This window comes from Amaranthus tricolor, chromosome 8, assembly GCF_026212465.1.
Source record: "Amaranthus tricolor cultivar Red isolate AtriRed21 chromosome 8, ASM2621246v1, whole genome shotgun sequence".
Taxonomy (NCBI): Eukaryota; Viridiplantae; Streptophyta; class Magnoliopsida; order Caryophyllales; family Amaranthaceae; genus Amaranthus; species Amaranthus tricolor.
Window position 1 is genome coordinate 11,594,188 of NC_080054.1, and position 72,089 is coordinate 11,666,276.

At 33.6% G+C, this 72,089-nt stretch overlaps 4 protein-coding genes and 1 long non-coding RNA gene across 9 annotated transcripts in view; 2 read left to right on the forward strand and 3 right to left on the reverse strand.

Moving 5' to 3' along the window:
• LOC130820829 (uncharacterized) overlaps positions 1-1,726 on the forward strand; it is a 3,357-nt gene extending 1,631 nt beyond the window's left edge. For both annotated transcript variants that reach the window (XM_057686366.1, XM_057686367.1), the window contains exon 2: positions 172-1,726. In XM_057686366.1, coding sequence (XP_057542349.1) covers positions 559-1,047 — 489 coding nt within the window. In that variant the 5' untranslated portion in view covers positions 172-558 and the 3' untranslated portion in view covers positions 1,048-1,726. The remainder of the gene's footprint in view (positions 1-171) is intronic.
• A 7,926-nt stretch (positions 1,727-9,652) lies between these two features.
• LOC130820830 (actin-related protein 2) lies at positions 9,653-32,331 on the forward strand. 3 transcript variants are annotated; one of them, XM_057686368.1, is made up of 15 exons: positions 9,653-9,953; positions 11,647-11,757; positions 11,860-11,994; positions 12,086-12,157; positions 12,342-12,420; positions 12,582-12,631; positions 13,856-13,959; positions 14,066-14,134; positions 14,208-14,271; positions 14,536-14,604; positions 14,912-14,995; positions 21,466-21,524; positions 22,230-22,296; positions 26,602-26,685; positions 31,923-32,331. In XM_057686368.1, the coding sequence occupies exons 1-15, from the start codon at positions 9,912-9,914 to the stop codon at positions 32,001-32,003; spliced, it is 1,170 nt and encodes a 389-aa protein (XP_057542351.1). In that variant the 5' UTR covers positions 9,653-9,911; the 3' UTR covers positions 32,004-32,331. The 3 variants fall into 3 exon arrangements, with proteins under 3 accessions (XP_057542351.1, XP_057542352.1, XP_057542353.1); XM_057686369.1 differs by having other exon boundaries at positions 9,776-9,953; positions 14,105-14,134; XM_057686370.1 differs by having other exon boundaries at positions 9,935-9,953; positions 11,840-11,994.
• Positions 27,647-30,976, reverse strand: LOC130820832 (uncharacterized). The gene is made up of 3 exons (XM_057686371.1): positions 30,002-30,976; positions 29,728-29,909; positions 27,647-29,617 (listed from the first exon to the last, which is right to left on the reverse strand). The coding sequence occupies exons 1-2, from the start codon at positions 30,360-30,362 to the stop codon at positions 29,758-29,760; spliced, it is 513 nt and encodes a 170-aa protein (XP_057542354.1). The 5' UTR covers positions 30,363-30,976; the 3' UTR covers positions 27,647-29,617; positions 29,728-29,757.
• Positions 32,332-36,776: 4,445 nt separating the features above from the next.
• Positions 36,777-41,430, reverse strand: LOC130820833 (omega-hydroxypalmitate O-feruloyl transferase-like). Its single transcript, XM_057686372.1, has 5 exons — positions 41,379-41,430; positions 41,179-41,235; positions 40,956-41,003; positions 40,283-40,744; positions 36,777-37,748 (listed from the first exon to the last, which is right to left on the reverse strand). The coding sequence occupies exons 1-5, from the start codon at positions 41,379-41,381 to the stop codon at positions 36,882-36,884; spliced, it is 1,437 nt and encodes a 478-aa protein (XP_057542355.1). The 5' UTR covers positions 41,382-41,430; the 3' UTR covers positions 36,777-36,881.
• A 4,235-nt stretch (positions 41,431-45,665) lies between these two features.
• On the reverse strand, positions 45,666-49,636 carry LOC130820834 (uncharacterized). Of its 2 annotated transcripts, none has more exons than XR_009045267.1 (4): positions 49,317-49,495; positions 49,044-49,191; positions 47,396-47,608; positions 45,666-46,791 (listed from the first exon to the last, which is right to left on the reverse strand). It is a non-coding gene; the product is annotated as an uncharacterized LOC130820834 (long non-coding RNA). The 2 variants fall into 2 exon arrangements; XR_009045266.1 differs by lacking the exon at positions 49,317-49,495 and adding an exon at positions 49,502-49,636 and having other exon boundaries at positions 45,669-46,791.
• Between the last annotated feature and the right edge of the window lie 22,453 nt (positions 49,637-72,089).

Consider the following 72,089-nt stretch of genomic DNA (forward strand, 5'->3'; position numbering starts at 1 on the left):
CGTGAACTTTTGTTTAAGAATTTGTCTGTTAATGCTAATATTATGCTTCTGCCATGGATAGTGTTGGGTGATTTTAATTGTATTGCTCACTTCAATGAAAGAACAGGTAGAGCCATAAAGCTCAAAGAGATCCTTCCTCTGAGATCTTATATGGACTTTTGTGATTTGCAGGATATGAAAAGTTCTGGTAGATTCTTTACTTGGTCCAATAAGCGTGCTGGTGAGGAGAGAATTCTTAGTAAGATTGATCGGGTTCTCTGTAATGATTTGTGGGTTATTCAATGACCACATATTGAAGCTATCTTTTTGCCTGAGGAGTCCTTTGATGATTCCTCTATGCTAATTAGATTCATGAAATCACAGAGAAGGAAGAGTGGCTTCAAATTCTGTAATCACTGGGCTCAAAAGGAGAATTTCATAGATACTGTTGAGAGTATTTTGTGTCAGGATGTTCAGGGGCATAAAAGGCTAAAGACCATCCTCAGAGACACTTTTCATAGGGTTCCTGTGCAGCAAGCTTTGGAGCATGCTGAAGCCTAACTCTTGCTGGCACAATCCATGTTGCATTCTGATCCACTTGTCACTGCTTATGTTGATGCTGAGGTGAAGGCTGCTGAGAGTCTTAAACGAGCTAAGCAGGATTACTCTATTTATATGCAACAGATAGGCAAAGTGCAATGGATAAAGTTTGGCGATGAGAATTCCAGAGTTTTTCATCAGAGTATCCGACAGAGACGGGTTACTAATATTATTTCCTCCCTTCACCTTGAGCTGGTTAGTGATCCTAACTTGATTCAAAATGTTTTCATATCCTTTTACTCTGATATATTATGTAGTTCTTTGAAGCATCGAAGGAGAATTAATATGATGGTGATTTCCACTGACCCTGTCTTGTCAGCTAGTCAAAGAGAGGCCTCTCCCTCTCCTTGTCTAAGCAGGAAATTAAGGATGCTTTATGGAGTATTCCTGATGATAAAGCTCCTGGTCTTGATGGTTATAATAGCAAGTTCTATAAGGCTGCTTAGCCTATTGTTGGTGATGATTTGATTGATGCTGTGCAGTCTTTCTTTTCCTCTAGTAAACTCTTGAAGCAATGGAATTCCACAGCTATTATTCTTGTCCCCAAGGTTAAAAGTCTTTCTTCTTCAAGGGATTATAGACCCATTGCTTGTTGTCATACTATATATAAGTCTATCTCTAAGTTCATTTGTTCCAGACTTACTTTGGTCCTCAGTGATATTGTTAGTCTTAACCAAGGGGCTTTTGTGAAGGGTAGGAGTATTATTCATAACATTCTCCTATGTAAGGAGATTGTTAGACATTACTCTAGGAAAAACTGTTCCCCTAGCTGTTTGATCAAGGTGGATTTGAGCAAAGCTTATGATACCATGGATTGGTTGTTTATTAAAGACATGCTTGTTGCCCTTGGTTCCCCAATAGATGGAAGGTATCTAAGTTCATGAAGAAGATTGCTATTGCCTCTGTTAGTAATCTGATTTATTTGATTTGGAAAGCGCGAATGATTGTATTTGGCAGCTCAAGCTTAGCACCCCTGAAGCTGTGATGAAGAGTAGCATTAAGCTTCGTATTTTCAGTTTGTAGCCTGAGTCTATTTCCATGTATAAGGATCTCCTAGAGTAATCCTCTTGTTTTTGATTCTGTTTTGAGGCTTGTTGGCCTTCTCTGGTTTTGTATTCGCTTTGTTTGGAATTAATGAAATATTATTTCTTCCGATGATGATAATAATAATAATAATAATAATAATAATAATAATAACAATAACAATAACAATAACAATAATAATATGTGATTAATTCGGACTAGATCAGATCAGACTGAATTAGACTAAATCAGATCAGACTGAATCAGACTAGATTAGATCAGACTAAATCAGACCTGATCAGATCAGACTAAATCAGATTTGATCAGATCAGACTGAATCATACCAAATCATATGAGACCTTAGTAAACTCAGATCCGATTCAATCAAATCAGACGAAGAGACACAGACCTAACTAGGTATGGGCATGGGTCGGGTCCAACCAGACTCAGATCTAGACCCTATTTTTGTTTCAAGATTCAGATTTAGATCCAGATCTTTAGGGTCTAAAATTTTTGGACACAGACCCAGACCTTTAGGGTCTGGCGGGTTTAGGGTCTGGCGGGTTTAGGGTCTGAATCTGGGTCCAAAAGGAAATTGTTTTCTGAAAAACTATTAAAAAATATATCATGCAATTTTCTTCTATTCATATAAAATTTCTAGAGCGTTTTCAACCAAATACGGTGGAGTCTCAATGTAACAGCCCCGTCCCATAATTACCTGTAATTACTGATGCGGAAGCACACTACGGGACAATGCGTTACATGGACACAGAAGTAAAGGCGGAAAAAGGGAATAAAATATTATAAACTAATTACATTATAAACATATGGCTAAACAGTGGGCCTAGGAAATTATGTACTAAAAGTTTTAACTCCAAAAAGGGATACGTGAGGCAGAACAACCTCAGATAAGTAAGTAAAATGAGGGCTGTTTAAAAACTTTTTCTACTTGTTCAAAACACATGCAACACTAGATTAAAACTTCAAAGGCAAGGCTCTAAGCTCTCAAAATGTTGCCCAACGCCCGAATGACAAACATATAAGCATATCATTCATAATCTTCACCTGAAAATATTAACAACGGTCCACAGTCAGTGGGGAGTAACTAGCAATCCTTCTAAGATAATATCTAGCATATAACGTAGAAGTACATCCGTGTTCATAGAATACCACATCAATAATTCAACACATAAATTCATTTTAATCCATAAAATAAAATATTCTACTGTAAACATGCGCTGCATAACAGTATCCAATGTAATCATATGCAAGCATAACAGTATAAGCTGTAAAATCACACATTAATTATAGCAGAGGAACAGACGCCAATACTACACGCAGTAGTACTTCTCAAGCTTTGCCGGGATTACAATCCCTCAATTAGCGCACTAACTGTGTCTAAGAATGGCCAAACTCCCGCTATTAACATTCCATACAGAATGCAATAATCGGACGATGACAACCATTTGAGGATATGGTACTCCATACCGAGTACACTAACACACTCCATACCGAGTGTGTGGGGCCCTATAATAACACCATTCCATACCGAATGGTGGTGGCATTTGTCTCACCCATCAACCGCAGTCCAAGGGTTTTCCTCTCTATACATGTATCACATATAACAATGACATCATGAAGTATTGAGCAACCAATTCATGCTTCATGCCATCCAAGTGAAATAATTCTCATACATCATAAGATATCCATAACATATTATATCAAAATAAACATGAAGCATAAATATCCTCAAAAATAAAGTTAACAACCATTTTGCATTAAAAAGGGTGGCTTAGTTTAAACCCTTCTTTAGTGGATTCTACAGATTTTTACCAAACTTTCAAAGGCCATAACGTTCTGTCTAGAGCATCAAATTAAGAAATTTTTGAGCCTAAATTGGTTAACTTTTTATAAACTTTACCTTTCATTAAGGAAGCATTTACCGATTCTAAGTCTATAACTGGGAAAAACACTAAACATAACCACCTGTCCTAAAAACAGAATTGTTCTGTTCAGTGTGTTACGAAGGCCATAACTCAGCATATACAACTCCAATTCGAGTGATTCTTGAGCCTAAATTCAAGTAATTTAAAAGACCTACAAGTTTTATTTGAACATTTTAAGCTAATTCTGCCCCTAACTAAGTCAAAAATGCTAAAACATTAAGAATCTCATTTTTCAACTAAAAACAGAACACTTGGTACTCAATGAAGTGAAGCTACGTCATGTTCTTAGGCTCATTAGGAACCCTAAATGAACTTATTTGAATCTGATTTTTGGATATGTTTTTAGGCCTATATTTAATCTTTTCAAAACATCAAGAAAATTGAAATTTGGGATAGTATATTAGTCTCTAAGTCTAATTCATTAACAATAGGTAAAACCGACTTTTCAAATTGCACACTTCTACAAATCCAATTAAAAAGACCACTTATAAAATTACCCAGATTATGAAATTTGGACAAAATTATATTAACATAAGTAGGAGCGTTATGTCCAAATTTGAGATTAGTTGGTGCAGTATAACAAGTCCTTTAAGTTTGATTAATTCAAGGCAAGAATATGTTACCTTAACAGAAAACACTGCAAATAGGACGTTAATATAAAAATAATTATAAATACTTACAAAAATACCCATATCACGAATTTAACATGTAATATCAAGAATTTTATTAGGAGTAATATGTAAAAAGAACGAAGCTACAATCATTTCTTAAGTATCCTAAATAGTCTCAACATACTCAGAAGGTCACAGCATGTACCCGGTTTGGTCTTTGCTCAATTTCACCCATTTTTAAGGCATGAGACTTGGATTAAATCATTTGTACATACTGTATATGAAAAATACTAACTTAGAATGGGTGCTAATTACCTTAATTCGTGGGTTAAAATCACCAAAAGGTTGAAGAAACCACTTGCCACAAACACGTCCTGCCAGGCGTGAGCTGCTGCCTTCTTGTTTGTGTTGTTTGGTGATCTTTTGTGCAAGGTTTGAAGGGCTTTCTTGCTTGAGTATGTAGAGGAAATTTTGCAGAGTAGTGGGCAGCCTTTAGCTTTCTTAATTAAGAAGGATGAGAACTAATTTAAGGGGTTGAAAGGGGTGGTGCCGCCAGCTCAAAAGAAAGAAGCAAGGAGGTGGCGTTGCTTAGTCTTGAAGTTCTCCCTTATGTTTATGCCACATACCCTAGCTTAGGTGTATTGATGTCATGTATTGACATGCTCGCTTAGTAGAGAAGGCTAATTCGAACATAAAGAAGGTCATTTTGAAGGCTTAAAACACTAGACATGGAGAATTAGAAATTAAAGGATCATAGCTGTGTACATTGTTGTATATTGAGGTGCTTCCTTACCTTAGCTATCTTGAAAAAAGAAAGCGTAATTATGCCTACATTGCATAATTTTGGACATGAGTGGGGTTAGGTAAGCTCATTTTAGGAATCGAATCAAATTTACTTGGGGAAACTTCCCGTATAAACTTAATCGTTTCTAAGCTTCTTGTTCCAATTGAAATTAGAACGTTAATGCCTTAATTTCCAAGGTTATTAACCTTAATTATGTGGTACTAGTTTCTTGGGTGTTACACTCAAACTACGTAAAGTGATACAATCATACAGAGTCTTAAATTACTCAATGTTTCAAATTAAACATTTTCAAAATATAACAAAGTTTCGAACAAAACAAACAAATACGCATAAAAAACTTAAAAGAAACATATTTAACAATCCTCCATTGAGTCCACATCATTATCAATATCACCATAAACATCATCCCCATCTAAATCCTGTCAAATATGAAAATTAAATATTAAACACAATAGAAAAATTTTAATCTTTAAAGAAAAAATGAAAATAAAATAAATCATGCCATATCAATAACATCAAATGTTTCAATATCATTCTCAGTGGTCTCGGAGTCATCAAAAATAGTTGAGCAAGCATGAGTATTTTCCATTTCACCTTGAGAGTAAACATAATAAATACACTTACATTATTAAAGTAATTAAAATAAATATTAAATTTATGTAAATAAAAAGCTAAATTTGCAAAATTACCTTTGATGTCTTCCATCATCCAGCTTTGCAAACACATCAAATTAGCTTCCACAGTTTCTGAGTGAAGTTTAGAACGATGTGGGCTAATAACTCTGCTGCCTGTACTAAAAGCACTTTTTGAGACAACACTTAAAACAGAAATGACCAAAATGTCTTTAGCAATCTTCCTCAAAGTTAGATACTTCCTATTGACGTTCCACCAACTAATAATATCTAAGTCTTCATCATCTAGTAAAGTATCTTCCTCTAAATAAAAGTCAACTTCATACTTCACATTTACCTTCCGAACCTTAGTTTTCTTTGATTGAGCAAATTCATCCTCCTCATCTTCAAATGAACTTGGAATCGGATGTTTCTTTCTACTAGCGCCAACATTTTGCATCGTATAAGTCTTACTTTGATACTCCACAACAAGGTCATCAAGACACTTTCGAACCTTAGATATTTGTCAATCTGCATCATCCTCATAAAACTTTATAAAGTAAAACTCCACACAGTCCATTTTATTTCTAGGTACTAAAATGGTAGCAATAGCTAAAAGTCTACAAGTACGTTTCCAATACTTATCAAATTTTTCAGTCATTTTCTTTGCCATCAATCTAACAATATCAATATCACTTAACTCCCACTTCGCTAAAGCTTGTTTAATTATACAAACTCTTCGAAAAAACAAATTAATTGTAACAAACATTGTTTCAAAAAATACATTGGTTGTTTTGTAAAACATTTTCAATTTCTCACAAACAACTCCAGTTAAGTACCAATCATGATCACTAGGAATTTCAAATTTCATTCTTTTTTTTCAGACGTTTTAACCTTGAAAAACTTCCCTAAAAGGTAAAACAGCTTGAAGCATCAAAAAGGTCAAATTCCACCTTGTTTTACAATCTAAAATCATCCTTTTGTTTGGTAATCCTAAAAATCGACAAGCCTCTTCAAATTTCTCAATCCTTTTGGAGTCGACATCCAAAAGGCCACACAATCATGTATGTTTTTAATTCCTGAATAACTGACCTCTAATCCATCTTGAATAATTAAATTTAATACATGAGCGCTACAACGCATATGCAAAAAGTTTTCCCCAAGTATTAATGACTTTTTCTCAAACTTATCCAACAAAACCTTCATTATTGCATCATTAGTGCTACAATTGTCAACTACCACAGAAGAAATTTTACTTTCTAGACTAAATTGAGACAAACAATCCATTAAAATCTTTGCAAGAACCCCCTTTGTATGTGGACAAGGTGCATAGACAAACCTATATGGTTATAAATACATTTGATAAATATACAACAAAGCAAAAGTAACATGATAAGGAACAAAATTGAACAAAAATATAATTTACCTCAAAGTTCGATAAAATGTGATGTTACAACCATGTAACTCTTCTTTTGATTGGATGCAGTCCATATATCAGTGGTGATTGTAATTCTACTATCATTGTGTTCCAACAATCCCTTCAATCCAAGCTTGTCTTTCTTGAATTGTTTCATGATATCTCGCTTTAAAGTAGCGCTAGATATCATCTTAAACTCACAATTAAGGCTATCAACTTACCTTCTAAACCCAATATGTTCCAGCATAGATAGTGGATACTCATGCAGTATGATCATGCTAACCAACATCTTCCTTGAGTGCTCTTGGTCAAATCCTTTTCCTTTACCTTTAACATTAAATTCTAAACAAGTAGACCCATCGACTTTTTTTTTTAACTTTGAGTATTGACTGGCCTCGTGCAAGTTTCAAGTATCTTCCCAGACAAACTATTCGTGCATGCTTTAATAAATGTAAAGTTTCATTCGTGCCTCCTGCAGAAAGGTTAGCCTTGCAATAGTTGCACACTGCCTTCACCACTCTATTCACTTCCTTTTTAGTGAAAAATTCCCATACCTCTAAGGTTGTTTTCTTTCTTTTTTTTTTGTTTGTGTTTGCACTATCATTTAGACTTCCATCTAAGTCCACAAATTGTTCCTAATTTTCATCCAAATCTTGCACTGTAGGAAAACTATCTTAACCTATTGGATTAACTTGCTTTGAGGCACATTGTGATTGCTCCTCCATTGTCTAAATACAGCAAAACCCTAAATCACTATATAATTTATTATTACCCAAAAGGCCAAAACCCTAAAACAAGATGTAATTTTTTATTACCTAAACCCTAAATCAAGATGTAATTTGTAATTACTTAAAACCCTAAATCAAGATATACGTTATACACAACACTTGAAATAAAATATTTAACACTTACACAACCCTGTTAAAATAAAGCTAAAAATATACACAAAATTATTACTAAGAAATGGAGAGAAAAATAAATTACTAAGAAATGGAGAGAAAAATAAATACCAGATTCTGAACTAAGGAGTAACGACCGACTGATAGAGGAAGAAGCGAGGACTAAAAACGGCGACATTGCAGACAACTTTAGATGAAGAAGACAGCACGACACTGAGCAGGAATGAAAAAAAATGATTTTTTTAGGTTTTAGATCTGAAAAATTAAAATGCCTATATGGTGAGAGAAATTTGAAAAGGTAGCCTTGGGAGTTGGGGTTCCAAATTAACGTGATAACTGATAAGTACACGACTATAAAGTACAAAGTATAGACCTACACCATTTTATTTTTTGTTTTTTAAAACATTTTCATATACTATTTTTTTAATATACATATACATGATATAGCAAGTCAGCAGCTTTGGAAGTTGAAAATCAATACTATTTTTTAAAATATTTATAACTTAGGGTCTACGGGTCGGGTCCGAATCTAAAAGACATGGACCCGGACCCGGACCCAGATCCAAACCCAAACCCTAATATTATAGACCCAGATCCGACCCTATTTTTTAGGGTTCAAAAAAAAGTGGATTCAAACCCTTAAATATGGGTCGAGTCAGGTCTGAACCCTTAAGATGCAGGAACCATGACCATCCCTAGACTAACTACTAATTTTTATTTGAGAAAATTATAACAAACTACCTATTCTATACATGAATTTGCAAAAAACTACCTTTTCTAATTTTTTTTGCAAAAAACTACCTTATGTAATGTTTTTGTTTGCAAAAGACTACCTCTTAACGGATATGAGAGTTTGACCGTTCAAATTAACGGTTGACTCTCACGTGTGCCGCACGTGACCATTAATATTTGAACCATCTTCATTGCTGCTTTTCAATTCAGTACTGCTCTTCTTCCCATTTCATTCCTCTTCTTCGAAAAAACACACAATAGTTTCAAACACCAAAAAATCAAAACCCAGAAAAATGTAGGTAAGTTAAAGCAAAATAAATTGAACCCACGATCAATTTCAAAAACCTAAAATCAAAAAAGTTAATTAAATTCACCCAGAAAAATATATTGGACAAACCAGTAGAAGAGTGATGAAGAACATGAAGAACAAGAAGACGGTCTCCAGGATGAGCAATTTTCATTAAAGCCCATGTTAGAAGTTGTTTACTTTCTTGGTCTAATCTTATCCCAACAATAACCGTCTTCCCGCCGGCGTTTTCACCGGAAGAGCATTCCCCGGCGATGGAAATACCACCATTTTCGTCAATTTTGTGGGTTTTTTTGATTAATTTCATCTGGGTAAACAATAAACTGCTATACCCAGATCTCAAAAGGAGCGAAATTACAGACAAAAAAAAAAAATTCAACAACGAAGAAAAGATCCTTAATTGAGTGGTGCTACATACCTCTAAATGTTAGATGCTTCAGCTGAAAGATGTCTCAAGGAAGAAGGGAGCGAATTGAAGAGCTTTGACACCCGGTTTTTTCGAAGAATAAGAGAAAAGATAAGGTTTTCGAAGAGCAGCAATGAACAAAGTTTCTGAAATGAACAGCAACAATGAAGAAGATTTGCTAAATAATGGGTCACGTGCGTCACACGTGATAGTCAAAGTTAGTTTTGACGGTCAAAACTAACCTATCCGTTAAGAGGTAGTCTTTTGCAAACAAAAACATTACATAACGTAGTTTTTTGCAAAAAAATTAGTAAATGTAGTTTTTTGCAAATTCATGTATAGAATAGGTAGTTTGTTAGAATTTTCTCATTTTATTTTTTAGACTTCCACCTGCCGAACCAGCCTCTAATGACATTATTAGTTATTACCCTTCGCATTTTTTGTTTGTGTGACTTTCACTACAATCCATCTTTTAATAATCATTTCTATAATCCCACTCCCATTTTTGCTTCTTGCATTTGTAACCCCCTTTTCCTCCGGCCTGCCAAAGACGTGAAGCAGTAGAAGATCAATTCATGGACAGCAAGAACGTCGTCGTTTGCGATAATGGCACTGGGGTAACTTTCCTATGTGCTTCACATTGTAATTCATATGATCGCTTTTGCAATCTATATCTGTCGATCATTGAAGAAAATTAGGTCTTGTGGGCAATTTGATGTTTTTTTTATGGTGGACTAATTTGGTTAAACATTGAAAAATTTCCTTCTTTTGTGGACAGTTCGGATTTTTGTTTCTAGTGGTGTAGATTGATTGAGTACTGAATTTAGGATTTTGATCATTATGATTTTTAATCATTGATGTGTTTATGTATAGGAGTGATTAGAGGAGTAGAATATATATGTACATGATTATTGGAATTAATTTTTGTTGCTGCATTAATCTTCGCTAGCGATGGTTGTACATTTTGATTTGTTTTGGTTCATATAGCTGTTGGCATGAAGGCTTAGTTATTGTTATTGATGTGGAAACATTGTATTTCTTTTAGTTTTTGGTTGATAGGCCTGTGGAAATTGGTTGAAATTTTATGATGTGGATTGGTGAACCTAAATAATGAAGTTTTTGTCTTCAAGTTTGGGGGAACTATTTTCAGGCGTGAGCTGTTGTTAATTGTGCCAACACTGATGGATTAGTTGGCTAAGCTAGTTGGGACCTTGAAATATGAAGGAGAAGTTGAAAGAAAGGTTCATTTTATATTTTTAATAGGTAGGTATAAAGGGCAGTAAATTTGGCCTAATGACCTTGTTACTCATCCTTGTGTATCCATGTTAGACATGAATATGTGTCCAAGGGTCTGACTTGGCTTTTAAGAGAAGAATTGTTGTTATTTTGTTCCAAAATGAAGTGCAAGGGTCTGACATACTTGAGGTAAAACGAAGATTTCAAGCAACTTAGCCTAGTCACGATTGTGTGATATGTCCTTATGATTGGCACATTATTGGAAGAGATGTCATTGTTTTAGAATTAGGGGTGTTTAATGCGTTTTAAGTTACCACATATCTTGTTCCTTGTTTCTTTACACTTGTTAATTATTGTAGTAGTCCCTAAATTTCCATGTAGTTTTTCTAGGAGGTATTTCTTGACGTTGAAGATTAAAATTATCTATGATGTTTACTCTAGCAATGTTCTAACTAACTTATATGTTCCTGTTGGTGACGTTTAGTGATTAATTGTATTTAGCCTTGGCTAGATTTGGTTTGTTATCTCTTGTGATTATTTTTATGGGTGTTAATCCAATGGATTGCATGAACTATGCTTTGATTTAATGTAATGAAGTTTTTGTAAAAAGAATAATAAAACATGTAAGAATGATTTCAAAGTAGTTCGTCTGAAAACAAGTAATTTCTTCCTCCCTCCCTTCGCACAAAATTAACAAGAAAAAGTAGGAGCAAATGTCGAGAGCTTACGAGTTTTGCTTTTGGGTGCCCTTCCACGGCTTGTGGACAAAGAAAAGTTTCGTTTTTTTTTTATCTTTTTTTTTTTTTAATTCAGCCATTGACTAAGCTTCATATTCAACATCTAAAAGGGAAAGGTGAGAAGGTGAGTATGTTCTTCGAACAACAATGACTATCGTCTATTAAGGGTAGCTTCTTGGTATTTTGTTGTCAAAGACTCTTTTATTTTAATTTGAAGTGCCGAATACTGGTCCTATCTGTTTATTGATTATTTTTTTAAATATGAATTACTTCTATAATAATTTATTTCTATCAGATAACTGAATTGTTGACAAGTACTCTTCTTATGTCCTTGTAGTATGTTAAGTGTGGCTTTGCTGGAGAGAATTTTCCCACTTCAGTTTTCCCTTGTGTAGTGGGGAAGCCTATGCTTCGGTATGAAGAATCATTAATGGAACAAGAATTGAAGGTGGGAATATTTAATCCTAGGCAAGTGAATGCTTCTTTAGGAGCCTTATCTAGAACATTGGCTGATCTTCTTCTCATAATAGATTTTGGTTTCATTATGCAGGACATTGTTGTTGGAGAAGCTTGTGCAAACTTGCGACACCAACTTGATATATCATATCCTGTGAATAATGGTATCATTCAAAATTGGGATGACATGTGTCATGTATGGGACCATGCATTTTTCAGCGAGCTGAAGGTAAAAATTGTAGCCCTCTGTTTGGAAATTATCAATACTTAATAGTGTTAATTATCTTTTATCTTTCTGTTTTGTTGCTTTTTGTTGGCAGGTAGATCCTACAGAATGTAAGATATTATTGACGGACCCCCCACTAAATCCATCAAAAAATCGTGAACAAATGGTATATACACTTTTTGATTTGTTTTGAGTTTCACAGCAAAATTTGACATTTTTCACAATAAAAAAAGTTTTAGTCGCTTATTGTACTAAAGAGTCAACTGGCCTGTTTTTATTTTTTTTTATTTTTTTTATTTTTTTACACTAAAGTGAAGGTGATGTTTTGATGGTTGGAACATACAATCCAGGTTGAGACAATGTTTGAGAGATACAACTTTTCAGGAGTATTTATTCAAATCCAGGCGGTTCTAACTCTATATGCTCAAGGTGCTGTAAGCTTACATTTCTGCATTTCCGACATTCATTCTTGAAGTTCTTGACTAGAATATTTTAGAGCCCCAGATTACTAAAAACTTAGAAAAGAAATACATTTATTAAAAACAAAGTCCAATCAACTTGCTTATTGTAATAGCCTGATAACCATGCAGGTCTTCTCACTGGGCTAGTTATTGATTCTGGCGATGGTGTGACTCATGTGGTAAATTCTGAAAATATGGTGTTGGTTAGCTTTGTAAAACTGCTGCAACAGTCAGTACCGCATTTAAGTTTACTATGATTTTCAAAATGTTACTTCCTCCATTCTGAAAAACTTGCCACATTACGGTTATTGATACTTTTTATCGTTCAAGCTTATTTTATATATTCTGACTAATGTGTAGGAAAGATTATAGGCAAGTGGGATCTTGATTGAATCGTCTAATCGCATGCTTTTATAATATTAAATTTTTATTATTGTTAGATGTGCGTAATTCAATATATAAATGATCAAAATAATACACTTGGATTGCTTAAAAAGTCAAATGTAGCAAGTATAGTGGAACAGAGGAAGTATATCAATTATTTTCTTTCAGAAATTCAAGTGCCATAGTTGCTCTTTGTTTGAAATTCTGGCTTTGTGGATATGTAATACCATTTAACTATTCTTTTCCACTGGTGGATACTTCTTGCTCGAGGATTGTTGAAAGTTTGAAACGCTTGGTATTCTTTAGCCTCATACTTTGACCATTCTTTTTGCTAGCAAGTTTGTTGTTTGATGTAGCTATTATCTTGTGCTTAAGGTGGGGCTGGAGTGAATGATTGTGTGAACCCACAATCCCATCACAATTATGTCTCGTGAGATGATTCCATAATCAATCACGCATGAAGTGTATGCTATATTTAGATTTTCAGTGAATCTTCTTTTATAAGGAACCGAGGAAGTCTATCACTATCATATCATATCATTCACTTTGATTTAATAAACACAATTGTTTGTGTTTAGTTATTTGGTTACTCTCTCATAAAGTCATATATACATGCTATTTTTGTTGGTAAGTAACAGAGACTCTGTACTCACTCCTTCATCCTAATTCTTCTCTTTTAACACATGGGCGTGTACTTCTAAAATATAGCTTAAGCTTATAGTAGATTGGTAGGATGTAATATAATGCATTTAAATTTCCTTTATTTCTCTTTGGATTCTCTATAAATCGGAGGAATTAGTGTAATTGCTAATTGAAGCATGGGCATCGGTTTCAATTCTTATCCATGAATTTTTCATTATGTATAGCTTATGACTAATCGTGCTGTTTTTCAGCCATTTTACTGGTTTTGAAACCAAGATCCGATTAGCTCTTGTACTAGGTTGGCATAAAGCTTTTATATTCAACATTAAATCTTGTTCCTAGGTCAATATTTAGTCTAATATAGTCCACATTTTCAGGTTCCTGTTGTTGATGGTTATTCATTCCCTCATCTTACAAAGCGAATGAATGTGGCAGGACGACACATAACATCTTACCTTGTTGATTTACTAACACGAAGAGGGTGAGAATCAGTTTTATTTCTATTATGCGGTACTATCAGTACTGGTGTATCTCTTTAATTTTTTGAATTATTATTACTATGTTTGATTGGCATTTTTTCTCTGAAGGTATGCCATGAACAGAGCTGCTGATTTTGAAACTGGCAGGCAAATCAAAGAAAAGCTGTGCTATGTAAGGTCAGGATACATTTATTAGGAGAAGCTTCCAGAACTTTATGTCTCCATCTAAGATAATTACAATCTGCTGCAGTTATGATTACAAAAGAGAGTATCAGTTGGGACTTGAGACCACCATTCTCATGAAGAAGTACACTGTAAGCTGTTGTTTTCAATTTCAATAGCTTTTAGTAGTCAATATATGTGCCATTCTTGTTTTTCTTTTGAATATCTTACCGTATATATTATTTGTTCCATACAAAGTTACAATTGACAAGGAAAAGTTCTTGAAATTTTGGTTATGTAACCTATTATATTTGGGTTGTAGAACTACTTTTCTTTTTAATTAATTTGTTTTTTGCGTATTGTTTCTGTCATCATTTTTGTGTGGATGTTGAGGTACTGATAAGGATTTTCTCCAGCTGCCTGATGGAAGAGTTATCAAAGTCGGCACTGAGCGCTTCCAGGCTCCTGAAGCACTTTTCACTCCAGTAAGCATTTGTCAACTTACATTTGTATACACATACAATTTTTTTCGAAATGAACGTTTTAGTATCCCATTTTAGATTTGATACCTTGCAAAAAATTTTCTCTTAAAATTTTTAATGTTCCCATGTTGCGTTTTACTTATTTTTCTTTGTCTTCTGATTTTTTTTATTGAAGGTACTATTAAGTGTTAACCAATAATTTTCTAGTCTTGTACCTCTCGGAAGACTTAAAGCAAAACATAATCGGAACAACTAGAATTTTTCTTTTCATGTGTCAATGTCGAATTATAGTAAACATTTACTTGGGTAGGAACTCATTGATGTTGAAGGTGATGGAATGGCTGATATGGTATTTCGCTGCATTCAAGAAATGGATATTGATAATCGTATGATGGTAAGTCATTTAAGACTACCCATTTGGCCATCATTGTTTTTGTTGATGCTCCCTCTGTTCCCAATTATTGGATTACTAAAGCAACTTGTTTAATTCTTTATATTGTTATAATGTTAATGCTATATTACTTGTCATGTTAAAGTCCCAAATAATATTTTACTAGTTAGTTTATACATCAAATGCAATAATCAATTACTGTTTGATGTGTGACACTATATCCTCAAGGAAAATTGTTAATAAATGGAGGGCTTATGCACCCGAGTGCATATTAGTTTAAAGTTTTGTGTGTGTAATTTATATTACGACATCCATTATGTTAAGAACATCTAGACTTAATTTCTTTTGGAAAAAATACTTCTATAAACTATACTCCTTCCATTTCACTATCATGTTTCTATTTTTTCTTTGGTATTATTCTTCAATTGCTCTTAATTCATATTTGGAAAAATTGCATGTAACAAGTCCCAACTTTGGCAAAAAAAAAGTTTCATAGGTTCAGCTTTCAGTATTGTGTTGGTTGGGACAAACTATGAAGTTAGATTTCATCTAGCACACTTTTTTACCGGTAACTAATTGAACAATTTAAAACATTATATCTACAAAATTCGAATATATATATTGGTTCTCACCTTTGTAATAGAAAAGTAACACTTTTTTGTCAGATAGATTGGTTCTCACGGTTCTCATATAAGGATGGTTCTCACTGGAACTTCTTCATATATATATATATATATATATATATATATATATATATATATATTAAATTTATATACTTATTTATTTTTTAACTTTATTTTTAAAATTACTTAGTTTTTAAGAAGTTGTTACAATGTGTAAAGAAAACGTTAATTATCTTTTTAGTTTGCGTGTTGGAAAATCAGCAATGAATACTCATTTCGACCACATTTTAAACTAGGTGGCGTTAGAAGGTGATTGCAACATCGTTTTTTCAAAAAAATATTGTCATTGCCGGTGAAAACAATGCTAAACATATTTTCGGTTTGTATATCAAGAAAATTAGCTATGAATACTCATTTCGACTGGGTTTTCAAACTAGGTGCCCCATAAGGGTGATTACAAAATCCATTTTTTTTGACACTGGTAAAACATTTAAGTTTTTAGGCTGATTAAAAAATAAAATCTAATTTGAAAAAAAAAATAATTTAAACTAATATGATAAAAAAATTAAAAATTAATTTTAAAATAAAATATCAACAATGTTAACAACATTGCTTGAGCTTTAATCCCAAAATATTGGGTCGGCTACATGAATCAATATATTAGCTCTAATGATCGTTCACATCGATTGTTCTCCAGTCATTCCCATTTTCTACCATCTCAATTTGTAAATCTAGATCATTCATACCGTTTTCTACTCACGTCCTCCAAGTCATCTCAAGTCTTTCTTGCCCTCTTTTCAACTCTCTCGAGCTTCAACTTTCTATTTTCCTTATCGTGCAGGCTAACACCTTGTCTTTGGACATTGCCTAAACCATCTTAAATGATTCTCTTTCATCTTTTCCTGAATATTTGCAACTCCCTAACCCTTTCTTATGTTTTCGTTTTGAATTCAATCCCTCAAGGTATGCTTACTCATTAATCGAAGCATTCATATTTCTACTACACCCATATTTCTATTATGATCCTTTCTAAAAGCCCAACATTTTGATCCATATAGTAGCATCGGTCTAAAGGTCATTCGATAAAACTTGCCCTTTAACTTTAAATAGAATACCTTGATCACATAATATATCAGTAGTCGCTCTCCATTTTTTACACTCACACTTAGTTCTATGGGTCACTTCTTATTGGTTGTTCTCACTACTCTGAAATATAAACCTAAAGTATTTGAAGCATACACTTAAGGCGATTTCTTTCTCATCTAGTTTGATAGTGCCTCTCGTTATCGCATTTGTGCTAAAATTACACTCCATGTACTTTGCCTTGCTCCGACATAGTTTGAAACCTCGTGACTCTAACTCTTGTCTCCATCGTTCTAACTTAACATTTATCCCCTCTGGGTTCGCATCTACCAAAACAATATTATTGGTATACAATGTTATCAGTAACCAACATGCATCAAGACATGTCTCCTTGTATCGTTCGAGTTATAGAAAGAAGCTTAGGGCCAAGCCTTGATGAAGGCCAATTGTGATTGAAAAATCCTTAGTTGCTCCTCCACATGTCCTAACATTTGTCTTTACTTCTCAATACATATCTTGCACTATATTAATGTATTTCTTGAGGATGACCTTGTTTTTCATTGGCCACTATTATTTATCTTGATACCTTGTTGTATGCTTTCTTGATGTCAATAAAGACCATGTTCAAGTTTCTTTTTAATCCTATAGTACTCCATTGTTTGTCTTATGAGATGAATAATTTCCATTGTTGATCTCCTTGGCATAAATCTAAATTGGTTTTTTGATATGGAGACACATCACCTTATACGTATCTCTATCACCCTCTCCCACAACTTCATAGTATGACTCATGAGTTTTATTCCTCGATAGTTATAAGACACCCCCTTTGTTATTATAAATAGGAACCATAGTACTCTTTTTCAAGTCATTGGGCATCTTGTTTGTCCTCTAAATCTTGTTGAGTAGATTAGTTAGCCAAGTCACTCTAATCATCACTAGAATCTCCATACCTCAATAGGTATACCATATAGCCCAACAATATTCTTTAGCTTCATTTTCTACAATCCCCCATCCACCTCTGGTTTTTGTATTCTTTGCATAAATTCTTTATTTTCATCGAAGGGAGTGTTGTGTCTCTTATTAGCCTATAACATTTTCTTGTTCTCCATTAAATATCTCATCAAAATACTCTCTTCTTCCTTGATGTTATTGTTTTGCGCTGAAATGTTCTTATCCTTATCCTTAATGCACATCACTGCACTTTGCACCTATGTCATTAGTTTTTACTTGCCTCTTCTTTGCCATCATATATATATTTTTCTCCTTTAGAATCTAGTTTGTCAAACACTCTAAAAACTTTTAATTTCGCCTCACTGAGTACTAATTTTCTCTTGGATTTTATTTCCTTATAATTGGTTAAGTTTTCCCCCAACTTGCATTTTCCTAATGCAAAATAACATTTTTTCTTTTCTTTGATAATTGTCTTGACATTCTCATTCCACCATGTTGCAGTCTTCTTTAGGACGAAACTACCTCTTGATTTTCTTGAAACACCTTAGCTATACAAATGATGCAAGTTTTCATCTTTGTCCTTCCGAAGTTATCTCCCAATCTGCATCTTCACTAACTTTGTTGGTGAAAACTTAAGTATTATCCTCTTTTAATATCCATTTAATGTTTCCTTTTTTGGCTTTGTTTACCTTTAGTCTTGCTTGAAGGCGAGCATCTAGGATAAAGAGTTTATGCTGGGAGGCTACCCACTTTCTTGTCAAAAAGTAGTCAATTTAGGTTGCATTTACTATGGTTCTCAAAGACTCAAAGTTACCAACCAACAAATCGTATGAGATTGCGAAGTCCAAAATAAACTCTCTTCTTGTGTTCCTAGTTTCATATCAAATTTTCATAAAATTTTTCGTAGCCACTATGACATACTCGTACATGCGCATTCAAATCACTTTCGTTATAGAGCTTCTTATTAATTGGTATATTTTGTATCATACCATTGAGATCCTCTCAGATTTCCTTTTTATCGACTCTTCTATTCCCATTTGCGATGCATAAGCACTTATGACGTTTAAAATCTCATTACCATATACAATTTTCTACTTTGATGATCTTATCGTTCTTCATCCTTAAATGATAACACCAACTCAATTTGGATTTTTATCTTGTCCCAAGTAGCACAATTTATATTCCTGTCTTTCACCTTCTATTGTTTTGGCCCTTTTTGTAACCCAATTTTTCTCTTGTAGACATAAAATGTAAATTTTCTCATTTTCATGGTACCTAGAAATTCTAAAAATCTATTAGTTAAGCTACAATTCTTAACCTAAGAACCTTGATTTTCCTTAATCTCTTATGCTTACACCCTATGTGTCCTTGCTCATTTGCACCACACTTGGATCATGTGGCACATCGTTTCTAGATGACGTCCTAGTGTAAGTAACATGCCCTTACTCATTTGATACCACACTTAGGCAATGTGCCGTGTCGCTTTTGAACGACAATCTAACAACCTTTGCATACTTTTCACTACACTCAGGTCCAAGTGCATCGCGTCGATGAATGGGGCATGCCCTAACGAGCATTGATTTTTGGTTCATGATCATGGGATTTGACTAAGTTTTACTTAGCTGATTGTCCTTAACCTACCACTCACCCTCCTTCTTTATCCGCGTATGAGACTGAAAATAAGAGACAAGACAAGGATTATATAACTGATTAAATTATATGTATAAAATGAAATGAAATAAAAATAAAACAAAACAATTAAATAAATTAACTAAATTCAAAATAAAAGGACATTCTATATGGTATAGTTTTAAGAAATATCAGTGGTAGAAAATCTTACAAAAAATTTCACAGCGTAACATTGTACTGTTGTACTTAAAGCTACCATAACATTATTACTCAGAATCATACGTTTACCCTTGTCTTCTTTCCTTAAATCAACACTCACCATCTTCATTGAATCTTGTAGCTGAATCCTCAAGCTAACCATGTCCTCTCTTTTGTTTCCTCTGTTATTTTCTTCTTTCTTCTCTGTGAAGTACCCATCATTATTTTTATTAGCCTCTGGAACGGATGCGACATGAGCAACGCCCAATCTGATGTTGTCCTGACAGAATACAATAACTCTCATGTCCTGATATATTCTCAAAAAGGCTTCCCAAACGTTGACGAGCACGTACCCGGAAATATAAATGTCATAATGGCCAAAGGGTCGCGAGAAAACATATAGATTTTTGTTTAAGAGACCACAATGAAATTAACATTACACTTTTAGATCAATCAATATCCTTAAATCATGCTCTAATATTATGGACAGTGCACAGAATACTGAAACAAAACAGAAATTGTGATTGTGCAAACAAAAAACTTTACTACAAGGTTTCAAATTATTAAGCAAAAGCTTCCAATACTTGAGCATATTGATAAGGGGAGTCATATGGGTTGCTTCTAGTCTAGCAATAAAAAAAACACATAACCTAAGACCTTATTCTTCTACGTCGTTCCAAGAAATATGACTTCCAAGCGAGGTATCTAGGTTAATCACCAAATTTTCTACAGAGAGGACCTGATTAGCTTGAGGTTTTAGGTACAAGAATTAATGTAGATGGTGGGTGTTGATTTAGGAAAGAGACAAGGGCAAAAAAGTAATTTCACAACTTAACGGAAAAACTTGTGATTTTGTTTAATAATGTTACGTTAACTTTAAGTAAAACAATACGATGTTACGCTGTGGAAATTTTTTTAAAGATTTTCTACCACTGGTGTTTCTTAAAACTACGTTGCTACCATATAGAATATCCCTAAAATAAATTATAAATGTTTCAAAAAAATAAAAGAAAGTTCATGTGATGATCCTGAGTTTTCGGCTTTTCAACATGGCAGACAATGAATCCATGTGGTGACCCTAAGCTTTCAACTAAACAAAATGCTAAATTTTTTTGGTTAAATTAAGTACTCATTTCGATTGGATTACACAATATGTGGCCAATTAGAGTGATCGCGACGTCTATTTTTTTGAAAAAAAAGTCTTTATTATCAGAAAAAATAGCGTGAAGTTAACAAGATTACTTCCTTTTTGTTTACCATGTGGAAAAGCTAGAAGCTTAAGGTCACTACATGGATTAAATAAAATGTTTGTTTACTACGTGGAAAAGCCGATAATTCAGGATTACCACGTGGAATTTTCTAAAAATAAATTAAAAGATATGCCACGTATAAGGCCATGTGTGCATGTGACTTGATGTTTAGGTTGGATTAGCTTCCAACGAACATAATATTTAATGTTGCACTTGATAAACTGTTTTTGGGCAAAGTTGGACATGATAAATGCAAATTTTTCTTTATTTTTTTATTCTGATTCTATAAGTTAAAACATAGTCAAATGGAATCTTATGATTCGTCTCAGGTAAATTTTATTAATATCCACTTTTTATATTTTTAATAATGCACAATTGGAGATATGAACGATTGAAATAGTGCATGAGCATGTGTGAAAAAACAAATGGGAAGATATTAGTGCAATGGAGTTAGTGTAGAAGAAGCGATAGAAGGAGCTTTTGTTTTCGTTCATGTAGCTGAATACAATGGTCTCTTCTCTTGTGTCATGAGTTTCCAAACATAATTTACAATTGAAAGTATTTTATAAAAGTGAAAAAGTTGAAATGTTTAACGAATCATTCTTTGTGACCAAGTTAATTAGCCATCAAATTATTTTATAATTACGTGTATCAATTTCATTATCCACAAACAATTTGCATGTCTTTTAGTACACGGGTCTTTATTCAAGTCCTGATATAAGTACATTCCTCTTTGCAGCTTTATCAACACATTGTTTTAAGCGGTGGGAGTACCATGTACCCTGGACTACCAAGTCGGTAATATTTGAAAATCCTTAACTCTCAACAATGTAATTCCGTAAACTATCAGTTCTAAGATTCTTTCTTGTAGACTTCCCCTTAGTTTTGAAAGTTGTGCGGCGTTCTATGGCGATAAGGGTCTTTAGAGCCGGTTCTAGTTGAAGGAAATGACATTTAGATCATTGGATGTGAGGTGCCCTTATAAGTGAACATAGGAAAAAAATCAAATCCCCAAAAAAACCATTGAAAAAACCTAAAAGAAGAAGAAAAATAAAGAAAAGAACATAAGAGATTTTAAGTTATGGGAAGAGGAGAGAAAACATATGTGGTAAGGCCATGCATTAAATGGGCTTGTGGGGCTTAAACCAAAGGGTGATAAACCCTCTTAGGTGTCTTTTTGTACGTGTATTAAGGTGCTTTACTTTTTGGTTAAGAGGGATATCTGCTATCTTGCTAGCTCAACATTTTGTCATTCTCTTTGGATTCAGTACCTCAAAAGAAAGATGCTCTAATAGCTTAAAAAAATCTCTTTCTTTAACTATCATGAATCCTTGAAAAATGTAATTTTTTGTGTGAATATTTACCAATCCACTATTTAGGGCTTTAAAAGTAATGCAAATATGATAAGATATTTGAGGCCACCAGAGTTATCATATGTTAGCTTGGAATATTTTTTAGGCCTTGAGCTCTTCAAAGCTGAATGATGGTTCAAATAATGTGCAGGCTGGAGCGAGAAATTTTGGATCGATACCTCGATGTTGTCCTTAAAGGAAACAAAGATGGATTGAAGGTAAAATTGAGACCCTCTATAGAATGGTAAACCAAAACTTGCTTTGAGCCGTTATATACATTTATTTTTCTTGTTGCTTGGCTATAGCTTTAAATAGATTACATGCAAGATGATAGTTTTATATTGTAATCTCCATGATCAAAAGAGATCCTAAAAGATTTGTTTTGAATTATTTTTTTCCTCTCTTTTTAGCACAATTCTTTTCATGGATATCAACTTGAGATGACCACAGTCCGGGTTAAGTGTTCTGGTTCCACTAAAATAGAATGCAGGGGCACAGTTTCAGTGGTTCAGCTCGCGGGTTGTTATAACACCCCAGAATTTCCGACCCCTTAACGAAACCAAACCGTAAAGGACGGGAGGAAATTCGGGTGTTACATAAAAGAAAAAGAAAAGAATTTGGATAAACGTTAAATATTAACTTTAAAAAGGTGAGTGGAAATTTCGGCAGCATCTCTTCTAAAAATCGAACATGTGGTAGAACAACTAGCACAATAAAACATTAAACTAATCTAAGACATCATAGCCTTTAAAATCTCACACCACGGGGGGATGATTCGTCGTCGGCTTCTCAAATCAACATGCCAAGCATGGATCGTGGTTCCAGAGTCGACGTTTGTGTTTTAAAAAGACTTAACTCCTTAAAACCATACAGAGTTATAAGCTACGCAGCGGAAATACAAATATACGAGGGAGGACACAAGGCCTCATAACAAAACATATACAACCAAAGTTTACAAAAGATAACCAGAGCTAAAAAAATCGAAAGATAGCGGTATGACACAGGTTATGCTTCGCCCTCATCACTCTCCCCCAATGCAATGCAATGCTATGCAAAAGAAGCTCCAAAACCTGCTACACCTGTCTATGATCCTCCTGCTGCTCGACATTAGACCAAAGGCCAATGTGTCATAGCAGGACAATCATAGAAAGTCATCAACAATCAAACATAAACACAAACACGTACACGTCAGTAACTAGCATCAAATACAATAAGGTCAATCACTTGATAACATTATATTATAAAACAACATAAGACGATTTCATAAGACACAAGCATAGATAGTAACCGTTTATCGGCCACTTATACTTCGTAATTTCATTACGTGGTTTCCAACCCGAACCATGTGTTCTTGGGTAGGATGCAGGTCTTCACGCTCCTCTTTTTAAACATAAACTCTTGCAAAACACGTATAGTATCAACTCGACCAAGGCATTAATAGAATACCTAACACATGACCTTATAGAGCTTGTCTATCTTAAGGTAAGTGTGATCATAGTCTGTAATACCCTTGAGGTAACTTAACTTAGGCACACTTCTCACTAGCATAAATTATTCTATCAATAAGTAGATGTTCTATCAATGAGTAAATATTCTATCAAAAGTAAACGTTCTATCAATGTGTAAGCTTTCTATCAAAGAATGAAGATTCTATCATTAAATAACTTTCGATCAATGAATAAATAATCTATCACTGAATAACTTTCTATCAGTGGGTTTTTCTCTATTTTCTGGCATAGTGACACGGCCAAGGGCGTTATTGGCCATCCGGCGCCCATGGGCAAAGTATGAGCTCATGCCCCCTCCAGCTGACCCTCTCGGGTCCTACCTTCGGGAAAAACTAGCACACTGGGGTTCTAAACTAGTGAAGAGGCCACCATATTGGGGTTTGCAAGGTCCGAGCATTTGCATTGCCCACCTAACCTAGTTATGTTTGGTGGTTTCCACACGCAGTCTCGCTAACACTTGCTGCATGACTCTTTTGTTATTTCATATTTTTTGACAAATGTTTGTTAAGAGTTCCCATACTACAAACTAACACATATATACAAGTCACTACAAATGATTTTTTAGTATATTTATAATTTATTTACAAAGTATAAATTATTTATAAAAACTAAAACTAAAAAGTTAAAAAGTAGTTACTTTTAGTACAAGAGTTTGATACTAATGGTTTTGACTCCTTGACTTTCGCAAATTTGACATGTGCATAGGAAAATGTCCGGGTTGTCAATTTCTTTCTTCGAAAAATACATTCACACATGTGAAACAACTTTACCACCGATTGTGGGCATTTTCGGAAAATATTTTGTTATAGGTTTTTCTTCTAAGTTATAATGTGGTCATAAAGAAATACTACAATACTTAAATAATTAATAATTTAAATTAAACTATAATTGAATATTTGAAGTGACCAATACTTTTGAAATTGACACGTCTTAGATGACCTTGTTGTGATCTCGCTGATGATTGTTGAGATCAAATTACCCTAGTAGGGGTTGATGGTTCCTCTGCTTCTTCATCAATTTCAATTGCATCTTTCAATTCATTTTGAAAATCATCTAAATTGTACCTTTAGCGTAATTTAGCTTGTAGTTACTAATCAGCGGTGTTGTTAATACTGTCAGAATCGAAGTAACCTTTTATTTGGAGCTTGATCCTCTGAATGATTTTTCCACCATACAAACTTCCTTGTGGCTTTTTTCTAGAAGGAAGATATTGCTATCTGATTGTTAAAGAACTAAATGGATAATTAGAGAAATTAAAAGAATAATTAAATAGACTAATGGAGTATTCAAGAGAGTAATTAGAAAAAAAATAAATAGACAGATGTAGAGAGTATAGGAGAAGGTTTGGAATGGATGAACAATTCATCCAGATTTACGAAAGATACTTCAACGGCTAATAACCACATCCAACGGCTACATTAGGTGGTTCCAATGAAGCGTTAGTTCTATGGAATGGTTTGGTTTAGTTCATCCAATATGGTTAGAATTTCAGATCATGTCAGCGGCTCTGTCAAGACTTGATCTAGGAACCATTCCTCACACATGGTTCCAGTTTTGAAGGCTTCGTGGTTGGTTCGATTTCGGGTAACCTGCCTCATGGCCATCTTTAATATTAACTAGATAAGGGTCATATGTCTTTTTGTGAATCACGATTTCAGTGAAGCTAGTTTTGCAATATTTTATGCCTGTAACTAATTTGCCACCTATGTTGTATGAATTTACATTTCACTTTCTATTTTATTGAATTAATTCAATTTGGCTCAAATTTTCATGTTTCAAGAATCAATTCACGTGGGAATTGTCGAATTTGGTAGACGGTTCGCACTTGATTTGTCTATTTCTTTTGCATCATCTTCATCATCATATGCGGTATAATCTGTCTATTTCTTTTCCAACATAGTTAAAAGATGCTCATTGGTTCTCAATAGATTTTTTGTCTGCTGTGTTAAATGGGACTGTGGCATCAGGGTTACTTGAGCGGTATACATATATAATTGGGTTACACCTAGCTAGTGAGATGGAGTATCATTTGTTGAAGTCTAGATCTGACCATTGTCTAATATCATTTGGGGACTGATGGGTAGGATGAAGAGCATGCGTAACGTCGAATGTAGTTCACTGGTGTCTAGATAATCGCTGATTATTGTCAAATGATTTAGATGTCAAAGGACCTGACTTCATAGGGTTGCTATAGAGTAAAAAACCACAGATGTAAAAGTTTTTATGTCGGTAAATTTGATTGCCAAACAGTTGGCCTTTATGTCTTTGACCACTTGTTAGCATATTAATTTTGACAAGCTTTGTGTGGCTGATTTTATTTCAATTTGGGATGTTAATCTGTTCCGTAGTACATGACCTTGATTGTTATGATGGGAAGCTCTATCGCCTTCAAAATTCTATTTGAGTTAGGGCGTAATATGATAGCAGTTCAGTTTCTGAAGATTAGCGAATGCTTTCATAGAAATGGTGGAGAGAAGGGCCATCAGTTTTCATGAGAAATTTAGAGGTTTTGGTCTACCTAGGATGTGCCACTACCATGCAAATCCTTTTTTTCGTGATCACTATTGATGACCTTATTTTTTTACATAATTCTGGCAATAGCTTAGACATGTGGCCTTTAGTTAGGTGTGATAGAAGATGCTTAGGTTTAACGTAGATGAGGTTAGTTTTTCTGTTTGGAGAGAAATAGCAACATATTCTTAGTGGGTAATATTGCTGGCACTATTTTCATGGTTTCAAGAGTCCAGCATCTTTTTCTCGCAGGATTTAATCATTTTTTATTTTGTTTACAAAGAGGTGTTGTGACTCTTTTGTCACGTTTGGTATTTACTTTTGTCAATAAATCTGTTTTTTGTCTTTTCAAATTGATATAAGAGGTTTTGAAGGCTGATCAAGCTTTCTATATGTTGGTGGTCGAGATTTATTTATGATTTTGACTTAATTGCTTGAACTTGGAGTTAACCCTGTCTGCTTAAGGCTTCTTGTGCCTTACCTTATTGCTACTGCAATTTGTAGAAACTAAGATTAAGGATTGAAGACCCTCCTAGAAGAAAACATATGGTGTACCTCGGAGGTGCAGTTCTTGCTGGGATAATGAAGGTATGCCCTCCATGTTCTGTTTCCATCTCTTTTTCATGTGCATGATGTGTTCTTTTTTTTCGCTGCCTAAATAAATCTTAGACAAGCTCCTGAAAGCGGATTTGACATATCCGTACCCCTCAAGGAGGGAGTAAAGAGGGATGCGCGCACTCAAGAAACCCTCCAGCTGATATCTGCGCTTGGTAGAACTTTTTGCTCTACATGCAGATGCTCTATCCATTGAGCCACAAGTGCTTTTGGTCAAGTTGGTCATGTGCTACTAGAATTTACCTGTTGGCTGTGCCCTACTAGAGTTTAAAGTTTTCACTCAGCTGGCTAAAATCTCAAGCTTATTTATGCCTCTCTATTTTTTCCACTCCCCTTTCAAGATTAATGAGATTAATAAAAGGAATGAAGAGGGATCAAAAGGTCCTTTATGATATTATGACTAATATTACTTTTACGTTTTGCGAAGTAAGAGAGTTTAAGTGTCTTAGTTTCAATTATACACAAGCTATATTTCAGTAAACATGTTTTAAGTTGGGTGTACTTAGGCATGGCCACGGTCCGGGTTGGTCCGGTTCCGTTCCGGTTCCACCCGGTTTCGGTTCCGGGCGGTTCCAAACGGTTTCTTGGCGGTTCATGAGGCGGTTCCGGCGGTTCCAACTCACGGGACGGGCGGGTCGGACCATCGGTTCCATTTTTATTTTTTCTTTAAATATTTATATAATAAAAAAATACTATAATATCGCGGACGTACCTTTGATGATTACTTGATTATTAGCGAAATTCATTGCATGTCAAGTTGTCATCGTTATTGAAATATTTACTAAAAAGAATGAAAAAAATAAATTAATAAGAAACGAATCAATGATAATGTCGATAAAGATGATTAATAAATAAAAAGGGAGAAAATGGACTTGAACCTAGTACTCAAATGAATACTAAGCTGCCTACGTATCCCGAAGGAATCAAAGCCCACGTAGTTCTTTGTCATACCTTTTATTTATAGTTGTTGAATGTTGATCTATCGTTGTCGTTTGTCGGATTGTTCCTATTCGTCTTCGTCATCATCATGTGGTTGATTAGATGCTTCCGCTGACTCTCCTCCTGACGATGATGCAGATGTATCCATCATCATCTATGGATCATCATCGTCGTCTTGATCATCATCATTCCTTAGTCCTTGTGTTCGAATCTCCGCTTGATCCCAATCTTTCTTGCAAACACATATTTGAATACTATGTGGAGCAAGACGAGATCGCTTTTCGTCCAAAACTCTTCTACCTGCACTAAAAGCAGACTCCGACGCAATTGTTGACGCGGGAATTGCAAGGATATCCTTTGCAACTTGCAATTCTCGATAAAATGGGAAATTTAACAGATTTTTCTTTCCACCACTCCAAAATATCATAGATACTTTGGTCTATTTCAAAGTGGTGTTTAAGATAACTATCTAGTTCTAAATATGAGGTCGAGGAAGAAGAAGATGATTCTACAAAACTATCATCTTGAGTCATTATGTTAGCTATTACCGAATTATAGTAAGAGGGACGTGCCGAAACGCTAGCACGCCTAGACATATCGCGTTTCGGGTTATATACACTAGCGTAAAAATCATAGAGTTCTGCTAAATATTTTTTACATGTTCCTACATAATTATGTACATCAGTAGACGGGCGATCTAACGACTGGTAATAAAATCCTATTACTTTAGTAAGGACCTCAGTTTTAAAACGTGGGTCCAAAATGGTTGCGATTCCATAAATATAAGGAAAATCGGTAAAATATTCTTGCCATTTTTCCATCATATCTGCAAGAATCGGCCTCAATTTTGGGTTAGTATCTTCATGTGTATATTTAAGGAGATGATAAAAAATAGTAATACATTCACTTATTACTAAGTGAACATTCGGTTCATAAACATAAGAAAAAATCTTAGTCGCGTGGTCATACGTTTCTAATATGTTATGTACACCTATAGCTAATTCCCAAGTGTCATCAGCTATGAAACTATTTGTACACTCACTATATAGTTGTGTTATTACTGGGCGATAAGCAATCGCCTTTCTTAATAAATCGTTGGTTGAGCCCCAACGTGTAGGAGTATCTAATGACCAATACACTTTTTTAAGTTGGTATTGGTCACATAATTGTTTATATCATCTTTTTATCTTTCCGATCCTAAGCCATTTCACTATATCCCTAATTGGTTCTAATAAATCACTTAATTGTTTTATGCCTGCTTGGCAAGATAAGTTAATTATATGCGCACAACAACGTATGTGTAATAAGCTACCCCCAAGGATTAAACTAAAAGCAAGTTCGTTAAACAAAAGTTCTATACATTTAATGTTCGCGGTTGCATTATCAGTTGAACAACAAAATATTTTATCTAATAAGTTCCATTCTCTACATATCTCTACTAATCTATATTTTATGTTTTCACCGGTATGTCTTTCTGGCATTGTCTCAAAAGCAATTATTCTTTTTTGCATAATCCAATTTCGATCTATCCAGTGTGCTGTTACACACATATAAGGTTCTAAATGTGGGGGAGCAGACCAAATGTCAGTTGTTATGCTAACCCTACCATTAAACGATTTAAACATTTCAACTAATTCATAGCGCATTGATTCGTATAATTTAATTGTGCGTCTTTTAAGAGTGCTCCTAGGGATTGCTCTATATTGTGGTTGCAAAGTTTTTCTATTGAGACGCTCGTATGCCCTACTTTCACCGTGGTTAAAAGGCAATTCATCACAAATTACATACCTAGAAAATTCATCAATCATGTCATTACGATTGTATCTAAAAGGCATACCTGTGATGGGAATGTCCCATTGTGTCTGTCGGCTTCCACTTGTGGTCCCGCTCCCGCTTGCTGCATGAGTTTCTTTTGTGATTCCATGCTTCTTTGCCAAATGTTTGTTAAAAGATCCCGTACCACCACCTAACACGTATTCACAAAACACAATAGATAAATGTTTATAAAATATGAATATATAATGTATCAATGTATTATGTATGTCAGTATGTATAAAAAACTTAAAAAGTATTTACCTCTGGCGAAACTGTATGAAACTAAGGGCTTTACTCCTTGACTTTCACAAATTTGACAAGTGCATAAGGAAATATCTGATTCTCGGTTGGTTCTTTTGTGAAATACGACCACACATGTGAAACAGCTCTACCACTAGGAGGTGGCATTGCCGGAAAAGGTTGTCTTATTGGTTCATCTTCATCTAAATAAATAATTTAAAATTATAAAACTATAATTAAATAAATAAATAATTTAAAGTTTAATTAATTTGAAGAATAAAATTATAAAACTAACCGATAGTTTGGAAATTGACTCGTTTACCACGAGCTTGTCTTTGTTGTTGTTGTTCTCCTTGTTCTTCATGTGATCTTGTTGATGACTGTCGAGATATATTTATCCCAATTGGGGTCGTTGGTTCCTCTTCTTGTTCTTCTTCTTCATCAATTTGTATTTCTCTTTCCATTTCTTCTGCATAATTATGTAACTCCGGGTCGTACCCTTCCGGATAATTATGTTCATAATTATAATTACTAATGGAAGGTGTTGTTGATACCGACGGAGTAGAAGTGGCCTTTCTTTTAGACGAACTGGAACTTCCCAATGATTTTGCCACTTTAGTAACTTTTTTTGTGGCTTTTTTCAAAAATGAAGACATGATTGATAATATTGAAGTAATAATAGAAATATAGAATTAAGAAATAAATAAATAATTAATTATGTAACTAACTAAATTAAGAAATAATTAAAAGACTAATTATTTAATTAAGAGAATAATTGCGTAATTAAAGAATTAAGTAGAGAGAGTAGGAGAAGAGATGAGTTGTGAATGAAAATGATTGAAATTGATGAGTATTTATAATGAAAAATGCAACGGCTAGTTCAACGGTCATAAACGGTAACTTTTGGCGAACCGGTTCCATGGAACCGGTGGGCCGGTTCAACCGGACCGGTCCCGGTTCCACGGAACCGTTGAGCCGGTTCAACCGGACCGGTTCCGGTTCCAAACCGCGGGTTTTTTACCCGGTTCACGGTTTCGCGGTTTGGGGCGGTTCGGAACCTGTCGCAACCGGTTCCAAGCGGTTCGGGACCGGTTCGGTTCCGGGTAACCCGCCCCGTGGCCATGCCTAGGTGTACTCGTCAAGTGGCCGAAGGGTTACAAAATTCATGTTATAAAACTGCTTTTGTTTGATGCCTCGTTCAAGTACAGCATCTGGTTTGCCTTCCGTTGGGGTCATAATCATCCATGACCATTATTTCATGTTTGGATTTTGTTCGAGGCTGGATTACTATCTCTGTTGGTGTCAGCTGGAAATAAATGAGAATTTTTGTACAGCTAAGGTCCATCATGAGCTTTCTGGCATGAAATACTTAATGTCTGAAATTTGTCTTTATGACTGACCTTTTCAAATGGGTCCTGTTGCTGTTTGTTCATTTTTCTCTGGCTTCTCATTCCATCCACTAGCTAGTTATTTGCTCCTCATTTGGATTGTCTACTTGATATGATAATCCTTCCATCTCAAATTGCAAGTTAATGAATGTCGGACAAAAGTCCGATGGGTGGGTTTCATGAACAATTTAGCATGTGGAATATTAATTTCAACTTGTGACACATTCTTGGTAATCGTGAACCTACAAGTGGAAAATTGAAAATCCATCTACCAAGTGTAATATGGGCTTTACTTGGCAAATTGTTGTTGGTCCAGTTTTTCGTTGGTTGTTTTGACCAGCTATTCAAATTAGCCAACTATTATGGAAAGTGGGTCGAAATGCAAAAACATTAAATAAAAAGTAATTTTTAGCAGCTTTTTAGTTTTGGCTTAGAAACTAAAACTTTTTTTTAGCTCTTTGACCAAACTAAAAGCCTAAGGTTAAAATCCAAATTCCAAACCATTTGCCACCCCCTATCTCATTTACTAGATGGAAATGGACATCTATCATTAATGTTATTGAATCTCAACCTCTGCTTCAGAAATTTCTTTTTCACTTTTCCAAATCACGTGGGTAATTTACTAGGTGGGATTTATCCACTCCATCTAGGACGGGGGAGTTACTTTTTGTAGACCATTTCAAAATGAAAAAAAAAAAAAAAACTGTAGTACTGAGTATTGCAGTATGATTATAACATATTGGTAATGAATAATAATGCAGTGTGAGACTTGTGGTTAATTTGAATAATAGTTGGAGTATTTAATAAGATTGGTCACAATACTTGCAGGATGCACCAGAGTTCTGGATCAGTAGACAAGATTATTTGGAGGAAGGACTTGCTTGTCTGAGTAAGTGTGGTCAGGCTTGATTATCGGGCACGTCTCAGACTCTGCAAAACGGGCTTTTGTCTTCCATTTATATCCTCATGTTGAGCCGAAACTGGTTTTTCATCCGAAAGATGATTCGTTAACTGATCGAGTTGATCGGGAAGATGTATCATGGTTACGATAGCTAGATGCTATGTTAAATAGAACTACTTTTGTTAGTTGTGTATACTGTTTGTCAATATTTTTGAATTAAAACCCGTTATGTTCAACTCTCCTTGACCAATATTTTATGTTGATTGCTCTATCAGCTCAATTTATTTAAAGAGACCAGTCGGGAAATATAAAAAATAATTAATGTTTTTAATAGTATCTATGATTGTTACTTTCTCAATCCCTTAATTTCCCAGCATACAACATCAATATTTGAGTTTTTTTGGTCATCCCCTCCTTGTACAGATAACCCAGTGTTCCGGTCCTGGTAAGTACGAGAGCGTAAATTTAAAAAAAATAAGTAATTTAAAAATAAAAAATTAAGCTTCTGGTAAACTTAACTTTAGAAATAAGCGTTTCTATGTCCGAGGTTAAGGTGAGATATGCTCGCAGTTACTAACAACGAACAAAAAAATTGATCAAAAAAGTCAAAATTGTTTATTTGCAGTTATTAACTACGAACAAAAGGAAGACAATGCCATAATGTTAAATGAGACAAAAAAAATTGGGAACCATGTTTGTTTGCAGTTAGGAACTAACATGATTTTATTTTTTTTGTCCATCAAACGTTACAACATTGTCTCTTTTTTGTTCGCAGTTAAACAATTTTAACCAATCTTGTTGTTCGCTATTAGTAACTGCGAACATAGTTTGGACTCGAAGACGCTTATTTTTAAAAATAAGTTTATCCGAAGCTCATTTTTTCATTTCTTTTGTTAAAATTACTTATTTGTTTTAAATTTTCATATGAGAGCATCATCGTGAAAAAATAAAACGAAATAACTACCGGAAAATTGGAAAAACTTAAGTGAAAAAATAAAAAAAAAATAACAAAATAAACTAAGAATCAAACTTATTCCAAAAGTAAGCGTGAATTTCCCAAACCTGAGGTTTGGGGTTGTTCGTAGTTAGTAACTGCGAACAAGTCAAAAAAGACAAAATAGTTGTTCGCACCTACTAACAGCGAATAGCTATTTGACCTAAAAAAAAATTTTATTTCTTTTTTTTTTTTTTCTGTTCGCAGTTAGTAAGTGCGAACAACTATTTTGTCTTTTTTGACCTGTTCGCAGTTACTAACTGTTCGCAGTTACTAACGGCGAACAGCCCCAAACTTCAGGTTTGGAAAATTCACGCTTACTTTTGGAATAAGTTTGATTCTTAATTTATTTTGTTATTTTTTTTATTTTTTCACTTATGTTTTTCCAATTTTCATAAATACTGGGCCATCACTGTATGGATCATCACTAATACTAGAAGTAGATCAATGGCTTCCGTTGTCTTCATTTTATCAGGTTAAGATGTCCACCTCAGAATAAAAACAATACTTCGTCCTTTTAGTATCACTGTGGAATTTTAGCAATTTTATTGAAATTGAGGAGTAATTTATTCTTAATTATTGATGTAAATAACAAAAATCTTAGAGAAAGTTCATGTATCAAAATAGAATCTTGTGGGGAAGCATCAAAAAGAACAATATTTATTAGTGGGCTCATATTCATCCAGGAGTGTGACGCCACCACACAATGCTCGCCAAGATTCTCCTGATACTTTTTGAGAATTTGAACTAAGCTTATTTTGAAAAAAAAAAAAAAAAAATTCAAATTAAGCTGAGAAAATTTATTTTTCGACAAATGCGTTTTGCTGCTCAAAACTTTGGCTTTGTTCACTGTTACTGGTTAAAAAAACTCAAGCTCTTTGTTCGAGGCTACTAATATCGAATAGAGGGAGTTCTGGTCTAACCGAATTAATCCTTTATTTGCTGTTAGTAATAACTTTAACCTTGCTCGGCTAGGTCACCTTCTGTTAGCTGTTACCAACAACAAATAAGACTGTTGACTTTAATTGACATTTTGTTTTATTTATAAAACTAGCCTTTGTAAATTAAAAAATAGCCGTTAATCTATGTTTTATAATGCACCCACCTTGTTACAATCTCTCCGAACTCCATTAAAAAATAATCAAATGTTATAATTTATGTTCATTTTTAAGGTTTATAATATTGAATTATTTAGTAAAATGTTATTATGTTATTTTATTAGTATACGTCAAACTCCCATTCAATGGAAGAACATTGTCATTGTGGTCATGAAGTCGAATATGGTTGTGATTGGAGCGACTTTTAAGATGAATAAGAATTAAGCCTAGTCCTTAGTTTCCATGAACATCCCCTCTTACAATTCATGGTAAGGACAATTTGGTTAGAAGTCTCAGTTCTATGCTCTATCTTTCTACGAATATGATACACTCTAACAGCTTCCAACAAAGATTCCATTAACAAACATCATACCCTTTTTAGACTCCCCTTTTTTGGTGTAAATGGTATCACAAGCCCAAGACCTCAAAGAGTAGTCCTCAACATGTTCATCTAGGGGGGAACTTGTAACACCCCGGCCCAACGGACCGCTGATGACTACTCATAGAGACTGTATAGAGACTGTAGACTGGCCCCACAGACCAACACAAGTCTTTCCAGCGCACTTTGGCCTCACTCATGCGCACCTAGGAAAACTTCCAAGGAGGTCACCCATCCTAAGATTTCTCCACACCAAGCACACTTAACTGTGGAGTTCTTACAAATGGGCTCCCATGAAAAAAAGACGCACATTGTTGATATGAGTAGTTTTATCAATCCTTTTTATAGATAAATTCGGGGTATCACAGAACTAAAGCATAAGGTGTAGGAGCAACGATTATAGGAATGTTGCTTAGAGTTATGTTAGTGGTTAGGGCATCCTCATCCACATCCGCATCATCCTCAAAAGGATCATCAACAAAGTCAGTACTCACATTATCATTATCCCAAGGTACCTTCTTATATCTTCTTCCTAAGTTAACCCTTGCATCATTTGAAACTTACATTGGAGAGGGTTCACAAGGAGTACAAGATGGGGAATGAATAACGAGATTTTGAGTTTCTTGAGTTAACATAGGTATAGGCATAGGAATTGGAGAAGGATTTCCTCTTCTATGTATAACTCCAAAGAGAAAATAGGGTTAGATTTTGAATGCTCCCACATAGCCTCTAAAGCCTCATCATCCTTAGTGGGATAGGCTAATAATTGTCTGCTCATAGCGTATTCAAAACATATATTTATGGTACTTGTTGTGGAGTCAATTCCAATCTTAGAACATATTAAAACTCATTCAAATCCATGTTCGAGTTACATACAAATAGTTTACGTCTACACTCAACATACTCAACATTCCTACTACTTGATCAAATTGAACCATTTCAAAAACATAATAGTCACACGAAATGATGCTATTTCTATAAGTATACATAAAAAATCAAAATCTTCTTCAAGTTCAAAAGAATACAAGTACAAAAGAATTATGTAACATAAATTTGGATGAAAATAACTTATTAAACCCTAAATAAACCCTAAATCAATCATGAAAAATTTTTAATACTTCAAAGATATATAAAATTAAGTACTAAAACCAATAAATTAGTAATTTAATCAGCTGAGGATGAGGTTGAGTGGTAGTAAATTGCAAATGAGTAATCTACATTTGGATGAAAACATTTTATTAAACAAAACCCCTAATAAACCCTAAATTAACCATAAAAATAATTTAATTAAAGTTAATTTTACCTTGGAGCAACCGAAGTAGCTTTAATATAACTTTAATAGTGCTAGGAGGCAAGAAGGAAGAGTGATTTTAAGAGGATGAAGGAGAGTTAAATGAGAGAATTGAAAAGGAACTCTTAAATTAGGGTTAGGATAATGGGGAAATGAAGAAGAATGAAGCTGCTGGTTCACAATATAGCCCGTGGCTGTTCGCTGTTTGTAACAGGAAACAAAGAGTTTTGTCCCAAAAGTCAAAGTCATTGTTCGGTGTTACTAACAGCGAGCAAAGATTTTTGTTATTTTTGACCAAAGTCTTTGTTTGCTATTACTAACAGCGAACAAACTTATTAACTTTTTTTGACCAAAGTATCTGTTTGCTGTTACTAACAACGAACAAACTCATAACCTGAGGTTTGGGTTATGGGCGCTTATTTTGGAATTTATGTTTTTCCAAAGTTTGTTTTGAGAATTATTTTTAAGCTTATTTACTTCAAATTTTCATAATTTTTAGGAGGTAGTTGAATAAAGTTAATAGCACCAAATACTGTTGAATAAGAAAAGTTCTAGTAATTATAGAATCTTCTCACAAAGGCATGGTTATACAACCACGATGTGAAATTTAAATGTAGGTCAAAGTTAGAAAGAATTACGGTTAAGTTGGATCTAATTAACACACCTTTAGGTTCGTGAGAAGAATTTATGAGAAATTTGAGTTGATGATTTGAAAAAGTCTCAATGAGCAAGGTTGTCTGTTTAAGTTTGTGGCCATGTATTGTTTTCAAATTTGTTTTTTAATATTTTCATCATTCCAATCTAAAATAATTATATTAATTATATATATTTTAAACCACTTTACACATGTTGATAGACGACCATGACAATGATTCAATAATCCATCTATAGGCTATAAATATGCACATTATACCTTTTAGAGCTTTAGCGACTAACAATTTAGACAATTATGGAAAGCATTGCTGAGTGACCCCATTCTTGGTAGACTATCAAAGTAATGATAGACCAAATAACATTATAAAATTGTAGCAAAATACTCGTACATAATCCCCCCAGTGGCCAGTTCAAATACAATTTCGATAATTGAAATTAGACAAAAAAAAAAAAAAAAAAAAAAAAAAAAAACTAGATCTCTTTAATTTGTTCTTGAAAAGATTCCATGGCAAAAGCAGGCAAGCCTACGAGCACATTGATAGATTTGGTGTCATTTCCATGAGCCAAAAACAAAACAGCTTGTTTATCAGGTAACGCAACAGGGGCAGTTAAAACAGGTTCTCCCCATCCGAAATCAGTTGTATGGAAAGACAGTCTTGACCATGTTGTAATCAAAAGAGTGGAGCTTAAAGATGGTCTTGCCCTCGTCATTTCAAAGTAATCAATAGCCGACCTCATATAATTATCCGTAACCATCTTAATGGCATTTTGGACTAAGTGTACTCCGTAGCAGAGATTATTTTCGATTAACTCACCGGCATGACAAATTGAATTAGTTAATACAATTCCATTTCCAAAATACCCTTTTGGTAATGTAGGCTTAAATTTGGATCTTCCATCAACTGCAAACAACAACTTTGTCTTTTGATTTAGTTTCATTTGAAGTGCTTTGGTTCTTGCCCTCCAGACAAATGCAGAGAGTGCTTCAAACGAAGTGCATTTCTTTAGGTTTCCGTCTTGTATCGCCTTCGCCTTAAGCCTTTCCAAGTGTTTCGCTTCGAAGCAGAAGGATCGATATTGCATTTCCTCTCGGTATTGATTGGTGGGCACACTGCCAGAAATGTCTTGGATTTCGTCGAATTCTTGGTGTTGGAACTCCACCTTTGGAGGGTCGCGTGCTTTTAGGATTGTTCGGTCTAGAAACGGGGTAGTGTTTGGGGTCAAACCCCGTGCAATTTCACCCCATGAGTTAACGAATTCCATGGCTGCAATTCCATCAAACATGCAATGATTCACGCACAGCCCTAGTGCGAATCCTCCACACTTAAATTTTGTCACCTATTAATATTTAATGCAAACGCTAATTATATTAAATCTAGGGATGCACATAGTTCGGTTTTGTCTGGTTTAACAATAAAATTAGATCAGATAATAAAATTTTTCAAACAAGACCAGACCATTAAACAAATTATACTAGACCAGCTAGACCTTTGTAAAACGATTCGGTCCGGTCTCATCAACAAATTTTTGCTTTTCAATAATTATACATAATGTAATTGCTTATGCAAATATTTCGCATCTTTAATTGAATCTACCTAATTTATGATTAACATTTACATATGATAATTCATAATTATATAAAACTTAATACAAATTATGTACTTAAATCAATTATAATGGACAAAAACATGAATTACGTAAAATGAAAAAATATAAAACATAAGTTTTTATTGGACAAAAATCAATTGAAGTAATAGACGGAAACATAAAGTATGTAAAACCTAACACAAACTTAACGTATAATCATTGTCTTTGTCATATCTCAATATTTAATAAGTTTAAGTTGCACTCAATATTAAAATGTATCTTACTCAATATTTAATAATTTTAATTTATATTTTTGGGTCTCAGTTCAAATTTGGTGATCGAATTATTTTTAGAAGTGCAATGTATATTACTATGAATATTAAATCTGAGCTTAACATTATATTGAGGTATGCAATATTAGGATCGAGTATTTCATTCCATAATCTACTCAGCATTTTTGGTTTGATTTGGTCTAAAGCTTAAAAAAACTAGGACCACATCGGTAACCATAAATTTCAAAAAATTAGACCAGACGAAACCATTTAAATCGTAGACGTGACCAAATTATTAAATTATGGTTTGTTCTTATTTGGTTTACGGTTTAGACCGAACTTTGCTTAGCCCTAACATTAACACATACATTAAGTTTTCTTATTCACCTTCATCTAAATATAAAAACTTGTATGCGGCCGCCTCATGCGTGCGACCAAAAAAAATTTATACTTGTCTAATACAAACCTTGAAACACCAATTTCAAAACTTAAAAAGCAAAATCTAACACTTAAACCCCTATTTCAAGCCTCAATCTTTTTTCTCCAGAGGCTTAATTTAATTTTTAATTAGTTATTGACTTCAACCATAAAACACCCATTCCACGACTTATAATGCAAATTCTAACTCTCAAAACCCTTATTCCAACCCTTAATTTTTAATTTTAATTACCTACTCCAATTATAAAATATCTATTTCAAGACTTAGAATGTCTATTCAAATGGTTTAAAGTTTGTCAAATCAAAGACTTAAAATGCATATTTCAAGATCCAAAATGTCCAATTTAAGCTTTAAAATGGCAAATTCAAAATTATGATTGAACCTATGAGTGATCGTACGTATGCGGCCGCCACACAGGATATTTGTTGTCATCTAAATTACACTCGTGTTCACTTATAGTCTATAGGTGTTCACTTACAATTTTAAAGTGACCCATTATAATATTAAAGCGATTACCTACAATTTAAGGTGATCCCTTATAATCATAAAGTTATGACCAATTATAACATTAAAGTGATCACTTACAATTTTAAAAAGATCATTGTTTATAGTCTTAGAGTAAATAACCTTAAATTGATCACTTATAATCTTAAAGTGAATAATTATAATCTAAAAATGATCATTATTTATAATATTCAAATAGTCAGTTAGTCACTTATAACTATGAAGTACTTATAATCTTCAAGTGATTATTTACAATCTTAAAGTGAGTAATTATAATTGAAAATAAGCACTTTTTATAATCTTAAAATGATTACTTATAACCGTAAAATAATCACTTATAATCTTAAAGTTTTCACTTGCAATCTCACAGTGACCATTCATAATCTTAAAGTGATTACATACAATCTTAAAATAATCACTAAAAAATCACAAAATAAATTACTCATAATCTTAAAGTAATTAATTAATAAAATACATTGATCAATTGTATACACTTGTCTCATTTATCTTCTTCATTTAAGTGTAATGGTTTACCTGTCCTTAACTATGCTTATTTTGTTTACTTAACATATCATAGTACTAGACTGTAGACCACATACGTCTTTTATAAAATAATTACTTTAAATTAGATGAAAATAAATATTTTCGATTACTTTGAATTTGCATTTTAGAATTCAAAAGCTCTCATATAATTAACTCTTTTATATATTAAATTTTAACACAGAATTTTAAAACTAATCTACGTGTTCTATACTACTATGTATTACACTTGCATAATAATTCCCATCATCAAATGATAAACTTTATGTATAGGTATAAAAAAAAATCAAGTGAATTTAATTATTATTGTAATTTTATAATATCAGTTTTTTACAAAATTTTAATTTTACATAATATTTGGACACTTAAATCTGTACTCAAATCTAGCAATTAATGGTTAAATTTTATATGTATAGCAATTAATGCTACCCAAATCTTTACAACTTTCCGATGAAAAAAGGAGTAACAGCAAAAATATCTCGTTGTGAAACATGAAAAAATGAGTTAGGAGTGTTAGTAATTAGACCTACCTGAGCAATAAGAGGAGGAATATCAAGCAAGTTTTTAGCAGCAGGGAATTCATAAACGAGGTTTCCAATTGTAAGAAGATGAGGCTTAGTAGTATCACCAATCTCATCCATGTCACAATCAGCCTCCGCCTCAACGAACACCGCGCCGTCAGTTTCTCCGTCGCAGTTGATGATGAGCTTCCCTTGTGGGCTAATAGTTAGCCGTCCAGCCAATGGGTAGTAATGAACCAACACCTTAGAAAGTGCATCTTTTAACACTTTTGGAGCAAACTCATTTCCCTTTTCTTCTTTTGACATGAAGCAATAAATTGTACGCACACTTACTGCTATATTTTGGTCTAAATTTGATAGAAAGTATAAACCTTTTGGTGTCTTCTTAAAAGGTTGAACAATTGTTGGTTCACCTACTTGCTTCACTTTTAGCTCAAATGTATGCCCGTTGTTTGCTCTATTTTCTTGACCCTAAATAAACCCAACAAAATAAATTTAGATTTTTTAAAATTATTTTTACATATATTTTTCTATGTCACAACTCACAAGTGACCATACAAAATTAAAAAGTAAAAAAAAAAAAAAGAAAGGAATGGTATAATTATGTTAGTGAGATGGTTTTGAAATGCATGACTAAACTATTATATTGGTTCACACACTTCTTAACTTTTAGCTCAAATACCTTTCCATTGCACAATTTCATTGACTTGGTTGTTCCATTTTCTTGAACCTATATAAACCCAACAAAAAAAAAAATGAAAACTACATATATTAAAAAATTTGTTACATAGAACTATTTTATTTGTGCTTAATTCATAAGTGATTTCTTGGAAAAAAAAAAGGAAAAGAAAGGTATTATGTTAGGGAGATGGTTTTGAGATGAATTGAGTAACCATCACATTTACCTCAAATACATGTCCATTAGTTGGTTTAATCGTTGGATTTGCTCCATTTTCTTGAACCTAGATAGACCCAACACAAATATTTTTAACATATTTCAAAATTATTTATGCATATAATTTTGTGTTTCATAAGTGATTTCATTTAAATAAAAAAGAAAGAGAGGTAGGATAGTAAGGGGGTGTTGAGATGCATTATGACTAACCATGTTGATTGTCTTTCCTTGAGTGGAGAAGTAGAGAGAATGTGTAAGTAACGTGAAGATTCAAAAAGTCATGAAGTTTTGGTTGTATGGGAGAGATATATATAGGATAATATGGGATGTTTGCGAAAATTTGAAAAAAATAAGACATTTTATTAACTTAGGTCAGAAAATAAGATTCGTTCAAACTTTATTTCCAAAATAAGCGTCTTTGGCTCCAAAGTTAGGCATGGTACATAATCGCTGTTACTAACAGCGAGTTTAAAGTTGCTGGAATTTTTAAGTCAACACGTTGTCGCTGTTACTAAGAGCGAAATAAGGTTTGATTAGTCAAAGGGGAAGTCGCTGTTAGTAACAGGGAGTTATTGCGACCCTAAATACAACAGTCTTTGTAACACCCCAGAATTTCCGCTTAATGAAACCAAAACCGTAAAGGACGGGAGAAAATTCGGGTGTTACATAAAAGAAAAGGAAGAGAATTTGGATGAATGTTAAATATTAACTTAAAAAAAAATGAGTGGAAATTTCGGCAGCATCTGCCTTAAAATTGTGCGCCTTTGTAGAAAAACAAAAATTATTTAGAAGCTAATAAAGTAAAGGCACCAACGGCCTATCAAAACTATGTCACGGCGGAATGATTTGTCACCGGCTTCTCAAATTAACATGCAAAGCATGGATCGTGGTTCCAGTGCTGACGTTTGCGTTTTAAAAAGACTTAACTCCTTAAAACCATACAGAATTATAAACTACGCAGCGGAAATACAAATATACAAGGGAGGACACAATGCCTCATAACAAAACATATACAACTCAAGTTTACAAAAGATAACAAGAGCTACAAAATCGAAAGATAGCGGTATGACACAGGTTATGCTTCGCCCTCATCACTCTCCCGAAATGCAATGCAATGAAAAAGAAGCTCCAGTACCTGCTACACCTGTCTATGATCCTCCTGCTGCTCGACATTAGACCAAAGGCCAATGTGTCATAGCAGGACAATCATAGAAGGTCATTAACAAACAAACATAAACACAAACACGTACATGTCAGTAACTGGCATCAAATATAATAAGGCTAACTACTAGATAACATTATGTCATAAAACAACATAAGATGATTTCATAAAACGCAAGCACAGATAGTAACCGTTTATCGGCCACTTATACCTCTTAATTTCATTACGTGCTTTCCAACCCCAACCTTGTGTTCTTGGGTAGAATGCAGGTCTTCACGCTCCTCTTTTTAAACATAAACTCTTGCAAAACACGTATAGTATCAACTCATCAAGGCATTAACAGATACCTAACACATGACCTTATAGAGCTTGTCTATCTTAAGGTAAGTGTGATCAAAGTCTGCAATACCCTTGAAGTAACTTAACTTAGGCACACTTCTCACTAGCATAAACTATTCTATCAATAAGTAGATGTTCTATCGATGAGTAAATATTCTATCAAAAAGTAAACTTTCTATCAATGTGTAAGCTTTCTATCAAAGAATGAACCTTCTATCATTAAATAACTTTCGATCAATGAAAAAATTTTCTATCACTGAATAACTTTCTATCAGTGGATCTTTCTCTACTTCCTGGCATAGTGACACGGCCAAGGGCATTATCGGCCATCCGGCGCCCATGGCAAAGTACGAGCTCATTCCCCCTCCAGCTGACCCTCTCGGGTCCTACCCTCGGGAAAAACTAACACACTGGGGTTCTAAACCAGTGAAGAGGCCACCATATTGGGGTTTGCAAGGCCCGCATGGTAACACCTCGGTCAAGGGGCGGTATCGGCCATCCGGCGCCCAGTGACCCAAGCATGCTCATACCCCCTTTACGGTGGTCCCTTCGAACCTCACCTAGGGGACTAATAAATCAACCGAACATAATCCAGTTGAGTCACGCCAGCTAATCATAATCTAATACTTTCAGATGGGAATAACTTCCACATCCACTTTCGACTAATAATGAGCGCCCATGGATAACAGCACGCCAAAACCCACTGAGCTACTCATCAAAATATGAAATTCACCTCTAAAGGAGTCATTCTAACTCCAAGTAAGGCATAATCCAATTCTTAAATAGATAAGGGGTAGTTCTCGCCTTCTATTAACACTCTCATTCTCTAAACTATTCTAAGCGCAAGGATTTCATAGTCGATAGCTCTTCATGTAAAGGTGTACTCACTAGTATCTCATAGTTTCAATGCAATGCATATTATCACAATAAACAATAATGTCTTAAAGCAAATTGCATATAAGGGTTAGTTACTGCGCTTACATACCTGTAAGCGTCATTGCACGATCAAAAGTCACAAAATCACTCAACTAAGGCTCTACTTTCCTCTTACAAAATGGGCATCTATATAAGTTATGAGTAGAAATAATAAGTTCCCTTAACTACTTTGCCATACCAAACTAAGTACCAAAGTAACCGCTATCGCCCATTCAACATGAGTTTCCGATTACTCTAGCACGCGCACAAACTCATTCAATACAAGTCAAAATCATTAACTCAACACAACATAAATCTTTCGATCAATTTAAAGCAGAAGTATGTGTGAATCGTTTCTTTACATTAACTAATTTTGAGCATATCGGCTCGCGTTACCCAAAAATAACTAATCACAACTAAATCTTACACTTTTAATATAACATTAATATAACGATACGGCAAATCTTAGAGTTGTCGTACTGGGATATCATTTGTTACATTCTCCAAAGCTATGAAATATAGTCAAACAACACGACAAATTACTTTAGCAACCATCGACGAGAAGTTGATATTATGGTCTTGGCTTACTAATATCATGTATCTATAACTTTAATAACAACCTAATAAGGGTATTTGTAATTCACAACAATCAAACCACAACAATTAGTAACTATTATTCCCAATTTAATCAATCAAAATCACTTTCATAGTCAACTAACATCATCACCGTTACTAATTATTCACAAAATAACCAATCGACCAATTCTTAAAACAACTTTTAAAGTTATTAATCAATCATCACTAAAATATAGTATAAAACACACATCATTAGTAATTCATCTCTAAATCCAAGCCCTAATCGTTTCGTGTTCAAAGATAACATATTTAATTACTACCCATACTAAGATTTTAAGAAACTAATACAAAATCAACACACAACCCATAATTTCAAATCACACTTCAAACCCTAAGTCATAAACATGTTTAATTCATCAATCAAATTCTTACCCACAAAAAGATTCAAAGAACTTAACACAAAATCAACATCAAACTCAATACACTTAATAAAACTCCAAATAAAACTAGAAAATTAATTAGAGAAAAGAGAAGAGATGGCTCACAAAGGTGAAACTAGGAGATGGACAAGGAGGCAGGTGGTTTTTGTAGTGGTGGTGACTCACTGTGCGAATTGGGGAGAAGAAGTCACACGGACTGTCCCGTGCTGGCAGTACAGTATCCGAACTGCTGGTGGAGTCCTTCGGTGCGCCTGCCGCTGAGGGGGAAGAAGAGACACAGCCTATTGTCAGTGTCTGGGCTGCTGCTTGTTGCTCGAGGGAGGAGATAACACAGCTGTGCAGGTGGTTGCTCGTGGGTGGCTGATTGGGACCAGCTGCTGGCGGCACAGCAAGAGGGAAAGGAGAGAAAGAAGGAGGAAGAGTGAAGGGAGTGACGGCTAGTGGGAAGCAACGAGGGTTTCGTGCCCTTTTTATCATAGTTATTATTATTATTATTATTATTATTATTATTATTATTTATTTAGTTATTTATTGATCTATATTCATCTTTTTGCAAGGGACCTTCGTGTACTCACAAATTTAATAAAATAATAATCTTAATTTTGAACCTCTTTATTTTAGAAATCGTGATTGTATTTTTAAAATAAATATATGTTAATATTTAAATTCGTATATGAAAGTGGTTTATTAAAACTACTTCTAAATTAATTTAACATAATTATAAAATGCCCAAAAGTTATTAAAATATTAATTAATGACGTCAGAAAATCTCGGGGTGTTACAGTCTTCTTCCTCCTTCCTCAATTTACCCACAATACATTCGGTGCCCTAAAGACACGAAACTCTCCCTCTTCTTTCCACCATTAAAAACAACTTCAATCCTTCAATTAAAATATGAATAAAATATTAAAATGTCAATGTGTTACAAAGGTATGAATAATGCAAGAGCTCAAGATGTATAGGTAGTAATATGCAACAACATAAAAATAGGTATGAAAACATATTGAACGTTTTATATGTTCAACTATAAAACATAGCTAGATTGTTTAAGAAACCAACCAATTTAAATATAAATATAAATATAACTTTAATTGAATGGAACATTTATAAATTAATGCTTTCAATACCAATATCCACAGTTGATCAGTGACCAAATGTATAAGAGTACCAAATTAAACAGTACATTAACATCAATAATAAAAAAAAAGTATAAAAAAAGTGGCTTGTTGACAAAAAGAAAGGGAAGTCATAGGCTATTATTCGATGTTGGACTAAAAAATATTTCAACGCTTAGTACCATTCATTGCATTTAGCATTCAGATATGTCAATAAAAATTTGACTACATCTAAGTTACCAAAACAAACAGATGTTTGAATAAGGAAAACATGTATTATTTCACGTAAGGTAGCATGCATAACTATAACTCAGTTGCAAATAAAGCTAAGGTAGCATGCTTGACTGTAGTAAATGCAACTAAATTCTAGTCACCATGATCACATATGAAGTCCAATCTGTATTGTTTCACTTCATGCTCCTGTCATCACTATTGGACTGCTGCCTGGTGGTGGTATTCTTTCATTGATGTCATTGTCTAAATAAAGCTAAATGCAACCAATCTGTATTTGCTGCCTTTGCTGTTGGGCTATTGTTGTCATTGTCGAGCACGACTGTTGTTAAACATACAATAATCAAATTTTTTAAACATACTAATATAGCAGCCATGAAGGTCATGCAACTACCATATGAATACTCCTCCCCATCTTCCCTTTCTAATTTGTAGTCTATTACTTCAATAGCCACACAATCAACTACACAGATCTAAAAAATTATCAGCTGCCAGTTCAGTGGTCCCAACATCAAACAACATTGAAGTCTAAACATCTAAGAAATACAACAAATTATGTGATAACATGATTAAAGAAAACCTTATGATCATGCTGCTGCTCTACAATACTACTGTTCGATTTGAGTGCAATGATGCGTGCAACTGAGAATCAATTTCCCTGGAGATTTGCGGGCTCCCCTGCATCGATTGTGAGTTTTGTAATGATGGCTGAAAAAACCTTGAAAATGAAATTGGCTGCTGAAGTGTTTGCATTTCACAAGAGACGGGGCACTTTAGCCTGTTTGCCACTAAAAACTGCCATTTGGAAAGTTTGTGTTTACTTCCACGATAGTTGATAAGTTACTCTGAAATGAATGAACAAACAAATCCTTCAGATCTTTCACAATTAAATTTATTCGCATAGAAAATGAATTGGTAACTACAAATAAAATGGTACTGATAAATGAAAATATATTTTGCAGTAATTGCAAACAAGTAGGCACCTCACTGGCACTTCAACAAAGTGGAAATTTTGGTAGTCACAAAAATGCAATAAACAAATAGAATGTCCAGGATCGGACAAGAAAGAATCACTATGCGGTTATTGCCAACAAATTGCATATTTTCAGTGCAAGTTAGGTTGTATGAAACACAAACATTGATATAACAACACAATTTTATCATGGTGTGTTTGCTGTTTAGAACCAAGCAAGATAGAGATTAGAGACAGAGGGAAGAAGAGGAGAGGCAAATGCGGATTATAGAAGAGACGAAGACCAGAACAGACAGAAGCAAAGAGAGAATAAAGAGAAATAGAATGGAATGCTAGTATCATGTATAGAAGAGCAGTGAGCCCCCAGAGCTCTTATATTGGCTTAGAAACTCCAATGTACTACAAGCATCAAATTTACAACAGAAAGGAAACAGAGAGATATGAGTTTCAAGGGGATTGTGTTTTGAGAAACGTACACATTGAACATGTTGCAAGCCTGCTTTGCTGTTATTCAGTCATGATGCTACTGCCGAGCCTTTTTTCCTCTAGACTAACGTCATTGTTGGTGAGTGTCGGCTACAATTTGATACTTGAATAAATAACTTTTTCCTTTTCTTTTTCTTTGAAGTTCCGATAGAAGTTTTTGATTTTGAATATATAAGTCACTGTCTTGGTGTGTGTCTGCAACACTGACATTTAATGTATTAGCTTTAAGGCTATTAAACCAGCAAATATAGCTATCTCATGACTCAAGTTGTTATTTACTAACACATTATCCAAGGGCAACCCAACAAACAATTTCAAGTTATCAACTTATATATTCAATTTATTGCCACAATTAGACAAATTAGAACAAATTTTCTAATTATTACATAACAAAATAAGCTGCATTTTGTTGAAAATTTATTCATTTAAAGCAGTAAATACACCTTTCACACATAAGATAAGCGGCAAGCAAACCAAACAACTTGATAAAATTAGACAAAAATTTAACCGTGCCAATTCTTAGGTTCAAGAGAAAGAAATTAGGGTAACAATAATCAATTAGATTTTACCATAATTCCTCAAGAACATGATAAGTTGATGATAAAAGTGTTTATTTATTAGTCTCAAGATCGTCATCGGTTAATAGAAAGGGAACATCAATCGTATATAAAACCCGGACAATGGTCTTTTAGGAAAAAAATTTCATACAAATAAGTAAAGAACCAATCACACACCATGAGTATTTCAGTTTGAGGTCCAAATAACCAAAGAAATAAACAATTAATCATATCATGAAGAAATTTAAGCTATGATTTCCAAGCAACTTACCATAATAGATAAGAATATCATAATTCCTTTAGGGTCCAAATTTCATCAAGAAATTTATGCTATTACTTCATGTCCAAGCAATTTGTGGTGGCACTCGTAGTTTTACAAATCATATAAGATAAGAAATCATAAATCCTTTAGGGTCCAAAACTCATTTATCATTATATGCCATTTAATACCATGACAGGATGTTCAAGTTCAACAAACCCCTCAGGTTAAAGTTATGGAATTGGCCAGAGAACACGTGAAGAGAAGGAAACAAGCACAGTTTGGATGTTTTTGTGCTAATGCTATCGGGTAATTGTAACTTTTTCTTATATTCTACTTTCATTGTGCTTTTTGAAAGCATATTTAATTTCCAAGTGTACTTGGTGATATGATAATTTTTGTGCATTGTGTGTAAAGATGCTCTCAAGTCTGTTCACTCTCAGTGAACTGTATTTATGTTGAAGTTTCTTTAATGCGCATTAACCTGTTTCAAATGTTGGAGTGATGAGCGGAGCAATTATATGCATTCATCGGAATCTTAAGCATCATTTCACTATTAGGTAGTTTAGCTGGCGGGTAGGAAATGGATAATGGCATTAGTAGCCATAGTCTTCCAAACAGGTGCTTCTATTATGGCATTAGCACCAAACAAGTACTGCTATAAAAGTGCATCATCCAAACATTCCAACAAATTAATAATATACATATGTTATATAAGTGCATCATCCAAATTTCCCAAAAAAATATCAAAAATTTGCATTCTACACTTTCTAAGATCAAGAAATAAAATGTAAGAAATTCTTTGGAAGAGACAAGGTGTACCATTTTCAAGCTTGTATAATTTAGTCGTCGAGGCCTTAAAAAACGCAGATGAGTCGTTCGAACCACCAAGCTGAGTTGTAGGTTAATCATAGAAGCACAAAGGATTACCGTGTGTAACACAATGAATGAATACACAAGTTACATAAACCTGTAAACATGAAATTGAACATGTAAAATTAAAATTTCTCAAGTACCCAGAAAAATTAAAATCAATAATAATACAATAATTCAAAAAAGGAAATTTATTGCATTATAGAAAATCGAAAGTAATACTTGAATATCCGATCCATCAACATAGACTAAGGAAAATGGCAAAATCAGTACCAAAATGATTAAGATGTAGAAATGAATAAAAGCATCAAATTAGGCAAAATCAAAAAATGAATTAACAAAAAAATTATATCAAATCATCGGAAATCGAGTAATAATTCAAAAATTTTCAAAGATATGAAACCAACCTTTTTTGCAAGACTCGACAAAACTACTATATCAAATCATCAGAAATTCAAAAGTAATCATAAGCCAACAAAGAAATTCATGGCCTGTAGTAGATAAAATAATAGTAAAAGAGAGAACCCAAAATTCGAACAAATGACATAGTTTTTCTACGGGAAATGGTAAAAATAAATCAATTTTTAGTCGTCCGTTGAAAATAAATTCAATTATTATTTTTATATAAATCTATATATTCGATATAATTGCTGAAAATAAATTTAAATATTGTTTATTTTTAATTCTTCACGTATAAATAAGCTTTTAAGATGATTATAAATAACAAGTTGGTTTATTTTTAGTAAATATACGAAATAAGTAGATTTATTTGAAAATAAATAATAGATGGATTTATTTTCAACGGATCAAATAAAGATCGGTTTATTATTAGAATTTGACTTTACTTTATTTACAAATGCAAGCAAACCTTTAATTGATGGAAAAAGTGAAAAAAACCTTAAAACATCAAAGCGTAATCAAATGTGTATTAATGTTTGGAAAATGTCAAGCCGTGCATCATAGCAGCAACACAACAAGAAGAAGGTTGCCCAGCCTACGCACATGAATCAGTGAAGCTCATTTAATTGATATATAGCTATGTAGATATTTGGATTTGGTGTTTCACATCAACCTAAGTATAGTTATGATATGATTTAGCTCTTAATTATTGTGTTGTTAAGTTACTATTAGTCCAACTACAATATGCAGTGAATAAAACACTACATAGAGCTTAATGTCGCTTATGCACTGTTGCTTGATTGATTGTATTAAGGGCATCTTTAATGGTGATCCAATTTAAGGTCACATGACCAAATAAGAGCAAAAATAATTCTTAATGGTGACCTAAATTTTGGTGGGTTGAGTAAAAAGTTGACAAATTAAGTCATATATTAAGTCAGATATTTCATATGACATGTTGATAAATTTCTCTTATGCCATAAGGAATAAGTTACATTGTTAGTTTTTTAAAATTAGTTTAAATTTCTCTTATGACAAATTAAAGACAAATGCAACTACACTAAGATAATTACAAAAGCCATTATCGAAAACGCAACTTCAATACCCACTGGCAAAAAAATCCGCATAAAAATCGATGCAACTACTTTGAGTGTGATTAAGTTTGATTCAACTTTAATAACCATTGCGATTTAACTAAATTCAGCTACACTTATTTAATTGAATCGATTCAACTTCAATACCCTTTGCGATTCGACTAAAACAACAAAATAAACCCGAAAATTATAAATCTCACTATTACTACTCTTTCACAAATTCAATACCCACTGGCCGAACAATGCCAATGCCTTAACCTCAAATAAAAATTTGGAGTGAATGAGATTAATGAACTTGAAATCCATATTGAAAAAGAAAGTGCTAAATGAATTGGCTTTCTTGCATCAGAATTGAAACCAAATTCAACAAAGAAAAACAAAAACTAAAGAAGTAAAGCACATACAATATTCAATATCCAAACATAATCATCTTCAATAGAGTCATTACACAAGAATTCAAAGTCAACAATAGTAAATCAAAAGAATCTGTAACACCCCTGAATTTCCGACCCCTTATACGAAACCAAAACGCAAAGGATGAGAGGAAATTCGGGTGTTATATTAAAATAAAATAACTAAAATAATAAACTTTATAAATGTGAGTAGAAATTTCGGTAGCAATTTGACTAAAATCGAGGGCGTGATGGAATATCAAATAAAATAATATAACTAAACTCATCCAAGGCATCAACGCCTTTAAAATTTCGTAGTACAACGGAATGATTCATCGTTGGCTCCTCAAATCATCATGACAAGCATGCATCGTGTTTCTAGTGTCGACTCTTGAGTTTAAAAAAAAAATTAAATACTTCAAAACCATACAAACTCATAACCTACGCAGCGGAAAATTTAAATAATACAAAGGAGGACACAAGCCCTCATATTGAAAACCTATACAACCAAAGTTTGCAAAAGACATAAGAATTCCAAAATCAAAAGACGCTTGCATAACACGAGTTATGCTTCGCACTCCACACTCCCCTAAAGAAATGCAAAAGATGCTCCAAATACTTGGTACGCCAGTCTGTGATCCTCATGCTGCTCAACTTCACACCAAGGAAAATGTATCTTAACAAAACAATCATAGAAAGTCATAAAACAAACAAACATAAACACAAACAAGTACACGTTAGTAACTAACACCAAATACAATAAGGACAACATACTAGATAACATTATGTTATACAATAATACAAATATGATTTCATAAGACATAATTAAGCACAACTAGTAACCATTTATCATCCGTTTATATTTCATAATCTCATTTGTTCATTTCAAACCCGACTAATGTATTCCTTAGTGGAATGTAATTCTTAACACTCCTCCTTTCAAAAACAAAAATTCTGATAAACACGCATAGTGTCCACTCATTCAAGGACATCAACGGACTGCTTAACATCTGACCTTAAAAAGCTTGTCTATCTGAAAGTAAGTATGATCATAGTATATTATTGGGATTCTTAACTCCCATAAGGTATCTTAACTTCGACATAATCTTTGCATGAAGGAAAACCCTTGGGGTTCGCAAGACCCTTAGGGCACTTCTCACTATAAATCTTGTACCAATGAATAAATTCTCTATCAATGAGATCCTTAGGGTTTCCAAGACCCAGCGGTAACTCAAATATACTCTGGACCATGGGGTTTGCAAGACCCACCGGTAACTCAAATATACTCTTGCTATCAATGAGAACCATGTGGTTAGCAAGACTACCGGTAACTCAAATATAAACTTGTTATCCATGAGAACCATGGGGTTTGCAAGACTCACCGGTAACTCAAATATACTCTTGCTATCAATGAGAACTATGGGGTTTGCAAGACCCACCGGTAACTCAAATATACTCTTGCTATCAATGAGAACCATGGGGTTTGCAAGACCCACCGGAAACTCAAATATAAACTTGCTATCAATGAGAACCATGGGGTTTGCAAGATCTACCGGTAACTCAAATATACTCTTGCTATCAATGAGAAGTCATTACGATTCCAAGTAAATATAGTCTAATCTTTTATTAGAGGAGAGTCGTTTCGACTTCAAGTAAACATAAGCCTTTCTTCATCCATAAGGGGGTTGTTCTGATTTCCTACTAATACTTCCAGTCTACGCATCAACATCACTCTAAATTCAAGGGAATCATTATCAATTGTTATTCATATCTAATGCACTTCCTTGTACTTCACAATTCCAATACAATGCGTAATCATAGTTATCGTTAATATTCAAAATTAAAATGCATAGAATAGTTAGTTACTGCGTGCACGTACCTGCAATTGTAACTGCAAGACAAAAAGCTACCACAACCGCTGAATATGAGATTTTCAAGCTTCTCTTGTGAATTGGGCACCTATGCACGTTTAAAGTATGACTAATAAGTCTACTTAACCTCATATAAGAGTCACTTACTCTAAAAGAAAGTACTCGACTACCATTAGAGCGAGTTCTACTTCATGCTATCAAGCTAATTAGCCAAATGCAACAGTTTCAGTTCTAGATTTTCTTACTACTATACCAATAATTCTAATCTAATCACAACATACACTTTTCACCCTATATTTAGGACAAAGTATGTTCTAAGGAACAAAACTTAACAATATCTATTTCATTGTCATATTACTATAAATTAGTAGACATAAGATTGAATAAAATAATGTATTACATATAATAGAGACAATACCTAAGGTAGTAAGCTAGTAATGACATGGAATCTATTTCGCCACATTATTCAAGTATCATAAAGACTAAAAAAATTACTTATATCGCTCACAACATCAAGAATCCCTTTTTTTTGTACCAAGACTATACAACTTACAACAACGATTAGTTTAAGTAATAATGACAATTAATTTAATAAAGTGCAATGAAAAAAATATCGACTTATAATAATAACTGCAAAAGCTCATTATTAACTCTTAGTAATCAAATAAAATTAATTAACAATCACTATTAACTAACACCTCTTAATGGTATTAAGAATATAAACCACCATTAATAAAAATAATAATGACAATAAACAATCACTTTTTTTTTGTGACCAAGAACCCTAACCATTACTAATAACTAATACTACCATCATTCATCTACAATGGCACATACACAAAGCTTATATAAGGTTGTTAAATTAATAAATCACCATCAAAACCAAAAAAAAGTAGTACATACTACTTTAATTTTCATACTAATATAAACCCTAACTTGTGCATTTTCAAATCACCATAATCACTCACAACCATAACAAAAATTCAAGATATCATACTCAAATTTAACAAGTATAAACTCTAAATAACAAGAAATTAATTATCAAGAGCATACAAAATCAAATTGGGTTAGAAATTGCTCAAAAACAGTTGAGAGAATGATGGAAAAGACAAAGAGCTTTCAACCAACTTGAGAGAGGGACCACTGGCGTTGGCAGCTGGTGGCGGCGGTTGCCGGCAGCTGATGGTGGTGGGGGTGGGTGATTTTTGGTGTTGAGGAAAGGGAGGTGAATAAGAAAGAAAGAGATGGAAAATGAGGAGTAAGGGTTTAAGAGTTATTATTATTATTATTATTATTATCATCATCATCATCATCATCATCATTATTATTATTATTATTATTATTATTATTATTATTGTTTCTCTTTTTCTTAAATCCACATCCTAACTCATCTATATAATTACATATTTACTTACAAGCCTAAATTAAGACAACTTTAAATATTCTAGCAAAGTTTTGAATTACAAGTATAAGTTTAATTTGAACATCATTATTTGAGTAATTATAAATATACTCTTAATATAAATATGTAGGCATTCATATACATATATATATATATATATATATATATATATATATATATATATATATATATATATATATATATATATATATATATATATATTTATATATATAATCGATATAAATCAATTCAAAATAATTATTAACATTAAAAAAACTCTTAAAATCATTGTTACAAATAAATAATAACGTAATAAAATGACGAGGTGTTATAGACTACCCCTTTAAAAGAAGTTTCGTCTCCGACGCTAGAGCAAGAATAACCCAAAAACATAAAAAATTTTCACGCAGTCGTCTCAAAAACACTTTCTTTGGCACATAACGCATAATAAATTCTTTTTAAAGATAACATTGATTGTAATTAGAACAAACTTGTATGACTTTATTATTATTGTTTCTCAGAACTTAACTTAAAATGGGACAACTAGTCATATAAAATTGCAATCAAGCTTGAATAGATATATTATATAACTTAAATTTTCAATAGCAAGCATGAAGTAATTGCAATAACACACATTTTATAGGAAAAAAATACGTGAAAGAACGCAAAATTTTATCGCATTCGACCCCTTTAAAAACAAAGTTACGTCCCTGTAACTTCATAAACCAATAAACCTCACCCTTTTTTTTAATAATGAAAAAAAAATTTGTGTTAACCTTCCTATAGGTATTTCTTCAAGAATCCTCTAGGAACTTTCTTAGCAAGCACTCTACATCTAATAAATAAATAAGCAACTATTATCATTTTTAACTAGCTACACATATAATCTTATATATATTTCAACTCAAAAAGGTGTATCAAACTCAATTGATATTTACGACAAAACTTAATTAATAACCTCGAAAAAGATTATATCATCAAATGCATGGATCAACTTATTGTAAATAAAAAGAAAATTCTATCATAATTCCATATTTTCATACGATAATATTGTTTAGGAAGTGTAAGCCATCACGACCTAACCTCTTTGTCCGAAGAAAAGCATTTAAGGTACAATAATTTATAACATAAATTAGCATTAGTTTCTTTGAGAAACAAGTGGAGTTAAATCTCTCAGCGACATAAGATGCTAAACTTAGAACTAACAATTATAACATATGTGTTTATAAAAAAAAAATTTGAAATTACAAAACTTCTTTCATACTTGTTTCCGTTTCTTTAATGTTTAGATTACAAAAAACACCTCTTGAATTTTATTATAACCACACTATACTCATTAAGTATATCCCCATACTCAATTAACCACGTTTCACTTCAAAGCAATCACTTATATAAAATCAGTTTCATCATTTCTATCGACATTGAATATTATATTAGTTTTGAAAATTGATCACGATTCACAAGCTATTCTCGTTACTAAATAAGTACCAACAAAAAATATTCATCATTGATTAAATGTCGATGACTAATATTCATATTTTAGGCATCCTCAAACTAAAGCTCACTCAATCACAAAGAACCAATATAGTACTTAAATTCTAGGAATACTTTTATAAAAGTGATTAACTTAATCAAGTAAATTCAAAACACAACATCAACACATAAACTACACATATATAACATTAAAGTCTCGCTACAGGCATAAGATGTTGACTTAGAACTAACCAATATATTACATGGTCCAATTAACTTGAACATGCATTACCAAATAAACACATTTGTTTTATAAATTTGAAAACATTTATCAATAAGCATAATAATGCCACACTGAAACTTAACATCAATGTTGCTATGACCAATTAGCAAGCTTAAAACTACAATCACAATTAACCCAAGAATTACTTGGATTTTGACAACACTTAAACTCCAAAGCCATCTCGGAATAATTATAACTTCAAAGGAAGATATTGAATCGATACCAGTTTGAACAATACTCCTAATGCGATAATTTAGTCCAACCAATATGACATTACCTTAAACACTTAGAGACATTGAAGACAATCTGTTAACTCCAACTTATTAATTTATATTGGCTATAATAACAATACTCTTGTAAATCTTAACCCAAGAAAGTGTACCAAACTAAATTGTTATTTACGACAAAACTTATTTTATAACCTCGCAAAAGATTATATCATCAAACGCATGGATCAACTTATTGTAAATAAAAAGAGAATTTTATCATAATTCCATACTTTCATATGATAATATTGTTTAGGAAGTGTAAACCACCACGACCTAACCTCTTTGTCCCAAGAAAAGCATTTATGGTACAATAATTCATAGTATAAATTAGCATTTGTTAATAAATGTAAGCCAAGTACAAATTCGAGGTTACTTAATATGAAACTTTCGCTAATGTATATATATTAAAAAAATAAAACGAGACTTTTGGATCCAAGGGTCAATTCTGCATCTGATCCAAAACTATAGGATTCAGATCCCCCAAAACAGACTCGGGTCCACGCATCTGGGCCAGGTTCGGGATTAGTTGCCATCTGTACTTACATTTAGAGATAATATCAAACAAGATTTTTGATAACCGGTTTCTAGTACATCGTTAATATTAAGAACCAAGTTATACAAACAATATTTATAATCACCTTGATACTACTACAACGAGTGTAATGGTAAGTCGGGGGTCGAACCACAAGGACAAGGGATGCTAGACTAAAGACTTGGTGTGGGAAGGTTATATGGAAGGTTGGTGGGTGGGTGAATTTAACTAATAACAAGAATAAAAAGCGAAACTCAACAATGAAAGACAAGTGGGGAGTAGATTACGTCCACCCTAGGATGGTCTATTGGAAATAAAGATAAGCTAGGTCAAGAGAGTTCGGATGATAATCAATCAAGACACTCTAGATATCGAGAGGAAGTTGGTGACCCTATAACCCACACGAACGACCTATAATCGCCGTATGTCTCTCTAGGAGTGGCAGAATAAGATTCGAATTGAATATCTATTAACAACCATCATCAATCTCAACCTTAATCCTAAACATTGAAGACAAGACCAAACCTAGGGTTTCTCTAACCTAAAACCCCTAAAGAAACTATTCTAACATACTAGAGGTAAAAGTAATAAACAAGGAAAGCATTAAAGAAATTGAAGAACATGAAAGAATTAAATCTAAACTAAGAAAGCATTAAATGAAAGCATTATAGGAAACAATGGAAGAAAGCAATAGATGAACGCAATAAAGACATCAAAGCATTAAAGAAATAAAATTACATAAATGAAGTGACATGAAAGTAGATGAAAGCAAGAATGAAGAACTACAAATCCATATTAGGGCAAAAACTAGAGAAAGCATTAAAGGAGTTGATGTTCTAAAATGAGGCACAAAGGCACTCAAACTAGGCGTGCCGTTTATTCAGATACACGGGGGTATTTATAAGCTAAGCAACAAAAGGGGTAAAAAGCCCTCGGGAATAAACTTGCGAAGAAAACAAGTCGCGCAGAAAAAGACCCCCATTCGGGCGAATTGAGGTGTCATTCGACCGAATGAGCACCCATTCGACCGAATAGGGCTTCATTCGCCATTTCCAGCATGTTTCAGCACATCTCCTTGAAGTTCTAAGCCCATTCGCCTGAATCACTTCCCATTCGCCCGAATCACTTCCCATTCGCCCGAATCACTTCCCATTCGTCCGAATGTAGCTTTGATTCGGCCGAATGGTTTCTTTACTTGGCCTATTTTCGTCTTTTAAAGATTTGGATGCTTTCCGGACTTTGTGGGGACCTTGAGGAAGACTTCGAATGCTTGGGAAAGCTTCAGTGCGTGTGTCTAATCTTCGATCAAAGCATTTAAGTCTCGTACGCAACGTAAAATACCTTGAAATCTCCAAAAATACCTGAAATTACCTCAAAACACCATGGAGACAAGAACAAGGTAAAATCATGCGTAAAGTGTGTAAAACGCATTTAAAACGCGAGACTCGACACTACAATGAGGAGATAAATGTGCTCTACAAACGAGCACATCAATTTTACATAACTATGTTTTAATTCATAAATTAAAAATAAAATAGATATTAATTAGAGAATTTGATGAATAATAATGCCAAAAAATTTATTGAACAACAATATTGAGTTGGAAGTAGTATAATTTAAATCAAGCCTAATCTAGATCTATAAAACATGAATATTTAGACTTGACCCTACCGTCAAAGATCCACAGATTTAAGCTACGGTGACTAAGGAGTCCCATGCTAGTAGAATTATAGGCCTGATTATCTGAGTTATGTAATATGGGTTCATTTTGTAAGTTAGGAGCATTTATTGTTGGGATTTTTGTGGAAATAAGGGGACTGGTTAGGCGTTAGTCATTAGGGTTTTATTAGTAGTGAGTATAAGAGGGTTACTTTTAGAAACCTTTTCATTTGCTTCCCCACTTATATCGAGCTCCCCTTCTCTCTCCTCTAAACTTACGGTCACCCTATTACCTCCATGAACCGTCGTGAGAGAGGCTTGTCCCATGGTGGTTGCTGGGTTGGTGGTCATAGCTACGCCAAGGATACTGAGATTTGCTTTCTCTCCGTTGTCACTTTGCCGATGACCACCGCGAGTTAGTGGTTTGCCTTTGCCCCTTTATTCTGAATCATCTCACCAGTTGGGATAGCTGATCAACTTAAAACAATCTTCTTTGGTGTGCCATGAGCCATCATAGTGAGTGCACTTCAAATGTGCACGGTCGTCATCTCGCCGGAAACATTTTTCGGTTTGATATTTTGATACTAATCCTTGGCCTATGTTTGAGGGTGTTGAATCCAATGAGGAATCTCCTTTCGTGATGATCCTTCTCATGATTTCTCGTTGTATGGTTGCGAAAGCCTTGTTGACAAAAGGTAAGGGCTCCTAGTTCAATAGATTTCATCGGTCTCGATCAAGTGACTCATCGAGACCAGCGAGAAATCGATATAATCATTGGCATTGGATGTAACCATTGAATATGGTTATGTCTATAGTACACTTAATGGGGTTTGGTAAGCAAATGTTGATCTCATTCCATAAGGTAAGCATTTTTCCATAATAAATTTCAATATCGTTTTATTTCAATGATGCAGCTTGTTAGTAAGGTCAAAAATTTGAAGCTCATCTTGGCCACTACTTAGCAAGGTGGCGATGCCAGTCCAAAGTACCTTCACAGTGGAGTAGTCCAAAATATGTGATACTAGATCGAGGTGGGTATTATCGATAATCCATGAGATAACAATCGAGTTTCTTTGTGCCCATTTTGAATACTCGAGGTAAGTTTGTGGTGGTGGTTGGAGGGAGCGGGGGGTCGTCTGTGAGATGTTTGAGATGCCCCCTACCACCAATTACGATGTGCACCTTTTCATTACATCTAGAGTAATTTTGGTGTGTCAGCTTCTCAGTGAGGGTGATCGGCGGAGATTAGTTTACGGTGGAGGGTGAGGACCTACTCATAAAATTGAATAGTTGCAAAATTTGATCTATCGAGACCATCTATTGAACGCCCTCCGTTTCGGGGCTTGTCATAGGTAAGATCTTGGTATATGATGAATATCAGAAAAAAAAGGTATGCTGGGGATCGGAACTTTACGGCTCTGATACCATGAAGAACAGAATAGAGAGATCATTAGGATTTTGGTAAATACACTTTTTTATTGTATTTCCTTTCTCTATCAATACACCAGATTTATATACGTGAATTAAACTAAATATGTAAACAAGTATAAGAGGAAAATATCATGTACAATATTCTTCATTTGATTCGTGCTCTAATTATGCCTTGATTGCCGTTCTTTCTACATACTTGCTATTTCACTTGGGGGATGTGGATGATGATACTAGATTGATGGGCATAAAAAGAGGATTGCAATCGAAATGTACTGAGTTCAAAATTTTTTTTTGGAGGGGATCAACTAGAGCAAACAAAACTAAAGAAATTGTAGAATTCAGTATGATTTCGTGTAGTTTGGAGCATTTGGTTTGACAAAGATAAAATCAAATTCGAAAATTCGACACTTTAATAGGAAAAAAAAATTCCTAAAACATAAAAATAAGGTGTAGCCTATGGGCAGGAGCTATCTTAAAAGTGTATAATCTCTTCATTAATGATATGATGAGGAATATGGAGGCAATCAATGAAAACATGAAAAGGGTGGGCATAAAGAATGGAAAAGTGTATTTGTACACTGTGAATGCCTTTTTTGTGTTTCCTTAGCGATGCAGGTACTGTATGTTGGCAGTATAAAGCGGTGTTAATGGATGTTGCACCTACTTGGAAAGCTACTCAAAATGCAGCCTGCAGCAGATAACAATGACTAGATGGAGTCCTCCTGTGTTAGTGTTGAAGAGGATGCTTGGTCTAACTACTGTAGCGTGCAATTACAAATAACAACTGCTGATCTGGTGTGCTGACAACTTAAGTGTTAGAAAAAATTAGAGAAAGTAAGAATGGTTTTGTGATAAATGTAAAACTTAAAACTACTACCACATTTATTAATTAGAAAACTAGCCTATTTATAGGTTCATAAAAAAATACCTTAATTATAGAAAACTCGCTAATTCTAGTAAAAAAAAAAAAAAGGGTTAACATAATCCCACTACCTCCCATATTTTTAACAAGTAGCAACTAATTTAAAGGGTCATAAAAAAATGGTTTGACATAATCACACAAGCTCCCATAATTCTAACATCTAACTAAAATAACTAACTCTTAAATAATAACTATTTTAGTTTTGAATCAAATCTCAATACATCCCTTAGATTTAAAATTTTCTTCATCATTTTCATGGAGCATCCACTCCAAAAAACTATTGAATTGGCAACTAAGACAAGTGACTAACCTAAATTGAGTCACCACGGTTCGCAACCAAATAGTTACAAAGTGGTATTGGTCGGCATTCGCGACTAGAGTTGTTGGTCCCTATCTAGTCGCCAAGTGAGGACCAAACACAAGTTCCCATTTAGTCGTTATGTATTCCAAAGCAGAAAAATTCGAATTCTTAAACTCAAACATTTTATTTTCATCCGGTTTACCCTCCAAAGTTAATCTAATTTAACTTTCATCTTATACCCTTTACTCTTCTCTCTCATTCTAAGCTCAAGTTTACTCTCTCATTTATTTTGATATCTTTCTCTTACTCTCTCATTTTTACTCTTTTGTTATTTTACATTTCTTTCTCTTACCCTCTCTTTTTAACTCTCTTATTTTTCCATCTCTTTCTCTTACTTTTTCCTTTTAACCATTTTCTTCATTTTCGCAAGGTGGCAAGGAGGCCGCAAGGGGTGACAAGGAGAGGCGGCGGTTCGTAATTTTTGTTATTTTTATTAATTTTTCTGTAATTTTATATTATTTGATTTGATCTTGTTATGTTTATGTTATTTAGTTTTTATCTAATTGTTGGTTTTATGTTGTTATGTAATTTTTTTATATTTATTATGTTAATTTTATTATGTTTTTTATGTGATAGAAATATTGGGTTGTTTATTTTAATTTTTTATCTTTTTATATAATTTATATTTTTTATGTTGTTTTTGTTTCTAACTTTTTGGGATATTTAAGTAATTATTTTTGTTATATTGTTGTCAATGTTCTTTTATTTGATACTTTTTTTAAAATAAATTTTTCCATATTTTTTTATCATTATGCTATGTTATTTTTGGTATTTGTTTTTTCAAAGAGCTAGTTATAATTTTTTTTTGTTTTAGTATTTTCAATAATTAGTTTTTGTTTTTTTTGTCCAAGTTTTTTTTATTGGATACAGATTTTTGTTTTTAATTTTTTTTACATCATTGCATTGATATTATGTTAGGTTATTTAAGTAGGATGGTTTTAATTTTCTTTTTAGTTTTTCGACATTATTGTAATATTTTTCAAAGAAAAAGTTTTGAGTATTATTTTCAAAAATCAGAGCTATCTTTTTTAAAATTTTATTTTTCTATCTTTTTTTTTTTTTTACTATTTTCTATTTTGTTATTTTATTTTGATTTTCTATTTATCGTTTTTGATATTTTTTGTTATTTTTTAAATATTATGATTAGCTATATTTACTTGTGTTATTTCGATTTTAAGTTAATATTTACTTGTGAGACACTTCTCTTCATACCACAACGCATTTTTTATCGTCCGCATAATTATGTTAATGCACATTATCACCAACTATAGATTCTTTAGAGCATTTCTCTCTATGGTGCATATTATCACCTAAAATTCTATAACAAATTTTCTTCGATGACCAATTGTGACATTGTTTCTTTCTCATCATCGAACAATTTTTTCTTCTTTGATGCACTCATCAACCTTCACCTTTGTTGATGCACCTCTCACCAACTTTTAACTTTTTTTTTTTTTCTTTTGGTTTTGTTTTTTAATGTAAAGGCCAAAAGCAACTGAATGTAGTATCTGCAATAGTATACGGATGTGGGTTGATTTCTGTACTAAATGGAATTATGCTGATATGGGCTGTGTGAATCTGCTGCAACGAATAATAGATTGGAAAATACAGTGTTCGTGTAATATTGCTGACAAACAAAAGAAAACACTACTACAACTGTAAATGATGTGTAAACTAACGTCGTCAAAAAATGGTGTATACTTGATCTATGCGGCTACTACGACCCTTGTACGTATCTGCATTTTTCTTAATTTTCCATTAGTGTTGTAACGCGCCTTGGTTGGCTTCATCAGCTCGTTGAAGATCTTGTAAATGGATTGATGTTTGTGGTTGCATAGTCAACTCTTGTGCGCTGGCTTGTCTTCAGTAGCCAATGTCCAATGGCTTATTCCCCTCGGAATTTTTTTATACCAGCAATCTTGGTTCTTCAGGTGTCAGTATCTTTCTTTTAATAATACTTTTTCAATTGTTTTTTTTTAAAAAAAAAAAACCAAAGTTTCCAAAAATGCTACTTACTAAAATATATATTCCAATGTTAAATCATAGTTTATTTTCTTATGCTATATACTATTAGAAGTAATTATAGGAAAAAAATATCTTCAAATTAAATCAATTTGTACCAATTAAATAAATGAAACAACAACAAAAACAATGAACTAGATACATTTTATAATAAACAAAATATATTTTAATCCAATTACTTCTGAATTTACAGCAAATTAAAAAATTTAACCAATTTTTTAGCTAGATGCATACTAAGTATACTAATTTATAACTATATAGATATAATTTATAAGTATATTATGTTGGACCAAACTCGAACGTTGAGCTTATATGTAAATATTTATATGTCGTTATAACTTATTAAAATTGTCTTTATGTCGTACGTAAAGTGATTTAATCAAAGTTAATAGGTTAATGTGTAGAAACTCGTTTTATAACTGGATTCTATAATGAGACGAATACTAGTCGCAAGTTATTATATATATATATATAGCAGTTATGTTCCCTAGCTTATATATATTCCTTTTCTTCTGCCATCTTTTATCAGAGAGAATCAAAACTGAGAACATTAAAGGTCTTCACCATGTATTGTCTTTACTAGTAGTATCAGTCGCTTCTTATGTTGAATTTTTAGGATAACTTTTTTTATGAGTTTCACAACACCTTTGTTGTATAAATTGGAATTTATGCCTTTCGCCGCAATAATATAAATTAAGGGAGTGTTTGGTACATGGCTTTTGACTTAGCTTTTTGGTTACCGTTTGGTTTTTGGCTTGTTGGTTGGTCAAACGGATAAAAAGTATTTGGCAGATGGCTTTTAAAATAGTGGAAAAGCTGGCTTTTAAGACAAAATAAAAAGCTACTCCAGCTAGCTTTTGTGGTTGGCTCGTTGGCCCACTTTTTCTCTAATAAACAGCCAACAATTAACATTTAAATTTACCAAACACTTCCACAAACAGCTGACCTTTTCAACTAGCTTAAAAGCCAACAAAAAAATCATCATTTCCAGCTGGTTAAACAAGTTAACTAAAAAGCCAACCGCTATCGGCCAATTACCAATTGCCAAACACTCCCTTAAAAGTTCCATTCTTTTTGTAAATCAAAGTCTTCCGCCATTTCATGAATTAATTTATTTTTCGTTAAGTTTTGTGCTTGTTTTTTTGATTCCGAAATCAGAACTTTTAGTCAATGTTTATGTGGGTACTAGGTATGGAGCATTTTATTAACAAAAACGTGCGACTGAGCCGCAGTCAAGTCGCGAGTTTCCTACGACTGACCCGCGGTGGGCTCGCGGTTTTCCCGCGACTCGCCCTTTTTTTAATTTTTTTTTCGTTTTTTATGAATAATTATTATTAATTTTATTTATATTATTATGGTTATTATTATTATTATTATTATTATTATTATTATTATTATTATTATTATTATTATTATTATTATTATTGTGATTGTTATTATTATTATTAAATTTTTATTTTTGTTTTAATTATTATATTTAATTTATTTTTTTAAAATATTATTATTATTATTATTATTATTATTATTATTATTATTATTATTATTATCATTATTATTATTATTATTATTATTATTATTATTATTATTATTATTATTATTATCATCATCATCATTATTATTATTATTATTATTATTATTATTATTATTATTATTATTATTATTATTATTATTATTATTATTATTATTATTATTATTACTATTAACTTTTTTATATTCTTTTAAATATTATTTTTATAATTTTGGTTGGTGATCTTGTTATTGTTGTTATTGTTATTGTTAATAAATTTTTCTTTAATTTTATTTTTAAATTGTTATTATTATTATTATTATTATTATTATTATTATTATTATTATTATTATTATTATTATTATTATTATTATTATTATTAATTTAGAAAATTAATTACAATAATAATAATAATAATAATAATAATAATAATAATAATAATAAATATGTTCTTACATTATATTTGTTGATAATTATTTGTTAAATATTGTTGTTGCTAATTAATTATTGTCTTTTGTTAATGTGGTTAATTTAACGTAACATTTTATTTTGTTTATTTATTAAAAATAGTTAATTAAATTATCAAAATTGTAGTAAATGGCTGGTACTCACGGGAAAGGAAAGTGTTTTTCTAGAAACTTGCTGAGCGGGAATAGTTCTAGGCCTACCCTGCTCAGAGGGGACTCTCATGAGTCTCATGAGAGGGGTTGACGGGTTCTACTAAGAGGGCTAGGCAGGAATAGACTGCCAGACACAGTGAGGCCCAACGGTCGAGTACGCTGAACCAAGTGCGTACTCGTTTTGATGACCAGGCTAGCATCCTCCAGAGTAGTTGAGGGGTTTCTAGTGATGATGATAATGATGCTGATGATGTTCAATACCAAGGTCCTGATCTTCGTCCAGTGGACTGGACTGTTATCCAGGGGTTCGACGGGAGATTCGCACGTGCCGGCCCTAGTTCTTCAGGCGCATCTGAGCATACCGGACATAGTCTCGTTGATAATGAGCCGCCACGGGGGAGTAGGCGCTCACAGTCCGTTGGAACGGACTGGTTAGTCACATCGCCTCAGCTCGGGGGGCCCACAGATACGCGCCTGATACCCAGCTATGGCGGGCACATAGCTAAAGTTATTTTTGACGGCTCAGAGCTTACGCCTCCGGTTCTGGAATGCCGTAGTAGAAAGAAGCCGTTGGAGGCGATCATCGGACTGTGCGATATGACCGATGCACTTTACGATGTTCTACCTGCTAGTCCCCTCGGCCGACTACCGTACATTATGCACCAGCACATCGACTGTGCTTTGATATCGGCCTTCGTGGAGAGGTGGCGGCCGGATACGAACACCTTCCACATGCCATGGGGGAGATGACGATTATGTTGTACGACGTGCAACGCATATTGGGCATAGGTATTGAAGGTTCTCTATCGGCTGAGCCTTCTGAGGGGGAGTGGCAGGTCGGTATTACTAATTTGTTTGGGGAGCCCATGTCCGAGCTACGACGGAAAGAGATATTTACTAGCGGTTGCGTCAACGTTGCTGAAGTGGTTCAGTTGTGTCATCGGTCCCAGGCTATAGAGACCCAGTCGACAGCCTACTACATGGCTATTGTCGGCTCTACCGTGCTAGCGGATAAGACCAGAACCGACATGCGACCTCACCCGATACTTTCCGTCAACGTTGATCAAGATGAGATCGCCTGGGGTGCGGTGACGCTGGCCTACATGTATCGCCAACTGGGAATGGCATCTAGGGCTGGTTGCAAGACCATTGCGGGTTTCCTCACATTGCTCCAGACATGGATTTACGAGTACATTCTCGCTTTCTGCCCTTATCCTCGCCGAGCAGATGTGCCTATTAAGACTAGGGCGGAGATTTGATCCACGCCCAAGCCAAGTTGTGAGATCAACAGGCTGAGGGACTGCAGGAGTATACTGGACTGCATGATGGAGATCCAGGTATTGTACATCACATCACACTTTGTTATGCATGTTATTTTAATTTTAGATTATTTTTATATGTTAACTTCGCTTGTATGCAGGTGGAATGGACTCCGTACATGACTTCTCCAAGGGCATTGCTGAATGAGCACCTACGTACCACCTTTATCGGGGGTATCACTTGCTTTGATATCGTCGAGGTGTATTTTCCGGAGAGGACAGTGCGATAGGTCGGCTTTGTGCAGGCATTCCCGCCCCTCCTTTGAGACCAACCCTGGCTGTATGACCAGCACACGATACCTACTCCGTGACCTTTGCTTCTCCGCCTGTGTACTGGAGGCATGGAGTAGGTTCCCCTATAGTGCCCGCCTTGGTGATCAGGCACTTCGTCGAACATCTATTCCATCAGAGGCTGATCCTAGTTATGTTGACTGGTTCAGAGTGTGCTCCCACCCATACGTCGTCCCCGGTGAAGGACCGAGTGCTGGTTTTTGTTCAGCTGAAAGCAGATTGGAATACGTTAGTTTTTTTAATTTATTTGTTTTCTTTTATGTCGTTGTGTTATTTAGATGTTGTTTAATATCTTATTCACACCCTTTTCCTTTTTTTTTTTCAATTTCTGAATGAATGGTCGAGTCAAGTCGCTCCATTGGCGAGACTGCCTCCTGTTGCGGAAATGACCCCCCGAGAAAGACATGCTTTAGATTTATACCTTAATGATGTTAAAGATTTATTTGCCGAATGGCAAGCTTTTAAGGGGCATGGCCCTTCATAGTCTGTATTTAAACTAATTTACATTAATGAGTTTATTTATTTACATCAATACTTTTTACATTAAATTTAATTCATGTTTACATCAATACTTTTATTAGTTTACAACATTACTATACATATTGAATTTCATCTCCAATTTCTATAGTAATGACGTACACAATAGTATAACTATGGACTATCTACAAATTGAATCTCATCTACAATTTCTATAGTAAAACTGAATAATGATTTATACTATGGACTATCTAAATTTACATCATCTTCAGCGGTGTTATTACGTTGTGGTGGTCGTGGCCCGCATAGTTCATTCCAAAGCATAATCCTACTAGTAAATTGTGTTTCAATATGTCTGAAAAAATTGTCAACTGCTTCTCTCCAACGTTGATGGACTGGCGACAGTGGAGATAAATCATCGTTCATTAATAGTTGAACAAAATGATTCCATTCACCCAACATATATATATATAACTTTATTTAAACTATGCACACCCAATGCTTTCCTTAACGGAAGAACCAAACAGTTGTATAGCGGATTATCGTTAGTAGAACCATAATAAGCAATGCCAATGTTAAGAAACGTTGCTGCAGAGTACAATGCCATCGGTGCATCCATCCAGTGAATATAAGGAGCAGGTCGATTGCCGTTTGAACCATTTTGAATATTACATTGTCTAACAACTCCTGCGATAGATACAAACTTAGGTATTGATCTCTGTTCATTTGCATTTCCATACACATAGCAACGTCTTAAAACAAGCCATGCCTCCTCGCCTCCCAACTCTTGGCGAAAATAGCTCTAAATCCACAGTTACCATCACCTAAGACATCAATCCAATCAAACAAGTAAGGAGGAAGAATGTGGGGGATGTGATTAGGCCATGGAAACAGTGAAAAATCACGACCTCCTTGATGATCTGCAATTATTGAAAATAAGGTTAGTAAGATTAAATTGTAACAAACTAATTTAAATATCGGAAAGGAAAGTCATGTACCGGATAATTTGAAACTAAACTTAATTCCAACTGAGGATTGCGTTTCTCGACCACTAGATCTACCGCGGGATGAAGATCTAGACCCTCGACCACGAGAAGATGATCTGCTATATTCAAATGCGCTTTTATTTCTTCTAAGGGTTTTGCTTGTGGTTGGTCTTCTCTTTCTAGGTGGACTTGCGTTAGGCTCAGGTATATCGGCTCCATCAGGGTGTAGTTCATACTCAAGTACCTGAGACAAACGTCGTACAACTGCGAGATCAGATTTTAGGACTTCATCGACCAAAGATTGAAAGTACTCTTTGTCATCGGCGTTTGCGTATCGTACTCCTTCGTTGGTGTCATCTCCTACCTCTGTGTACATCAAAGTACTCCAGAATGGATGAATGTCATCCAAATACAAAGCACCTTGTGAACCAATGGATATATATAAATAATAAGCACACGATAATCCATGGGTGCGTTGAAGTACACAACCGCATTTGTTAACTGCATAATCACCCAAATCTAACATACGATTATGCTCAAGCCACACCTGCTCCAAGGCATATATAGATACATGGCGATATAAAGGTCTAAAGAAATGTTGTCACAACGACCTTGTTGCAGAATTCATGGATTCCTGTAGCGCTTGTCGGATCCTGGCTTACTGGTTTGTAATCTGTGCTTGTGCCCTTTTGAACAGGGTATCAAATGAGCTATTACCACTACCAAGATAATACTTGAAAGACGAGTGTTGGCTTTCAACTCTACTGGTAGTCTGGTTACCTATGTGTAAACATTCATTCGTCCACGCACGCAGAAATTTCCCCCTAAGTGGAATCCATGTTCCAGCCAAATACTGAATGACCTTTTTGTTCCTAATCGACTAGGTAGTCACGATCGATTGCCATCTCTGTTCAAATTCGTTGATTGTAGAACTTTCAACCAAGGGGTTACCTGCCCTTGTTGATTTCTTTTCCCGCCACACAACTTGTGCACCATGTTCTCAACGTCATTTGCAATATGCCAAATGCATAACAAATGCCGCACATCTACATTAAACACAACATTGAACTTAATTAAGACATATTCAATAAATAAAGCGAAAATAACTAATCAACAAAACCTTTTACCTAGGAAGACGTCACGAATAGCTGTAGATAAATCTTCGTCTCGATCGGTTACACTGACGCTAGGAGTATGAGCTGTGCTAAAAATATCTCTCAATTCCTGCAAAACCCACGAATATGACACAGCCGCCTCATGTCGCATCAAATAGAACGCAACCAAGAAGTTGTGATTGGTTGGTGTCATTTTGATGACTTCACAAAGTGGCCACTTTTGTTTGTTTGTTTTGTATATTGTATCTATCAACACAACATATGGCCACGTACGTATCATTTGGATAGATCAGAGGTAGGATTTGCAACTATTAATCTGCTCATTCCCCCTTCATTATCCAAGTCTGTCCAAACCACGTAATTAAGTTCTGTGACCATATAAAGACAGTGTTGAAGGGGAGTCCTACCCTCCATCTCTTCCCTCCTTATTGATTGCTTACCATTATAAATTTGTTTCATACTAGTAAAAAACCAGGAAAGTTTTCTCTAATAGAAGTCATGATAAAGGCTGGTTGCACTAAGCTGTCGTATGTGCTCTCGAATATCTACATTGATCCTATTTGCCCTTACATGACCATCTCTGTACACTAAGAATGGGTGGTTATGTCTTCCTTTTTCACCAAAACACACCCTTACCGTCCAAGGTCATTCTCCTGGCTTACGACTACTTGCTACAATTAAGAATTTACACCCACAACTTCTACTTTTAGAACCAGATCGGGTAGCATTATCTAGATTATGTAAATCACCCCTAATATTACCATAAAGGTGACATCTTAAATAAACACTAACTCTAGAACGTCCTTCTTTTTGTTTATAAGAAGTACGTGTAAATTGAAAACCCATTGTTATTGCTATCGCATCGGCCCAACTATGTAATTCATCTAAGGAATCAAATATCCTATCCGTAACAAATCTACTGGAGTAATCTACATTGTCTCCTAATTTTTCAAAGTCCTGCAAATTTGAAATATGAAACAAACCATACATTAGGTTATTAAAAATTATACATACAAACATTAATAATAAAAACATTCAATAATAAATAAAAATTATAAATTACTTTAATAATTAATATTAAAATATTAGTATTGCTAATTAATATTAATTAAAAATTATAATTTACTTAAATAATTAATATTAAAATAATAACAATACAAAAAATATAATAAAATAATTGTAATAATAATAAAACAAATTATTATTAAATAATAAGAAAATAATAATAATAACATATAATTATAAATTATTTAAATAAATAATAATAAAATAATACTAATGTTAATAATATAAGTTACTTACATTAATAATAATAATAATAATAATAATAATAATAATAATAATAATAATAATAATAATAATAATAATAATAATAATAATAATAAAAATAATAAAAAAATACAAATAATATTATTAATAATAATATTATTATAATAATATTAATAATATTATTAATAATAATAATTTACTAAGACGTATAATAATTTAAATAATAATGTAAATAATAAAAAAATAAAAGAAAAAAAAAACAGTCGCATAAAAACCGCGAGCATACCACGGTGGAGTCGCACAAATCGTGCGAGTGGACCACGGTGTAGTCGCACGATTTATGCGAGTGGACCACGGTGGAGTCGCACGATTTGTACGAGAGGACCACAGTCCAGTCGCACGTTTTGTGCGACTGAATCGTGGTCCACTCGCACGTTTTGTGCGACTCTACCGTTGTTCACTCGCCCAGTTTTTGCGACTTCCTTTTTTCTTAAAAAAAAATACACCGATTCAAATCGATTAAAGTACGTACCGTATCTGATTCATAGTCGCTTTCGTTAGCTATAGTTAATCGATTCCAACTAACAGCTTGTTTAAAATCAAAGAACGTTTTTAGAGAGTTTTTAGAGAGATAGTACCGTGTTTGAATTCGTATATCATACAAGGGCGCGTCTGAAAATTAAATATATATAAGGTCGCGATAAAAATGTTCGGGATTACGTTTAAACTTTATATTTAATGTTTTTAAGGTGATAATAGTGTTATTAAGTGCGATTTACATTTGTTAAACAAGTTTTAAGTCCAGGGACAAATTCGTAATTTCATTAGGGGTGGCGATAAAATGAAAAGGGTGGCGATATATAACAATGACAAATTTTGGTTTGGTATTCGAAATTCAGGCTAGTTTTTTCCGTTAAAATCTAGAACACAGTTGTATTTACTGTTTAAGTTTGATCTCCACGTCCAGTGGGAGAATCGATTCATTTCTATTTTTTTGGAAATTTAGTTTTTTGGGTGTTGGAATCAGTTTATTGTTCGGTTATTGCCACGAATTGTGGTTGTTTGGTTTTTAATTTTTTTTTTGGTTTATGGTTTATTTATCCACTTATAGTGGAGATATTTTAAAAAATCAATTTCTTTTAAATTTTGAGAAATACATTTTTTTTGGAATTATGTTTTTTTGTAATTGGCTCATATTACAATAATTTTAATGTTATTGTAAAATATGATATTCGGAATAATTTAAGTTTAATTGTAATATGGTTTTATATATACCGGAGGTAATTTAGTAGATACAATAA

Bases quoted from the DNA above. Each gene is read 5' to 3' on its own strand.
- LOC130820830 (XM_057686368.1), top strand. From the start codon at position 9,912: ATGGACAGCAAGAACGTCGTCGTTTGCGATAATGGCACTGGG. The intron at 12,421-12,581 runs GTGCTGTAAGCT...ATAACCATGCAG, and splicing joins TCTAACTCTATATGCTCAAG to GTCTTCTCACTGGGCTAGTT. The intron at 21,525-22,229 runs GTAATATTTGAA...AATAATGTGCAG, and splicing joins TACCCTGGACTACCAAGTCG to GCTGGAGCGAGAAATTTTGG.
- LOC130820832 (XM_057686371.1), bottom strand. From the start codon at position 30,362: ATGTCTTCATTTTTGAAAAAAGCCACAAAAAAAGTTACTAAAGTGGCA. The intron at 29,910-30,001 runs GTTAGTTTTATA...TTATTTATTTAG, and splicing joins AGTCAATTTCCAAACTATCG to ATGAAGATGAACCAATAAGA.
- LOC130820833 (XM_057686372.1), bottom strand. The intron at 40,745-40,955 runs GTATTTGAGCTA...GGGTTTATTTAG, and splicing joins TGAAATTGTGCAATGGAAAG to GGTCAAGAAAATAGAGCAAA. The intron at 37,749-40,282 runs GTAGGTCTAATT...AAATATTAATAG, and splicing joins TTCCTCCTCTTATTGCTCAG to GTGACAAAATTTAAGTGTGG.